We start from the raw sequence: 72,089 nt of genomic DNA, 5'->3' as shown, positions 1-72,089 counted from the left end.
TCCACTACTGGTTATTTACACGAAGAATATGAAAACACTAATTTGAAAAGATATATGCACCACTATGTTTACTGCAGCATTATTTAAAATAGTCAGATTATGGAACAACCTAAGTGTCATTGACAGATGAATGGATAAAGAAGAGGTTGTGTATATATAAAACGAATATTACTCAGTCATAAAAAAGAATGGAATCTTGCCATCTGCAACATGGATGGATCAAGAGGATATAATGCTAAATGAAATTTCAGTCAGAGAAAGACAAATACCATATGGTTTGACTCATATGTGGAATTTGAGAAACAAATGAACAAATAGAGAAACAACAGAAAAAAACAAATCTCAAAGATAAACAAAAATCTCGCTCTTAGCAGAGATAAATGAGTGAGGAGCTAAGTAAAATAGGTAAAGGGGATAAAGAGTACAATTATCATGATAAGCACCAAATAATGTATAGTATTACTGAATAACTGTATTGTGCACCTAAAATAATAGAACATTATATTTTTAATTATGCTGGAATTTAAACAAAAGGTAACAATGATAATATAGGATAGAGATGAGAGAACTGCCTGAGTGATACCCTTGAGTAGTGAAGGAAGAGAAGGATGTAGTGCTCAGGTGGAGGGCTGACCTTGGATAGGGGACAGACAGTTTGTACAAAGCACATATTATATTATACTGGTGACTAATGCTATTAAAAAACCAGCTTCATGAATATTTAAGCTTTCTATTCCAAAGAACTAGGTCTCATAAAAATCATATAGGAAATGAGTATTTTTACTTTCCCTATGAGAAAAACTATAGGTGAACTGGTTTCAGGAACCCATTATGGTAACAAAATATTTTAACAAAAAAATTTATCAAATATTCTAATACTTCTTAGAGATTTTAATTAGAAATTGAGAGTAGCACTCAACCCAGGTAATTTAGATCCATCTGATACCTCTAGTGATAACACTGTTCTCAAATTTAGCTGAACATCAGAATCACCTGTGGGATTTCATTTTGCTTCATTTTGACACACAATCTCTAGTCTCAACCTTTGGATAGTCTGATTCAGTGGGTTTGGGGAGGGAATGGGTCATCTACACTTTAAAATCAAGCATCACAGTTATTTTGGGAGTAGCTCCACAGCTGAGTACTACTGTAATGTCAGACATGCAGACTGTATCAAATAGTTTTCTACATACAGAGAGTCTCTGTAAGCCAGATACTTTTAATCATCAGGAAAGATGAAGTTAGGAGAAGTTCATAATGTAGATTTTATGATAAAAAGACATTTTGCAGATTCTCTTTCATAATTTGTAATGTTAAATACATGAATTTGCTCTTTATAAATTGGGGGATTAATTTGGTATCAGAGAGTGGTAAATTCTAATTCATGTGTTGATTTTGAGTTCTCTCCATGGGGCTTTAAACTGGTGAGGAAGAATATTGGGATCTTTCAGGGGCTCTATGAAAGACTGGTCCCATTTTTAACCATAATTATTTTTCCTTCTAGGGTTCTCTTTAATATTTTATTACAAAGGATATTTATATTTTATTCAAATGTTTTAAAAGAATGAAATAAAGAGATGCTATTCATTCAGAATTCAAGACTCCAAACACTCAAATGCTCAGTTGGCTTTCTAATACCACTGTGGTCTCCCTTCAGAACAGTTTTGTAAACATCACTAATCAATCAAAAGATGCTTACCAATTTGTCTTACACTCACTGAAACAACACACTAGAAAAATTGTGTCATCAAATGGGGAACACCATTGGAATTAATAAATGAGAGATTTACTTTAAAAATATACAGACACATTTTATGTTAGTATAGGTCCAAAGTAGAAAAATTAAATGTCAAAAACTAACTATGGAAAAACTCAGAGAGAGAAAATGGGGGTGGGAGTCAGGAGAAGCTGAAGGAGACATAAAACCATTTTACAAGACTAACCCAGAATGAAAGAGAAAGAGAGAAAGGAGGAAGGAAGTGTGAATGGAAGCTGTGCAGGTCTAAGGAAATTTGGCAAAGCTACCAGTGAATCCTTGAGCCAAAGTTGCCCATGAACGGAGATCACCTTTTCAAGGAACAGGCTGCTTTAGCATCTCTGCCACCATCAGTCACTGGTTGAGAGCAGCTGTGGGAGAGATGGCCTCCACAAAAACAAAAACAAAAAACAAACAAAAATGCAATAGCTTTTAGATGCTGCCACTGGAGCCCTTGGTGAGCTACACTTTCTGCAGTTGGAGATCTGAGAGGCACATTCTCATGATCATTGCACATTTACATCCTAAAGATGTGTACTTGCATGTTTGAGTTTGTGTTATTTATTCATCCATTGTTACTGACTTCAGGTTAGAACTTTCCTTCCAATAGTTGTGAAGGCTGGAAATTATCCTGGATTTACCACAAGAACTGGCCCTGAGAAACTGACAAGTCTTTTTCATACTACTACTTGAACATATTTCAATGTTTAGTTTTTCTCTTTCTCCATGTTATTATCCAGAGTCAAAAACACAGAGGAAATGGAATGTATTGTTTCCCTATAAAGCAAAGGCACTTCTCCCAGAAGTCACCATTAAGAAAGACTGAGAAGAGTCCAGGCTCAAGACTGTGTGAACTAAGCCTCTCTTCACACAGCACCAATTCCTCTCATTCCTCAACCTCACCAGCTAATGGAACACACTCCTCCAAGAGGCAAGATTTATTCACAAAATGCCTTCACAGAAAAATGTACAGGAGGGAAGCAGTTCTCTGTTAGAGTGATGGAATTCTTTACACTCTGTTTGTGAAGTGATTGGTGTTTAGTCCCAGCTATCTCTGTGCTTGACTTTAAGACTACCAGGTGTCTGCCATTCCATGGAATAAATTTGAAGATATTTAAAAGGAATGAGAAATATTCCTAAAGTTACATTCCTCCACTCCAACCACAAACCTGGACTAGCTCTGGAGTCACAGAGATGAAGATACATGGTGTCAAGAATCTGGTTGCTCACATTCTCCTCAGAGATTTAGAGAATTTGTATTCTGGAAGGTAAATAAGTATAATGATGTTAAAAGTCTGGAAATTTTTGTTTTAGTCTCAGTTCTGCTCTGTTACTAAGAAAATAATTTAGATACTTTGAATCAGAGGTTTCTTATCTAAACTGGTTAACCTAGCAGACCAATATGAATGGTATCTCTAGGAATTCTATAATATGGCAGCCAACCTCATAGGTTTCCTCCCATCTTTCAAAATCTATTTCAGTTGGTAACACAGGAGATATCAGAGAGGAATTTCTATGGCAGTGTTCAGCTGAGTGTGTGTGTGCATACATACAGATGTATGTGTATGATAGTGGGGTGTTTTTAGGAATGAAGAAATATGGTCTGATTATAGCAGACTTTTTTGAAATAGCTTGTGTGGATGAAAATAAATGAGGGATTTTTAGAGTCAGGAGATACCTTAGAGTAGATTTTTATTTTTTTAAAAAACTGGTCTTGGTCCCCTTGTAGTATAAATAACTGATGTTTTTTAAAGTATGATTTTTCTGGGTCTCACCATAGACTTTCTTAATAAGGATTTTTTTTTCACATGGGACCCAGGAACCTTCATTTTTAACAAGGTCTGTGGATGGTTCTTTTACATATGAATGTTTGAGAATTGCTCATCTCATCTAAATCCTACATTTTACAGATGAAGAAATTCAGGCTCAGAGGTGACAATATACATTTATTGGGGTGATTTGATCAAAATAATCCAAATAGCTAGTATTTCAATTCCAACTGAGAGAGTAATATCATTCATTCATTCATGCCTCTAACAGCAATTTATTGAATGTTTAATCAGGTATGATGCTAAGTGTCTGACAAAGATTAGCTTATCTAATTCTTAAAATATCTCTGTATCATGGAATGCCTAGGTGGCTCAGTTGGTTAGGTGTCTGACTTTGGCTCAGGTCATGATCTCTTGGTTCATGAGTTCAAGCCCCGTGTTGGACTCTGTGCTGACAGCTCAGAGCCTGGAGCTTACTTCAGATTCTATGTCTCCCTTTCTCAAAAAGAAACATTAAAAAGTTTTAAAAAAATCTCTGTATTATAATAGCTCTGAAGTTGTAATTATTTCTCAAGAGACAAAAGGTAAATACTTTCAATAGCTTGCCTACATTCTGACTCCTAGTGAGGTGGTGATTTTAAATCTAAAATTCATGCTTCTTAACTCCAACTTGTATTTGCTTCCAAGACAGAAAAGAACTAAAATTTACTGAATGCTTATAACACAACAAGAAGAATATAATTTAATCTTTTCTTCATTGAATTAGATTACATAGGTAGGTAGGTAGATGATAGATAGATAGATAGATAGATAGATAGATAGATAGATAGATAATTTTTACAAAACAGGAAATTGAGACTCAGAAGTTAGAAGGAGTAGGGCCAAGGTCACACAAGCCCTGGCATTCTACTTCCAGACTTCAGTAAGGAATTTAATGTGATTTTCAGGCCTTAAGACTATGATTAGCCACTTGAAATTTCTATAGTTGTGCATGTGAGGATCGAGACCTTCTGAAAGAGTTAGCTCAGAACCTAAGCTTCTGACTCCTGAACAGCATGCATTACTAACAATGCTCAGCCCTGCCCCACTTTGCTAGAAGGTCCCTCCAGCCTGTCAGCTGAGTTATCGATGGCTATGTGTTTCAATCAAGCAGTGAAATGGAGAGAAAGTGAACGTGGTTATTTCCCCATATTTTAGTTAGCTGCCTAGGAATACTGTCAGCTGGGACCATACATTATGCTAATGTTATTGCAGCATTGTCTTTGCATTCCAACGGGGACTGCTTGTGTTCTCCCAAATTGTACCTCACTAAAGTCTGGAAGTACCTGGTTTACATATTCACTGCCACTCCTGGCTTCCTCAGGGACCATTTCAAAGTACTAGACGATGGTAAGCAAATTAGTTATTTGATTCCGATGAACTGAGGTCAATATAACATCTGTTTTTCTCAACTTTGCTATCACCTTTATTTCTGCAGTGTTTGCTTGTGCCTGTGATTTATTCTGTCATCTAAGAGCATTTTCAGTGACCTGGAGCCTCTTGTCTTTCCTGTCATTGTTTTTTCAAGTTGTTTGTTTTGCCATAGCCTGGCCAACAAACTGTAACTGGCTGAGTAACCAATGAAAATTCGTCAAACTCTGCTGTTTTTAAACTATACACATGTCCTTTTCCTCCATTGAACTGAGCAGTGATATTTGACAGAGTGGATGTAAACATTTCTGTTGCCAGTCTGGGGACGGGACAAAAGTCCTAGGTCACCTACTTCCATATCAAATCACCCTAAGGCAATACATTCATTGGTCAAGAATTTAATAGAGCAAAACATTTACTAAACACATGTTTTAGGAATCATCTTACTTATATTTGAAATCTATGCTCTTTAAGAATTAGGAAACTAGGGGGGTGCCTGGGTGGCTTAGTCGGTTAAGCGTCCGACTTTCGCTTAGGTCATGATCTCACGGTTCGTGGGTTCGAGCCCCGCGTCAGGCTCTGTGCTGACTGCCAGCTCAGAGCCTGGAGCCTGTTTCAGTCTGTGACTCCCTCTCTCTCTGACCCTCCCCTGCTCACGCTGTCTCTCTCTCTGTCTCCTAGAAATAAATAAACATTTAAAAAAAAAAAAAAAGAATTAGGAAACTAGGAAAAGTTTTTTTTTTTTTTTAATATGCCGTTATCATTGCCCCCCAAAGTCATCAGCTTTCAAAAGCAAATCTTTTGGGTGAAATGGCTGCTCACAGGGGTTAACATGGTGGGCAGATAAGACTGGACTGAACTAGGTTGTTATCAAGATGCAATAGAAGCAGTCTCAATCCAAAGGGTAAGCGTAACTGCAGTCTTGAATGAGAGCCAAAGTCAGAATGAAAGGGGAGAAGTCAGCATTCAAGTTCAAGAGGTGCATACCTCTTAAGAAAAAAAAAAGCCAAAAGGTCAGAAACAACAATGTGGAATGGACTAGAAAGTAGAGTGTATTTTTGCTGCCATGCTTTGATCCTCTCTTTCTGAGACTTCTGCTCCACCCCATCGAGTACCTCATCATTTTCTGTCAGTCCCACTCTGTGCTATCCCTTGAATATCATCGTTTTCCTCTATCTGACCTACAATATCTGTCAGTCTAAGTCAGACTATCATGTGAGCCCCTGACTTGTTTTCCAGCCTCTGTTACTGCACCATCTCAATTTCATGGTCTAAATAGCACTTATAGTCAGTTGTATATTTAAATATTTTTAATGTTTATATTTATTTCTGAGAGAGAGAGAGAGAGAGAGAGAGAGACAGCATGAGCAGGGGAGGATCAGAGAGAGAGAAGAAGATACAAAATCTGAAACAGGTTCCAGGCTCTGAGCCAGCTGTCAGCACAGAGTCCAACAATGGGGCTCAAACCCACGAACCATGAGATCATGACCTGAGCCGAAGTCGGATGCTTAACCGACTGAGCCACCCAGGTGCCCCGGGCCAGTGATTTCTGATGGGCCAACGGTAGCCACCAACCCAAACCAGCTGTAGGTGGGTCCTTAGTATTGTTTTGCACCTCTTCTCAAGCCTTAATTCAAACAGCTACTCAATGTTAATTGAGCTCTTAAAGTTTGCTGATCAGTGAGCATCAAAGAAATGATAATGTTTCAGCTGAACCTTAAAGAATGACTGAAATATGCAAGGTGGAAATGGTGTAGAAGGGCATTCCATGCAAATAAAGCACAAAGATGTGTTGAGAATTTTTTCTTTTTTTTTTAAATTAAAAAAATTTTTTAATCTATTTCTGAGGGAGAGCGAGTGTGAGCAGGGGAGGGTCAGAGAGAGAGGGAGACACAGAATCTGAAACATGCTCCAGGCTCTAAGCTGGCTGTCAGCACAGAGCCCTACGCGGGGCTCAAACCCACCAACTGTCAGATCATGATCTGAGCCGAAGTTGAATGCTTAACTGACTGAGCCACCCGTGCGCCCTAGTTGTATATTTAGAAAGGTATCCAGATCATTTTCTTATCCTGTTTGAAAATTTTCAACAGNTCCAGCATGGTTTTATTTCTATCTGCCCTTCCCTTTTCATTTGATACTTTCATGCCTCAATCTCCTACTTCATTTCATGTGAACCACACTTGGTATCTTTCTCCCCCTTAAGGATGCTCTTCCCAAAACCATGTTTCCCTCCACACTTGCTCATTATTTTACACTTCTTTCACCAGCTGTTCAAATGACTGGCATTACCACCGTTCTTCAGCCTTCTAACTAAATACCAACTTCTTGAAGAACCCTCTCTGACCAGCCTTTCATAGCAATCTCCTAAGACTGACATTTTTTTTTCTATCACATCACCTAAGTTACTTCCTCATACCATTCATCTCCACCTGCAATGCAAGGGGTTCTGTGTAATGGTCCACTCAGCCTCCAGTCTACTTTCCTGCTAGGTTACCTTCCTATTCCTAAGAGGCTGGTGACTAAAATCTATACTCCCTAGACTCCCTTGTGCTAGGATTCTAGATGAAACTAAGTGTTTTTTTGATATCTGGGAAAGAGAAACGAGACACCTTCTATTTTCTAATGCTTTTGTTGATAAGCAAGTTTGTAGACATAAGAATGCCAGGGTAGTACTGAAAAGACTGAACTTTGGGTTTCAGTGCATATTCTCTAGTTTTATTGTGGTAGGGACCCCTCCCTAAGGAGAAAGAAAAAAATGAAGAAGAGAGAAGAGAAGACTTCAAGGTCACCTAGATATGGGTCCAGCTGCCTACATCCCCCATGTTCCTGTAAACTGAAACAACTTAATTAGACTGCATGTTTATGCGTGTTACCATATATAGGAGACAAAGAAATAGAAAATGTATAAAAACCCTATGCCATATGAGGTGGGCCGCTCAGTTCTTTTGGGTACAAACCCAACTGAGCGGTGCCGGCAAAATAAAGTTGCTTCCTGGAAAGAAAAGTCTCGGTGTCACAACTCTCTGAGCAAGAATCCTGCAACATTATGAATGTCAGAGGCAATAGTGGTACAAAACCAGCTTCTGGAGTGCAGTTGAGCTACACTGGAGTGCCTGAAATGTAAGAACACCAGTAGCAAGCCTCTGATTTTCATTTCTTCAGCCTGTCAATCTGTTTTGTATTTCACTCCCGTTAATTTCTGTTTTAAACCTCTTCCATTTAAAGTGCTATGAGTGTTTTCCTGCACTGAACACTCACCAATTAATGTGTCTATTTTATTTATTTGTTTACTATTTATTTTATTGTCTGTCCCCAATAGAACGTAAGCTCAGAGAGGACAAGGACATGTCTTGTTCAGTACTGTACGACTGTTCAACACTAAAACAATTCTTTGCATAAAATTAAGGCTAATGAATATTGATGGCACACAGGGATGAATAAATAATACAAATGAACCAAGTTCAATTCATTCAACAAACAGGTCAAAGATGTCTAGACCTATTATGTTTTTGGTACTGATCTCTGTGTATTTATTTTGGTCTTATGTCACTTTAGGGAAAAAAATTACTTTAGACACCAAGATTATGATGCCCATGTTTTTGCTTTTCAGGATACATAAATGTTAACAGTTTCTATTGAATAGGTTTTCATTTAGGTGTCAGCGATTCCCAGTGAAAAAATATGAGAGCTGGATTAGAAGCTTTCATCCATAGCAATGGCTTTCAATGCAGTTATTGCTTTTCTGACAATCTGCATATTCATCCTGGTGAATAAAATCCTATTTTCATAACTTGTGTTTTGCATGAGAAATCTGGAAATAGCATACATACTGTCTGTGCTGCATGCTTCTGAGTTACTCTGGCTCAGGCTTCTAGCCTTCCTTCACTTCCAGGTTTGCTTTCCCTCCTCTCTTCATCTCTCCTGCTCTCCCCTCTCTCTTTCTCTTTCTTTCCCTTTCTTTCCTTCTTTTTTGAGTGTGAGTTAATATCACACAACAGGCTGACTAGTGCAGCTCTACTATCATCATTTGTGAAAATGAGTCAGCATCTTTCCCTAGGCAACTTTGTACAAGGAGGAAGTTTTAGATGTTTCAAAATATTGGACTTTTTCAGATGGAAAGTGTCCACTCCACTCAAAATGGAATGACTGTTTCTTTACTCTCTCACCTGAAATGCTTCATCAGGTCACAAGGGCCTCTTGTCTTTTGTTTTGGGTATTTAAAATTGATGCAGGGCCCATCACCAAGGGGCAGGGTCTAAGGCTTGGAAGCTGCTGCTGTTAAGGAATGCATTTATGAAGGCTCTGCTTTCTACTTGTTTCTTTCCTTTATTTTTTAAGGAACATGTAACTTTCTAGTGTCTACATGGATAATACATATTTTTAACTGGGTCTTCTCAAAAACAAAAAAATGTAGATAAAGAAAAACACATCATGTCAGACTAGTCCAAAAGCTGCATAAAAGAGAAAAACAATCAAACTGCTTTTTTTTCCTAAGGCAGTTTTGTGAGCTCTGAAGCAAAGAGCAATTTTAGCCAATAAAATCTGATTCTCTCAAGTGCAGCAGGAAAATGTGGCTCATTGCAACAGAGGAGGGAGCTGGAAGCCAGAGGACTGATGTTGCCTGCTTCCATCGGCTTTCATGAGCTCACTCAATGCCCTTGTGATGAGCAGCATTCAGTGCACAAAGAGCTGAAAAGGGACACGAGTGTGCGTGTTGATGAGCATAACTACTCATCAGTCACCAACCATAGCCTGCTCCTTCAGATCTTCTTCTATGTTGAGAGAAGAGAGAACACAAAAATATGTGTTTAGAAGTTCTCTTTCTGTTTATGTTGGAAGAAATAAGGAAGGGAAACTGGCTGGGGGATTGAAATAAACAACAAACTAAAGAAGAGCTAAGGGAGAGCAAAGGAGAAAAGAGCAGAACCTAAGGAAGTACATTTCTCAAACACTGATGAAACTTGCTCTTTATGTTCTTTGTTCAAAAGAAACAAACAAGAGGGCTGATTTGGCTTGGTAGGCATGGAAGGAGAAATAGAAGAAGCAAAAAGTGGGTTCTGCTGGTACATCTAATCTTAATACAGATCTCCATGAAAAACGATTTTTATCAACCCTACTCATTTCCTTCCTCTCCTTCTTCCTTTCTTTCTTTCGATTGTAGGACTAGATCTAGAGACTCTGTGGCCCACCTTCCACCCCCTGCATACAAAGGATCAGACACTTCTGAAAACTTTAAATTACCTACCAAAGACAGCTGGAACTATCAATTGGAAACATAAGTCAGGCTCCGAGACTTCCATTCCATTTGTGGATTACTCATTTTATTGTACAACCCAATATTATTATTATAAGTAATAGTAGTTGGTATTTCTTTATGGAATTCAAGTATCCTTGAACATTAACTGTAATGATATTTTCCTAAAATTTAGCATTGTATAAAAGACATGATTGACACTGATAAATATATGTTTTAAATAAATTTTTAAAAAATCAGTATTGAAATGCAATGAGAAATTACAGTTGTATTTTCTGTTGTCAGGAACTCGGTCCATCTGGAATCAAGATCAAACACCAAATTCTTAATCATTTGAAGTAAAATCTATTCCGTGTCTGATATTTCTGAAGTGCAAAAGAGAAGATGAGAATTATTGTAACTTTGAAAATTTCCTGCTAAGAGGCCATGACTGAGTTCCAAAGAGTGATGTTTTTGGTAGAACTGAAGGCTAGGATAGATTTCAAGCATAAGAATGAAGACTGTGGCAGTGAAAAGGAAGTACCTTGTATCAGGCTACTGGTGATTTTTATGTTTTTGGAAACATTTTGTAGAAGTAATGTTATTCTTTTAAAAAATTAGGTGATTAAAATGCATATTACAGCCATGCTCTTAATACCTTAGGTCAATAATGTTTCCACTTAAAATATACAATTAAAAAAACAAAATATGTTTCGTTCTAGAAATGAATCAATCCAAGAATGCGAGTCAATATCCAAGCCCTCAATTTACAGGTCTTAACACTACCATAATAACAAGAAAAATCTCGACAATAAAAAAATTTATAAAATGGATTAATGTATCAAAAGGAGATGCTAGAAGGGATTCTTGAAATCATGTAACCCAGACCCGTAATTTGGTAAGAAAGAAAATTATACCTAGAGTGCAAAGTATATCACAAAGATGTCAATCAACTTGCATAAGTAATGAAAATAATTATTATCAAAAGTCAAGCCAATGTGGCCCCTGGGTGGCTCAGCCAGTTAAGCATCTGACTATGGCTCAAGTCATGATCTTAGAATTTCTGAGGTCCAGCCCTGCCTTGGACTCTGTGAGCCCAGAGCCTGCTTCAGATTCTGTGTCTCCCTCTCTTTCTGCTCTTTCCCCACTTCTGCTCTATCTCTGCCTCTCTCTCAAAAACAAAAAAAAATAAAATAAAACAAAATAAAAAACCCATTAAAAGTCAAGCTAGAAACTAATTAAACTGTGTTCTCAGCAACACTGGATACCAAACAGTGGGCAGAATTTATTGTAAGTAGTCTGTTAATCCATTTGTACACTAAGCTTTGTCTATAGGCTTGAATAACAGTCTTTACTGAAATATATATTTCATAGACAGATTTTTATAAGCATTTATAAGTATATTTACAAGTATTTACAACTATTGCTAAGTATTTGCTACTACTGTTTTTTTTTTCTTACCATGACTGTTAATAGTAGTATCCTCATATTTTTAAGGCCCATTAAGAATCAATATATTTTCCAAAGAGTGACCATTACCACTTGATGTCTTTCAATATTTTTGATACTTAAAGGGGCTCTCACATTTGACAATACTGAGAAATACTGTTCTATTCAATGAATGAATTATCCTTACCAATTTTTTTGGGGTAAAAACATTGCCTGGAACCTGGGTTTTGGGCTAAACCATACTTTAAAATCATCTTGGTTCCTACTTGTTTTTTACTTTTCAAGCATTGTCATGCCCAAATTTATGTTCTATTTTATTTACATGACTAAAAATGATATTCAATTTTCTTTCTTTTAATTTTTTAATGTTTTTTGTTATTTTTGAGACAGAGAGGGAGAGAAAGAGAGAGAGAATGTGTGAGCGCGCGCGCACACACACACACACACACACCCAAGTGGGGAGGGGGCAGAGAGAGGGAGACAAAAAATCTGAAGCAGGCTCCAGGCTCTGAGCTGTCAGCAGAGCTTGATGCAGGGTCCAAATCCATAAACCATGAGATCATGATCTAAGTTGAAGTTGGACACTTTAATCTACTGAGCCATCCAGGTACCCCACATTTAGCCAAATTTCAGATGACCTTATACATCAACTGGTACTTTTTTGTTTTTTCAAGTCAATATTTTTGTGAGGTCTATTTCTCTTTCTTGCTGGAATTCCCAGATATCTGGGAACAATAAGCATGTTATAATTGGCTATCAGTATTGCACAAAGACTTTCAGAATGTCTCAGGAGGTAGTTTTGAAAAGTTTGGCTTTGCATAATATTAAATAACATTTTTATACTCTGATTCCAGGATTCTCCTGGGAAGCATCTAAATAGGATTTAGGCCCTGACTGTGGGAGCTCCAAAGTCTTCCAGTGCAGGGACACCTGGTGAGCTAAGACTCTATGTGTTGGGGTTACACAGTGGCACCCAACTTATTTCAAAGTGATTCATTAAAGGCAAGTTTGACAAGAATAAGAAAACTTTCAAAGAACTTTGATCACCTCAATTAACCAAACCACAGGGATTCAAAATAAAGCAATTAACAGACTTAACACAGGATGGCGGAATGTAGTCATTATTTTGGCTTTCATAATATAATGTTTTTAATCACTGGTTGAGCAAAATGTAGCTTGTATGGAGTTACTTGTAAAAAGCCAATGGAACATAACACTTTAAGGTCCCCACACCCCCCAGCAATTGCATCTTCAGTCTTGGCACCTCTGACTGTATCAAAATATTTTAATTAATATGTGTTTTTACTTAATCTAGGATTTCACTTAATCTAGGATTCCACAAAACCCTAGAGGACAAAGCAGGCAAAAAAACTCTTTGACCTTGGCCTCAGCAACTTCTTACTCAACACATCTCCGGAAGCAAGGGAAACAAAAGCAAAAATGAACTATTGGGAACTCATCAAAATAAAAAGCTTCTGCACAGGGAAGGAAACAATCAGCAGAACTAAAAGACAACCGATGGAATCGGTAAAGATACTTGCAAATGGCATATCAGATAAAGGGTTAGTATCCAAAATCTATAAAGAAACTATCAAAGTCAACACCCAAAAAACAAATAATACAATGAAGAAATGGGCAAAAGACATGAATAGACACTTCTCCAAACAAGACATACAGATCGCCAACACACACATGAAAAAATACTCAACATCACTCATCATCAGAGAAATACAAATCAAAACCACAGTGAGCACCACCTCACACCTGTCAGAATGGCTAACATCAACAACTCAGGCAAAAACAGTTGTTGGTAAGGATGTAGAGAAAGAGGATCTCTTTTGCACTGCTGGTGGGAATGCAAACTGGTGCAGCCACTCTGGAAAACAGTATGGAGGTTCCTCAAAGAATTAAAAATAGAACTACTGTACGACCCAGGAATTACACTATTAGGTATTTACCCAAGGGATAGAGGTGTGCTGTTTGAAGGGCACATGCACCCCAATATTTATAGCAGTGCTATCAATAATAGCCAAAGTATGGAAAGAGCCCAAATGTCCATCAAGAGATGAATGGATAAAGAAAATGTGGTGTATATATATATAATGGAGTATTACTTGGTAATCAAACAGAATGAAATATTGCCATTTGCAACTATGTGGATGGAACTAGAAGGTATTATGTTAAGCATAATTAGTCAGTCAGAGAGAGACAAATATCATATGACTTCATTCATATGAGGACTTTAAGATACAAAACAGAGGAGTATAAGGTAAGGGAAGCAAAAATAATACAAAAACAGGGAGGGGGACAAAACATAAGAGACTCTTAAATATGGAGAACAAACAGGGTTACTGGAGGGGTTGTGGGTGGGGGGGTTGGGGAAAATGGGTAAGGGGCATTAAGGAATCTACTTCTGAAATCATTGTTGCACTATATGCTAGCTAACTTGGATATAAATTTTAAAAAATAGACATATTATTTTTAAAAATGTATGTCTAAAAGAGTGTTCCTAGTATGACAGTAAGGGAGAAATTTAGAATATGACTCTAGGGTAAACCTTAGATATATTTTGTTCAAAGTAAACCTAGGTTTAAGATTGGGGGTGGGGGGACAAGGAATGAGGAAGATGCCCTAGATAATCTAGAACTAAATACATGTATATCTATATTTCTCATTTATATAAAACTTGAACATTGTGGTTTTTAAATAGAATGTGAAGATAATTTGCCACAGATACACATAATGGGTTCCAGAAACAGAGAGAGAGAAGGTTTATTTTGTTTTTAATTTTTAATTTAATGATCTGTTCATTTCCTATCATTTGCAATATACTGATGTTGTATTGTAACAACTTTTGGAAGTGTAAAGTATATTATATAAAAATAACACAGACCAGACATTATTTTAGAAAGAGGCGCTTCTCCCATTTGTTTCTTTATATTAATCTAACAGGGAAGAATACCCTGGTATACCAAGGTCTTTCACATAAAGTGATTTAAAAATTAACACAAAAATAATACATGTTAGATATGGAAGAGGCATTAAAAAAGTCACTTGCTCCCTACATTTAAAGGTAAACACACACACACACACACACACACACACACACACACACCACACACCATGAGGTTTAGAGTGGTGTTAAAGAAAAAAAATTAGTTATGACACTTGTTAAAGTTACTAAGGCAGATGTTATTCAGTGGGACTGTTCAATAGGTTTTGTTGCAGGGGAGAGAGATCTCACTCAACTCTGAAAATAAGGAAAGTGGGAATTTATAGCCAAGGAGCAGAGTGGCAGTCAGTGGACAAAAATTACCGAAAGGAACCAACAGAGGGTAGGGGGAATTCTGGCCAAATGACCTAACAATTTACGCTGAATGCAGACAAGAGTGATTATACATTATGGAGGGATGGTGGAGGATGAAGAACACAGATAGATTTGAAGAATGATACACAGCAAGGCTGGGGAATTCTATTTAAACGAACTTAGGATACTTTCTAAAATTACAGAATAAAAAGATGATTACAAAATCCCAAATGTCTACAGCCTAATTGAGAAGAGTTCAGAGGAGCCTGACTAGTGTGGTCAAGGGAAGAATTTCTATCAGTGGTTGGGTGACATATCTATCATAGGCTTAAAACAAATGTGCTCGAGAACACTGAGCATTAATTCTGGTTCAAGCCAGAGCAGTGATAATGAGATTTAAATGTTGTCCTTTGGATTTTTGTTAATTCTTACCAACCACAAGTAGCATTTTAAATGGGATGTTCTTTGTTTCACAAAAAGATGGTTTTAGAAAGATGTCAAATTCTGGCAAAAAAAATAAATGACTAGAAATTACAAAAGTATCATTTCATACACTTTTCTCATATCTTCACAACTATATTAAAATATGTTTTCTCAGAAATTGTATTTCTCTGAGGTTAGGTTGATTTAAACACTATAAAAAATATATACATTTATTTTAAGTTTGAGATTTTTTTAAATGTTTATTTATTTATTTATTTAAATTTTTAAATATTTTATTTATTTCTGAGACAGAGAGAGAGCATGAGCAGGGGAGGGTCAGAGAGAGAGGGGGATAACAGAATCTGAAATAGGCTCCAGGTTCCAAGCTGGCTGTCAGCACAGAGACCAGCATGGGGCTCGAAGCCACAAACTGTGAGATCATTACTTGAGCCTAAGTCAGATGCACAACCGACTGAGCCACCCAGGGGCCCCTTAATGTTTATTTTTGAGAGAGAGACAGAGACAGAGACAGCGTGCTGAACTAGGCTCCAGGCTTTGAGCTGTCAGCACAGAGCCCTATGTGGGGCTTAAATTCAAGAACTGCAAGATCACAACCTTAGCAGAAGTGAGAGGCTTAACTGACGGAGCCATCCAGGTGTCCCTTAAGTTTGACTTCTTAATATTTCTTTCTTCCAATGACAATTTTTAAATAAAATAATAGTTAAATAAATCTTTTAAAATGAGTAACAAAAATAACTTTTTAAAAAAATACTCAAACAATGGGGCGCCTGGGTGGCTTAGTCGGTTAAGCGTCCGACTTTCGCTTGGGTCATGATCTCGCGGTTCGTGGGTTCGAGCCCCGCGTCGGGCTCTGTGCTGACTGCCAGCTCGGGGCCTGGAGCCTGTTTCAGTCTGTGACTCCCTCTCTCTCTGACCCTCCCCTGCTCGCGCTGTCTCTCTCTCTCCCCTAGAAATAAAGCATTAAAAAAAAAATACTCAAAATTGTTAATGGTGAAAAAGGTAATTTTAATTCAACCAAATTAAAGGAATTAAGATACTGTATACTAAATAATCAAAATAATATTCTTTTTTATGACAAAGTATAAGATAAAACAAAATAAACCTTAAAATGCTTGCAATGGTTAATTTTCCAGATTCTATAGAAACATTCTATGTATACCAGAAAACACTTACTTTCTACTGCTAAGAGATATTCATTAATGTTCACTGAATTATCTAATTTTCATAATATTTGATCAAATTGATTTTATAATGAAAGTTTGATAAGTTGGAAACTGAATACACAGAGGGATCCAGGATGGCCTAAAGCTTAAACAAATTTACCGTTTACGTAGGGAGTTGGGCTTAAATAGTGTAGGGACTTGATGGCAGGTCACCACCCAATTGGGCTACTTTGACATAAAGATTATTCTGAACTGAATGCAATTGAGATCCTGTGGGCTCAAGAGAAACTTTTGCCTCTGCCTTAACTACAGAGGAGAACCTGAATTGAGAGATCTTTCCAAAATAAAGGTTATTACCAGAGACAAATTTTATCTGAATAAACCATCTATATAGCAAGTCAAACATTTGTTTACCAAACATTTACTCTTCTTCATCTTTCTATGGATAGCATTTTCTTTCCTCTTAAGTCCTACACTCCTATCCTCTTCTCCATCAGAATGACATAAACCTCATTTTGCTGGACTATCTTTGGGATTCCTATGTCTATATGAATTCCTCATATGTATGCTATTAAATTTGTTTTTCTCTTGTTAATCTGTCTCATGTCAACTCAATTTTTAGTCCAGCTGGAGGAACACTTAAAAAGGACAGGAATTTTTGCTGACAATAGCTAACTACAATAAAATATGATGATTGCCATTATGGAACTAAACTGTAGTATAATAATAGTAGAAAGAAGGATCAATCAACTGCCTTACAAAAATAGAAAGCCTTTATAAAGATGGTGCTTAAGCTTGAGTGTGAAAGTTGAACGTAATATTCAAATGAAATTAAATTTCTGGGGGTTTACATTTTTCATTAGAAATGAATGAGGCCATTTTAAGATAATTCTCTTTCAGAATTTTATATATGATTTTCTGCATTTGAGAGGAAGAGGTGGATGGTTAGGTGATTTGAGCTAACTTGTTTTTTTTTTTTAACTTTTTAATGTTTTTATTTATTTCTGCGAGAGAGAGAGAAACACCGTGAGCAGGGGAGGGTCAGAGAGACAGGGAGATACAGAATCTGAAGCAGGCTCCAGGCTCTGAGCAAGCTGTCAGCAGAGAGCCCAATGCAGGGCTCGAACCCATGAACCGTGCGGTCATGACCCGAGCCAAAGTTGGACGCTTAATCAACTGAGCCACCCGGGCACCCCAGAGCTAACTTGTTTTAAAAAATTTTTAAATTTCACCTACAAGTTTAAAGATTTCAAGAGGCAAAATAAACCATCAATATTTTAAGTGATGAGATTTTTTTAAACTTGAGTTTCTTCTTAAAATCATTACAAAATTACATATACTCTAGACTGGGCTAGAGATCCATTCTACTAATATTTGTTGACTTGTTTCATGTCACTGGACCATAAAGTAGCAATTCCATGCTGTCAATTCTACAAATCAGAAAAGAAAAAAAAAAGCATGCAATGTGATCTGAATGCACATATTTTATCTCCTTGACATGGTTGTACTTGGGGACCAGATATCAATATCTGCTTCACAAACATATTTTTAATTACTTTTGGAATAGGATCTTCTCACACATCAGAAGCAATAGATAATTAAATTAACTAAGTTCCACAGAAGAGTACTATTATAAGTCAGAGTGAAATCCTACTCAGCCAGCAGAATTAGAAAAGACTTTTTGCAGGAGGTACTATGGAGATGGATTTTAACGATTGATAGGTATGAAGAACATATACATATAGCCAGCAAGAACATGAAAAGATGCTCAACATCATCAGTCATTAAGGTAATGCAAATAAAAATCCCAATGAGACACCACCACAAACCCACTAGGTTTAGGCTATAAACAAAAAGACACATAGTAATAAGTATTCAGGAAGATATAGAGAAGTTGAAACCTGCATATAATGGTGGTAGATATACAAAATTGCACAGCTATTTTGAAAAAATAATTTTGCAGTTCCTCAAAAGATTAAACATAAGCCCAGTGTGACCCATCAACTCCACTCCTAGGTATATACCCAAAAGAAATAAAAACATATATTCACATAAAGACTTGTACACAACTGTTCGTAAAAGCATGTTCATAATAGATAAAAAGTAGAAGCAATCCAAATCTGCATCAACTGATGAATGGGTAAACTGGTATGCATACAATGGAATATTATTCAATCTTTAAAAGGAGTGAAATTGTGACATGTTCTACAATATGGATGAACCTTTAAAACATTATGCTAAGTAAAAGAAGCCAGTCACAAAAATAGCAAATCATATGATTTCATTTATATAAAATGTCCAGATAGGCAAATATAAAGAGAAAGGAAATATACTCTTGATTGCACAGGACTAGAAGGAGATAATGGAGATTGAATGCTAATGGATACCATGTTTCTTTTTGAGGAGATGAAAATGTGCTAAAATTATTTGTGGTGATAATCATACAAGTCTTTGCATATAGTAAAAAACATTTACCTATATGTATTAAGCAGATGAATTATGTACAATATGAATTATGTCTCAATAAAGCTGTTAAAAATAAATAGAATTTTAAGATTTCTACTAAATCTTGGAGGATGGCATGGGCAAGGCAGAACAGAGGTTAAGAAAGGTTAGTAACTTTTGAAGAAATAGTAAATAGTTTAATGACTAGAGTACATGATAGGTAGAATTCTAAGATGATCCTTAAGACTCTCTGGCATTGATGTACATATATTCAACCAGTTTATTTCTCCAAACATGAATCTAGGTGCTGATATAAAGATATTTGCAGATGTAACTGAAGTCCCTAATCAGTGGACTTTAAATTCATCAAAAGGGAGATTAAATTGAGTGCACCTGGCCTAATCAGGTCCATCCTTACAATAAGTTAGATTTTAAGCAGCAGTGATTTTTCTCCTGCTGGCCTGTTTGCAGAAGCAAACTACAATTTTCTGAACTGCCTATGGCAGCAGTGCATGTTGCAACGACCTAAGGTGACATCTCTGAACTTACAGAAGTCAAAAAATGACATCCAGAAAGTAAATGGGACATCAGTCTTACATCTGCAAAGAACTGAATTCTGACAACAACCGGTAAGCTTGAACGAGGTGCTCAGATGACAACAGGGATTGGCTGTGATTGTGATTTCAGCCTGAGGAGATGATAAGCAGAGAAGCCATAGGGCCTGTACCCAGATTTCTGACTCATAAAAGCAATGAGACAATACATCAGTGTTGTGTTAAGCCATTTAGTTTGTGATCATTTGTTACACAGCAATAGAAAAATAATACAAATGCATAGTGAAAAAATATAGGACAAGTCCAGAAAAACAGATTCACTCCTGCATGGAGCTTTCAGAGATGAGTTGGTTGTAATTAATTTCTTTCCCTTCAAATTTGTTAGTATAAAAATGATGAAGGTGTTACCTAATTTAATGTGTCTGCCTTTCAAATTGTATTTAGAATTCATGTGAACATTTTTATTAACTTCCATTTTTTTTGACTCAAGCTGTGAAGTTATTTTTACCACCGCTTTTCTTTTGATACGTATATATGTTTTCTTCTTTACAGTTAGATTAAAAATATGTTGGATATTACCAATAGTGTGCTGAAATATGTTGTTCACCATTCTGCTTTGGAGAATTTGGAAACATTAATTTTCACATATCAATATTTGATTTTAAAATATAATTGGTTTATTAATGTCTCTTGCATCACCTTCTATGAGCATTCTACAAAATCCAAGTTATATTTGAAATTAAAATAATGCTTATTACTTTTTCTGAATGTTTTATAGATGTTCTGAATGTATTACAGAAATTTTGAAAACTTTAGTAAATAAAAGTTATTTAGGACTGGAAAATGATTTATCTGAAAATATGATTAATAACCTGGTTGATTGTTATTTATCTTTATATGCTTCTACACATATATGTACCTCTCCACATTTAAATATTCCAATAAGTTCTAAATGCTTTGTGTCTGCTTTTTTACCTAAATATCATATATATTGTACAGGTTATTCTCTTTAATTTTTATTTATTTTTTAATGTTTGTTTATTTTTGAGAGAGAGAGAAACACAGCACAAGCAGGGAAGGGGCAGAGAAAGGGAGACACCGAATCAGGAGCAGGCTCCAGGCTCTGAACCGTCAACACAGAGCCCCGATGAAGGGGCTCAAACACATGGACTGTGAGATCATGACCTGAGCTGAAGTCAAACGCCTAAAAGACTGAACCATCCAGGTGCCCCAATATTGTACAGGTTATTCTTATTCCCTAACATCATACTATATATAGATGTAGGTGTTTATATAGTCATTATAAACATTCTTTAAAGAAAAGTGAGAAAATACAAATGAACCTAAAGAAGATTGGGCTTTTATTCTGTTAATGTTTATTTATTTTGAGAGAGAGAGAGAAAGAGAGAGAGAGAGAGCCAGTCAGTTAGGGAGGGACAGAAAGAGGGAAAGAGAGAATCCCAAGCAGGCTACGAGCTGTCAGTTCAGAGCCTGACAAGAGGCTTGATCTCATACACTGTGAGATTATGACCTGAGCTGAAATCGAGTCTAATATTCAACTGACTGAGCCACCCAGGTGCCCTAAGAAAATAGGATTTTTAAACTGTGTGTAAGTTTCCTTGTCTTTTCCATCCTTTATAGGCTGCCAGTACTCCTTGGCTTGTGACCTCCTTCTACCTTCAAAGCCAGTCCTGTCCTGTAGCATCTTCAGACCTCCCCCTGACTCTGACACTGACCCTCCTGCCTTGTAAGAACCCTTTTGAAAATACTGAGTCTACCTGGATAAACCAGGACAATCTCCCCATCTCAAGGTCAGCTAATCAGCAACCTTAATTTTATCCACAACCTTAACTCCTACATACCATGTAACATAACATAAACATAGGTTCTGAGGGCTACGACATGGCTATTTTTGAGGAGCCATTTGTTGATGTACCAGTCCTGGTATTTGCTTTTGCCTAGCACTGTATATTCTCATATTTACATACATTCAATTACATGATCTTGCCGGTATAACTCTTTTGTGTTTTCCCCTTATGATTTCATCAGTTACTATTTACATAGTAAGGTAAATTGGTTATACATGTAGGCATTCTAGTGTTGGCTCTAAATTTAATGACAATGACTTAATGTGACCTGGTTTTAAAATTGTGTTGGCAGTTGATTTGGGAAAAAAAAATTCTTCATTTATGGAAATAAAACTCTTGATAGGCTTTTAAATTATTCATATGATTCATTATTGAAAAATGTGTATTAGCTTTTATTGAATTTGTATCTGGCATCTACTGGGATTTTTATGGATTTATTTTTCTCCATGATCTATGAATATGAACACATTAATATATATCCTAATATGTAACTGTCCAGAAAAATGCTTACTTTGTCATAGGCTTAGCTCTGTGCTTTCCTAGAAAGCAATGCACACTTGGTAATGTTTTGTTGGATAATGCAGTCCTAATGTGGCAGACTCAAAGAGGACACAAAATGAAGCAGGGAAGGAGGAAAATAAGTATAAAGAGGTCTGTTCTTGAATGGCTTCAGCCTACTAATAAGTGAAGCTGATTTTTGGTTTTGCAAGGTATCTTTAGAAGCCTGATGGAATATGGCATCCAGAGGAAAAGAAGGGAAAGAATGTGTCCCCACCCCCCACACCTTCCTTTCACACATATCTCAGTGGTAAGGTCCATTCTAAAAGGCCTTAAGTTACATGCACTTTCATGTTGTCAGATCTTCCTATTCAGGTAGCCATGGGAGGAAGACAGAATCTCTGAGTGACAGTGTTCCCAGTACAACGATGCACCAGGTAGCCTCCTTATTGGGTAGTGACATACAGCCCGTGAGACAACCTCCCTGTAACTGTAGCCTTGGAAGCAGCAGAGTGGTCTGTATTTAAGAAACAAGCTCGGCAAAAATTGAGCTGTATGTGAGTATGCATATACTGGTAATGAGGATGTGGAAAGTGACCACACGATTTTTTTATAGATTTTTTTTTATCACAGTACAATTATGTGACGTCAGTTTTTAAATATATGTTAGATGGTTTAAAAAAATTTTTAATGTTAATACAACTGCACTTTATCCTTTCTCCAAATTTTTATTTAAGTTCCAGTGAGTTAAAATACAATATAATATTAGTTTCAGGTGTAGAATTGAGTGATTCATCACTTACATATAATACCCAGTACTCATCACAAGTGCCCTCCTCAATGCTCATCACCTATTTAACCCATCCTCACCCCACCCACCTCTACTTTAGTAAGCCTTGGTTTGTTCTCTATAGTCAAGAGTCTGTTTCTTGGTTTGCCTCTCTTTCTCCCCCACCCCATGTTCATTTTACCTTGGTGTATTTTCCAAACTCTGTATTTTTCAGTTAAATAAGTATGCATGAATATTTTAGACTTCATATATATATATATATATATTTATTTTAACATTTTATTTTTTAAGTAAGCTCTACACCCAGTGTAGGGCACAAACTCACCACCCCAATATTGAGTTGCATGCTCTACCAACTGAGCCAGCCAGGTGCCTAGACATCATGTATTTCTTCTATATTGTTTGTTTTCACCCAATATGAGTTTTAATGTGTGTATTGTGCTTTTTAATTCCTTAACTGTTATATCTGATATGCTGGTATTTTTAGGCAATGATATTTTTTATCATCCTTTGGTCATCGAAAAGAGAATTTAGGAGTTCTGATTAAGGATTGTGCCTATAACACTGCTCTCATTTACTTGCATTTCAATATGTTTCCTGAATCATAGAAATGAGAGAAAATTTGGGGCTAATCATCTTAGAATTATGAATAGTTATAGTCATCAACTATACATTTAAAATTATTACGGTAACAGGTCCCATTCTAGAGCCCATATGGATCACATATATAGATGGCTGTATTTATCATGGTAGAACATAGGCTGAAATTCCCTGACCTATATTTTTGGTAGCCAATGAGATATCTGGGATTATTTCAAGTAATTCAGTGTGAGAAAGTGGGTTGTATATAAATAAAATATAATTGTCTTTGAGTTTATGATAATTGCAGAAGCTAGGTGATAGTTGCGTGGGGTGTGTTTGTATTGTATTATGCTGTTTTCTTGTATATATTTTTAAAATTTGCCACATAAAATTCCAAAAAAAAAAAAAAAAAAAAGACCAAGTACTAGGAGGGAACTTTTCACTACAAAATGCATTAGTGAGCTTCCAAGAAAAATAAAGGAAATATTCAAGAATTGGTCCCATCCCTCAAAAAACTGTATGAAAACTGCATACAATGTCAGAAAGGGCACTTACTAAACAGCAAAGTCCAAGAAGATTAACCTGAGACTCTTCAATTTTAACTGAGTTCCTCAAAGGGAATGGTGCCAGCTTTGGGATGGGAGGAACTCTGATGTCTAGCAGAAGCTAATATAAACCCTCCCTAGAGATAACATCCTGAAATTGAATGATTGAGCTTTCCAAACAACATCAAGCAAAACATAAATTAGGTTTATCAGAAAATGTACCCTGTCTGGCATTCTTCTTCAGAATGGCCAGAAATGGTTTACCAGTCCACCTGTGTGACCATTTTGCTGTGGCTTTCCTTCAGTAAACTTTATTCCCCATATCAGCAGTGCCAAAGGATTGACTGGATAAAACTAATTTGGTCATGATATACTATAATAGAAAATAAAATACTACTTAGAATACAAATTAAAACAATACAGTTTTGAGCATAAACTTTGCAATGATTTTAAGAATTCTTTTATTTTCATATATTAACTTTAGGCTACTTACCTCCTAAATTTTCTTTTAGATGACCAAAGGATGACAAAAAAAAATCACTGCCTAAAAATACTGGCATATAAGATATAACAGTTAAAGAATTAAGGAACATCATACACACATCCCACCCCACCCACTTCCCCTTCAGTAAGCCTCGGTTTTTTCTCTATAGTCAAGGCACACCCTCTCCTGTGGCACAGATGAGTCTCTTCTTTCCTCACTCAATGGGAGGGAAGGAAAAACAGAATACTGCTTTCCATGCCTGCACATTTTTCCCAAAAGCTTCCACCCTTTCTAACACAGTCAGTTATCTCTTTGATGGTGTGGAAAATAGTGAGTGGAGACAGATCAGTTGAGTCATTTAACAGCATCAAGTACTTCTCTTTTGAATAGAGTTTCATATCCACAGTTGTTATTACCTTGGGGTCCAGAGACAACCAGAGACAATAGGAATTATCTCTTTCACTTAATGTTCTAATTATTACATATTATTTGCAATTTTCCTCATAAATGATCTTGGTCTGACCGTGATATAGCACCCTCGATTGTATTTTATCTCTTTAATAATACAGAAACACAGCTCATTTTATATTACTAAAGAACATATAACTACCAGCAACAGAATACTTTCCAGGTGCTGGTACCTTCCTAATCACTTTCACAGATCATCTCATGTAATCTTGAAAATATTTTGCGATAGGTATAATAATTATCATATTTATCCTCTTTTAATGAAGTCAACTTAGAGCACACACATTGCATACTACTGCAGTTAGACAGTGGAAGAGCTAAGATGTGGACCCAAGAATGTTTGAATATTCTATGTGTCCTCTTAAAAATCATAGTATAGAGGCACCTGGGTGGCTGAATCAGTTAAGCATCCAACTTCAACTCAGGTCATGATCTCGCAGTTCATGAGTTTGAGCCCCATGTTGGGCTCTGTGCTGACAGCTCAGAGCCTGGAGCCTGTTTCACATTCTGTGTCTCCCTCTCTTTCTGACCCTCCCCTGCTCACGCTGTCTCTCTCTCTCTCTCTCTCTCTCTCTTAGGAATAAATAAAACAGTATATTGCAGATGGCTTCTTGCTATATGGTATTTCTTAAGAAAAAGTCCCATATGCTGTGTTTCAGGTGTTCTTACTCTGATCATCCATTCATTCTCTTGTGATAATAAAAGGATCTTCCAATCTTCAGGATTTTTAAACTTAAAAAAAACTATTTTTTCTCTCTCAGGAGTAGGCTAATAGATTTGATTGACTGATTGATTTTATAATATTCTTAGAGACACATAAAATGAATCATCTCTATATTTCTCATTTCTAGCATTATTTCTTCAAGTTTGGATCCCTATTCCAGGAGGGTAGAAAGCTTGAGATGTATGTTATGATTATTATCATCTCTTCAACAATAAACATTTATCTGGCAACTCTGGTGTGCAAATAACTTTACTAATTACCAGAATGCAAATAAATCCATGACATGACCTCTGGCCTCATGGAGTTAAAAATAACATGAAACCTATGGAAAGAAAGAGAAAAGGCAAAAATATAAGGTGACTTACAATAAGATACTACAATAAAGGAAATAAATGCTTTGAAAATTCAAAATTTGAATTAAATCAGTATGGACTGTTCAATCAGGATAACTTCTTAATAAGGATAATTATGATTGGCTATTATATCAGGAAATAATGGCCATGAGAAGGGTATTTCAAACAAAGAGAGCAAGAAATGCCAAATACAAGGCAGGCTTACACAGGTAATGGTTGAAGAAAGTCTTGCATAGTTCCTGCTGTAAATCAGTGGAAATGAACTTGGAAAATTGGACCTAGATTTTAAAGATTTTAAATAACAACTTAAAATGGGGAATAACTCTAGGATCATTAGTATAGAGAGAAGGATAGGTTCAAGAATGTTAGACTATCTGGGGGGAGGGGAAGGAGAAAAAAACTGAAGGAAAAAATAATGGAAAGCTATTTGTGGTAAAGAAAAAGGATGTGGGAATCTATACTTCCTATTTGTGTCATTGACCAACTTAACCTTATATTCATTTGTTACTCTCTTACTTCCAGACTTACTACCAGACTACTGCGTTTGAATCTCTATGCATTCATTTTCTCATCTGTGACCTAGGAATAATAAAATTAATATCTCATAAGGGTGTTTTGGTGTTTAAATGAGTCACTATATGTCATTAACTAATAATAATGTTTTAGACATCTAGAAGACTGACTACATCAGCGTAAATATTTATTCATGGTTGCCTATCATCATTATCATTTCTCAAATAATATTTCATAGGTTTCAAGATTTTTAGCAGAAAGCGAAAAACTTCAGGTTTTTCGGTTATCTTCCCATTCCAGGCTCTTCCACCCATTTCTTTATGACTAGAGCAAGATCTGTAACCCTAAAATCCCTCCATTAAAAGGAGTTATTGATCTTACATAACAGCCTTTATACTCTTTGAACAACTTATCATTTCCCACTTCTCCCAGCCCCTAGCAATGACCATTCTACTTTTTGTTTCTATGATTTTGGTTATTTTAGATACCTCATATAAGTGGACTTACATAGCACTTATCCTTCTGTGACTAGGTTATTTAACTTACATAAAGTCCTCCGCATTCATCTATATGGTCACAAGTGGCAGGATTTCCTTCTTTTTAACGACTGAATACTATTCCATTATATGTATATAGTATCTATTGTTTAATCTAGTACCTATAGTTACAGTACTATTTTGCATATTTAAAAGTTTATTGAGAGGGTAGGTCTCCTGTTAAGTATTCTTTTTTTTTTTAAATTTATTTATTGTGAGAGAGTGTGTGCATACATGAGTGGGGTAGAGGCAGAGAGAGAGAGAGATAGAGAGAGAGAGAGAGAGAATCCTAATCAGGTTCTGTATCATCAGCTTGGAGCTCAATGTGGGGCTCGAACCCATGAACCATGAGATCATGACCTGAGCCGAAATCAAGAGTTGGATGTTTAACCGACTGAGCCACCCCGGTGCCCTTCATGTTAAGTAACCTTAACACATACATGCACACATACATACACCAAAACAAAACACAAAAGTGGTACAAGAAAAGTTTGGAGGTGATAGATATGTCTATTACCTTGATGGTGGTACTGCTTTCATGAGTGTATACATATGTGCACACTCATCAAATTGTATACTTTAATAAAACTGTTAAATAAAGGAAAATGACATAGCAACATTTTTCTAGCTATGTCTCCTGAGGCAAGTGTAATAAAAGCAAAAATAAACTATTAGGACTACATCAAAATAAACAGCTTCTGCACAGCAAACAATCAACACAGCTAAAAGATTGCTACCCAGTCTCTTTATAAGACTCCCTATTCACAGAATTTAAAGTGAAACCACCTGGTAAAGGAGACAATGATTTGCTATCAACACTAGCATCAAATTAGAATGTATATCAATGGGTATGAAATTAAGAAACTTAATAATTCCCACAAAATTTTTCCCTCTTGATCTTCCAGTTCATCACATGATGGTTGTGTAAGTAAAAACTAAAATATATGTTATGTGTGTGTGTGTGTTAGAAATATCTTTAGTCACAGGGTTTACAATGTAGTAAATGCTTCAAAGGGAGCACAACACTCTGGAATTTATATTTTTTTACTATTTGGCATGGATCTCATCAGTTTGATGAAGGCAAACTAAGTCTCTTACTTGCTCATGTAAATGATTCAATTATTGTCTTACTTTTTTAGGAACTAAAATGATATTGTCAAAATTAATGTTAACAACCTGAATGATTATTATGTAATCAAAAGACTACTGGACAGAGAAGAGAAAGGTTTGAGATTGGATTTTGGTCCAATGATTGCTAAATTAGTGGATATAGAATGTGGCATAATTTGCTTACTCTTTCAGGTCCTATTTTTCAACTACTGAATAACTGAGCTAGAGAAGGTGATCCTTAAAGTCACTGCTGGTTGTAATATTCTATGTACATTTCCTGTAAAGAACTGCAGAAGGGTTCATTTGTTCATTAATTAAATAATTTTTATTTGAAATAAGGATTTTATACAATCATTTCTGGGCCCTAGAAAGTTGGTGAAAAACATAGTTACATTGTACTTAAAAGTTCATTTTTTATATTTTTAGCTTTATTTTCATACTTATTTTCATCTTTCAGGCTACTCATTGGTGTCATGACATAGTTTTATTTTCCCTTCTGAACTGACCACAGATGAATAGCTAGAATGACTACAAATGAATGGCTAGAATGACTACTATAGACATTCTCTGGCTCTCTCATAAAGATATTTATAAAATTATTCTTAAAGGTCAGACATGTGTCAAGACCAAAGTTAAGCAATATCTGCTACTAACATGTTATTATGGCTTTCTAGTCTATACTTTTTACATATTTCTCTAAACCTTTTCAGAAAAAAATAAATAGGAAGGCCTTCTTATCAATGACTAAATAAAACCTTTTAAAAATACTTTTATCAATGTAGGAGCTGTTTTCTTTCAAAGTCTAGACACTGGCAGTAATTCTACTTGAAATACTTTCACAGTTTTCCCATTCTATTGTTAAACTGCAGGAGCAGATCTACACTTTTCCTCAATTTTCTCTTGTCATTAACAAGACAGTTAATTCCATAGATAGTGATTAAATTCATATAAACATATCTTATATTAAACATATATTTTCTAAGATACTTGAACTTATGTGTCTTGTTTATAACATATTTTGCATTGTTTTTCTTTTCTGTATATTTAGAATTATTTAAGAAATACACTAAGATACCTTTAAAACCTAAAGCAGTTGAATCTAGTTATCTTTTTCATGTAACATTAATGCAATTACCCTCCCTATTCTTTTCTTCAGAAGATATATGAGCTATGGTATGATCTGTAAAGTCACTTATTACTTGCCTTTTCTTCTTCCTAGATGACTCTGCTTTTAAATGATACTTACTGCTCTGAAGCCCCCTGTGTCTTCTAGTTTTCTCTTCATCTAGTGTTTGAGTATATATTATACTGTTTTAGAAAGAGAGAGAGAGAGAGAGAGAGAGAGGAGGTAGTCTCCAGTTATGATTAATGGTAATATGTCACCTATTGAATCACACAAATGGTATTTGCATACTTTGTACATATACAATAGGTAGAGTTTAGTAGAAACATGAGGACGGAGCAAGAAAATGGTAGCAGGATAAAGGCATTTGCAGACAAATGAATTTTCAAACCCATCTACATATCAACAAAATAGGAATAGTATAAAAGTTTGGAGCAACTTAAAAACTCTAAGCAATAAAAAAAGTATACCTAACAATTGGCAAGAAAATTAAATACACTTTCTTAAGGCCACAATTTCCAGTTTTCTGATTTTAAATTGATTTAAATTTTCAAAACTCCCAATTAGATATTTCATTCAAAAGCCACTACAGTTCTTTAAAAGCAACATATTTCTTCATGGCTCAAAGTACTGAGAAAATGCTCTTATTTTTGTTAACCACCTTATTTAACTGGCAGATTGGTAAAGAAGAGAAGGGAAAAATTAAATCAACATATAATGTTGCTGTAGTTACCTATGCTATCATGCTAAACTAATTGTTACAACAATCTCAAATGTTAGTGGCTCATATAACTACATGACTATCTTTCACTCATATCACTGTCCAGTTGAATGTTTTGTGGCTAGATTGTCATGTAGGAGAGGATTCAGTGCTTCAGGCCGTTTCTGCTTGATGAGTCTGTCTCTGTAGCTCCCTTACTGCCACTGGATCTTTGGCCTCTAGTCAGGAAACCAAAGAAGATGTGGGGGAAGGCTTATAGGGGAATATCGTGGTCTATGTCTGTAAATGATATTTATCACTCTATTCGCATTCTACTAGCCAGAAGGCTGGGATATGAAGTTTAGCTCTCTGTCCAATATCTATGTTGATTCCACTAAATCTCAGTATCGATAGGAAAATATTTCCAGAACTTTTTCTTAATATAAAAACTAAATCTTAAAGACACTTGTGGAGATTCATTCTTCCTGCTTTGCCTGGGACTACCTGATTTCAAAACTGAAAGTAGTACATCCCAGAAACCCATCCTGTCTGCATAAACTGGGAGGGCTGGTTACTGTGCAAACCATCTCATGTCTAAGATGTCAGCAAAGTGAATCTATTTCTAGATCCACTACAAAAATGCTATCTCTATCCTGCTATGGGTTCATTAACAAGTAATAGGGGGGAAATGAGAGACTCAGAGTAAATCTTAAATACTTTTCATTATGGAATAAGTAACAGTCACATCTCAGTTCAGTAACTGGCCCAAAAGGAACTTAGGATCATATTACTCAGAGCACCTAGAATCCCCATAAAGGGGACCATAGAGGTTTAAATGCTAGAGAAATTCAAAGAATTTCTTGGAGAAAATGTCGATAAAGAAAGAGTTAAGTAGGTCTATGAAACAGAGCCAATTGTGCCATTTTATTAGCTCATAGGAAATACAAAGTCAAATTCTGGGTTTAGGAATATTTATCAGCTCCTCTCAAGGTAAGGAGTCTTTCCTCTTTCTGATCCTGTTCAAAAAGTTCCATTTGTTTAAAATCCTAAATGTTCTGTTTTTCAGATTTAACTTTTATTTTATTTATTTTTTGTTTTAAATATTTTTATTTATTTCTAGGAGAGAGAGAGAGAAAGAGACAGCATGAGCAGGGGAGGGTTAGAGAGAGAGGGAGATACAGACTCCGAAATAGGCTCCAGGCTCTGAGCTGGCAGTCAGCACAGAGCCCGACGTGGGGCTCGAACCCACGAACCGCAAGATCATGACCTAAGCGAAAATCGGACGCTTAACCGACTAAGCCACCCAGGCGCCCCTCAGATTTAACTTTTAAACGGCTTCAGTTGACGAGTGGGATATTTGTGAAGAAAGAAAAAGAAAAGAAAATAAAAGAGAAGAGAAGAGAAGAGAAGAGAAGAGAAGAGAAGAGAAAAGAAAAGAAAAGAAAAGAAAAGAAAAGAAAGAAAGAAAGAGAAAGAAAGAAAGAAAAGTAAAAGGAGAAGAACTCAGGAAAATATCTTTGACTTTTGGCTCCTGACAAGTTGGCAAATGAGCACAGGAATCTGGCTCCTTTCCCAGAGCTTAACCTTGGAAATGCCATGAAAACAAGAGGGAAGTGGACAGATTTCAAAAACCTGTAAGAGAGAGGCCTCCCAGAGAGGCAAAGGTGTTAGGTTTCTGGTCCTGGATTAGAAAGGCAGAGGCCCCACTGGGGGACTGAGAGACGAAGAGCATTATTATTGGTCCTTTGTTTCCTCTTCCCAAAATTGCCTGAGGGTATCACTGCTCACCTGTTCTAGCACTGACAAGATCAAAAATAAAATAATAACCACTCAAAAAGTGGGGACAGGAGTTAGGGGATAACAGAGCTGGCTGTGCTAAAGAACAAATAGGAAGAGATGGAGTAAAGGAAGCAGCCTCTAATATTTCAATCCTTTCTGTCCATCACCCTCTCTGCCCTCAGTCAAAAGATTAAAATACATTCACCTAATTTATAAAGCACATTTAAAATTCCAATTTCTAACCTGATGAAGATAGCATGGGACCAGTAAAGCACAGACTCATTACATTTATGAAAATAGATGTGAAATTTCCAGGTAAAATATTAGCTTTCAGCAGAAGTAAGACTGTTCAATGTGTGTTTAAATTAGAAAAACACCAGAATCATTTCTCTATTCTAAAACAAATATTTACCATCAGAAGAAAAAATATTTTACATGCTAAAGTTACCTTTTGTGCATGAAGCATGTGCCAAGTATCTAGGTCGGCTTTCAAACATAAAGACAACATTGCAGGTGCTTTTTGATGCTACACATTGAAAGTATTTTTGACAAATTGAATATAAAGAATTTACACACTAAGTAGTTTTTGTTTTTACTTTAGTGTAGAGCAAGGTATCTCCCTTCAGGTGATTAATCAGCTACTCTAAGATCTTTCTTCAGTTTTAAATTTCTTTTTAATCTTATCTGTATAAATATATTTCTTACCGAATATTTTTCTTTACAAAAAGATATGTTTACTTCCACACTTGCATGACTTCAAAAGTATTTTGCAATTTATCACATTCCTTTATGTTTTATCCCTTGAATGCAGGCATGATTTGATGTCTTAAAAATCTGATAATGTAATTTGCCGCAACAGTTGTGTGAAGGAGGAAAATCATGTAGCAATTTTCCTAACTATAACAGAAAAAAAAAATCTCAAACACCAACTCATAATGAAAAAATCATTCAAAACTGAGCAACTTGCTTTATTAAATTTACCTACCATTTGTGTGTGAGCATATATAGCATATCAGCTACAAGCCTAATACTTAAGATAAAAATAATTAACACAAGACACATGACCTCTCAGGAAAAAAAATACATTATTACCACTATTTTTCACCATATATTGAAAATCCTGGCCAAAGTAATAAGTCAGAAGAACCAAAAAATAGAGTTATAGAATCTAAATGATAGACTCAAGATTGTTTTTACTTAGCAAAGACATAAATCACTATATACACAGCTCTATAAATTCAACAGTTACTCTAGCCAAGATCAAATTTCAAAAATCAATTGTGTTCTAGGAGCTTACTTCTTGTATGGCCAATTACCTTCTATCAAACCAACTTTCCCTGACAAGTAAAAACATCACACACACACACACACACACACACACACACACACACACACACATCTACTAGAAAGCACAAGGGGATAACCAGTATCAGTCAGGTGCTGGTGGGGAGAAGGGAAGTTGATATTTTGAAGAAGGAAATGGCACTGGGTGAATTTGTTGTGTTTACAACTTTTATTCTAAGGACAGCCTGTTGAATTTCATTAGAAAATGTGCTGGCTTGGAGAATTGAAGTTCTGTGGTTATGGAAACTAAGGCAACTAGAAACTGAGGCCACAAAATTCAAGAAAGGAGACAGGGAGAAAATTCAACTGTTGCTGCAAATTCTGCCCAAACTAACGACTAAGGCATAAACTGTAAATGCATAGGGAAAAGACCAGCAGTCCAGGTGAAAGGGGGAAAAAAAAAGCTAAAGTGTTTTCAGCTGCTCACTACCGCAGCATCAGAAAGTTTGCAGAGTTTATCCAAGTTATATGCCTGTTGAACAAAACAAAACTACAAAAGCAAACATAAAAAAACCAAAAAGAAAGAGAAATACTCTTTGGAAGAACAAAGAGAATTCAGAGTTTCTAAAACATATGTACAGAATGCAATCTGAAATTTGCCAACATATATAAAACAGGAGAATAGGACTATTTGTAAGAGAAAGGCAATCAATGAAGACTAACCCCAAGATGATGCAGATATAGGAATTAAGAGACAAGTATTTTAAGGAATAGTATAACGATGCTCAAAGAGGTAAGGAAAAGTCTGGTCATTATAAATGAGAAGTAGTGAAATGTTATCAGAGGAATGGAAAATATACAAAGAACCAAATTGAAATTCTAGAACTTAAGTTTATGCTATCTAAACAAAACATTCAGTAGATAGATTGTACACAAAAATTGAGATATCAGAAGGGAATTAGTGATGTTGATGATGAATCAATATTAAGTATGCAATCTGAAAAAAAAAGGGGGGGCTGATTTCTGGCTTTAGCTCTGATGTATAAAGAGGATGGAAGTCACCACTTCTGTCCTCCCCAAAAGAAAAAAAGCTGAGAAAACTAAAAATTTACATGAAATCAACCAATTCCTTAAAATATCAAAATGACCAAAATCCATATAAGGAGTGATAATCTGAAAAAATGTATATTTATTAAGGAAATTGAATCTATAATTAATAACCTTTTAAACAAGTAAGCAGTATGTCCAAATGGCTTCAGTGTAATACCACCAAACATGTAAGGAAGGAATTAAAATAATTATAATTTTCTATAATCTCCTCCAGAAAACAGAAGCAGAAGAAGTACTTACTGACTCGTATGAAGTAAGCATTATCCTAATAGCAAAATCATTAAAAGATAAGACAATACAAGAAGAAAACATTATGAAACCAAGAGCTCTCATCAACATAGAAGCAAAACCCTTCAAAAGAAATTAGCAAATCAAATCCAAAAGTGTTTAACAATAATTATACAACATAATCAAGTGGGACTTAGTCCAGTGATTTAAGGCTGTTTCGACATTTCAAAGTCACATAGGCTACAAGGAAATATTTATACCAGTATGTGCAGAGGGGTGGCTCAGTTGGTGAAGACTCCAACTTTGGCTCATGTCATGATCTCGCCGTTTGTGGGTTTGAGCCCTGCATTAAGCTCTGTCCTGACAGCTCAGAGCCTGGAGCCTGCTTCAGATCCTGTGTGTCCCTCTCTCTCTGCCCCTTCCCTGCTCATGCTCTGTCTCTCTCTCTGTCTCTCAAAATAAGTAAACATTAAGTAAAAAAAAAAAAAAAGTATCTATGGACACCTACATAATGGTGAGAAAATGGATGTTTTTCCCCTAAGATCTGAAGAAAGTCAGCATATGCCCTGCCATCACTTATATGCAATATCACATTCAAAGTCCTAGCTAATGCAATAAAACAATAAAAGGAAATAAAAACCACCATTTTTGTTCATATATGCCTAATTTTATGTAGAAAATCACAAAGAATTGAGAAATATACTCCTGGAACAAGTAAGTCATTGTAGCAAGGTTTCAGGATACAAGGTTAATATGCAGAATTCAATTGCTCTCCTACATACCAACAATAAAAAATCAGAAATATATTTGAAATAAGAAAAACACTATCAACAATAAAAATAAAATACTTGGGTATAAATATCACAAAATATGTATAGGATCTACAGAAAGAAATCAACAAAATTCTGATTTAAAAAAAATCAAAGAAAATATTTTAAGAATGGAGAAACAGTCCATGTATATGCAGTGAAGATGTCAATTCTTGCCAATGTGACCTATTAATCCAAAGCAACCCCAGTCAAAATCCTTGCAAGTTATTTTCTGGATATAAATGAATTGATTCTGGAGTTTATACAGAAAGCCATAAAACCCAGAAGAGTCAAAATAATATTAAAGAACAACAATGATGAAGGATTGACTCTACCTGACTTCAAGATTACTATAAAGTTATAGTAATTGAGATAGCATGCCATTTGTGAAAAAAATAGACAAATAGTGATGGAACAGAAGAGATAGCTCAGAAATAGACTCACACAAATATAGGCAGCTGATCTTTGACAAAGGACCAAAGGTGATATCAAGGAGAAAGGACAGTCATTTCAACAGATGGTGCAGAAACAAGTGGACATTTATATTTTAAAAGACTTAATAAAACAAATATTAAGGGCTTACCTTGAATTAATGCATGTATCTGTTTTTGTATTCAGTAGTTCCTTAATGAGTGCCTTTCAAGTGTCAATCAGTACTGTAGGCACTAGGGATGTATCATGAAGGAAGACAGCAAAAGTCCTATGAGAGAAAATCAATAGGAGGAAAATATGGGCTGGGTGTTTAGGACATTCAGTTTAAAAAAATGGTCAAAAGACTTGAACAAGGATTCTTAAAAACAGTTTACATTCCAAACTACAAATAAATGAATGCTTAACTTGTTACTCTTTCTCCAAAATGCAAATTTAAAAGGAGACATCAATATACATCTACTAAAAGGACTAAAGTTTTAACAATAATTAACAATACCAAGTGTCGGGGAAGCCATAGATGGGTTCCTTCTACATTTCTAGTAAGCATGTAAACTTGGCAGTCCCACTAAAAATAAATACATGTCTACCATTTGCTTCAGTAATTGTCAGGAGCCATTTCTGAACTCACTAGTTGAGAAAACTCCTTGTGAGGTTAAGGCAAGCTTGCGAGGTCTCTTGCCATTCGCGACCGATATCCACCCTGACTCAATTGTTTCTGCTTGAGCACTGACCCTCAAGGCACCTTGTTGATTGGTATTGAGAGTGACTTATTCTGGTCTTGATATGCTGATTGCATCTTGTGAAGGAACCTATTGTAGGAACGTCTTCTTTTGTGCTTATGGGAACGAACATTTGTGTCTCCTGGATAACCTGTTTTTCTTAATACTTGCCCCTAAACAAACAGGCTATTGACCCCTGCTCACAAAGAACTGCTTTTGCTATGCCAAAAACATTGTCTTCTATTTGAATGCTAAAGATACCTTCCTTCCCCATAGGATAAGCATCTAAATCACCTACCTCAATCACTATTGATAAAGGTTATGCATGAGTCTTCTACAAATCTATGTTTTGCGAAATTCTTACATATCAAAGAAGTTTGTCATCAGAAATCATTGTCTAAGGCAAATGCCACTTCTGTGCCATCCCCCAAACACTTAATTATAAAATAAAGTTGAACTCCAGTCAGAGCAGAGATGCCTGCCTAGTGACCAGAAAGATACTCGTGGGTCTTTCATCCCTGCCTCACCGACACCGTCCATCCTTCAGGGACCCCTGGGCCTGCTGGAGCAGGACTCTGGCAAGTAATTCTACTCCTAGGTGTATACCCAAGAGAAATGAATGTTTATGTCTTATTAAAAAAACTAGCAAAAGAATGTTCTTGGAAGCTTTATTCACAATAGCTCTAAAAGAAATACCCATCAACAGATACAAGGATAAACAAACAAATTTCAAAAAGAGAGAAAACTAATTGATGTTCAGGGAAGTCAGATCAGTAGTTAATCTGACTAAGGGGAGTGTGAACTGACAAAGAGCACTGTGACAATTTATTAATCACTGGGAATATTCTGTCTCTTGTTTGGGGTAGTTTCAAGAGTCTGTACAAATATATATGTGTATGTATGTGTATAATAATAAGATATGCATTAAATCTTAGTATACCTTATACACTTTATATATTAGAGAAAGAGACAGAGAGACAGAGATTGGTGTTAAAGTGTAATTTTTCGTGAACTAGTCCTAGAAATGGAAAACAGTAGTATCAATGACGTATAACCATTCAACAAAGATTCCATTTAATCTTTTCTTAAAAGCAGGTAGAAATAAAACAAAGAAAAAAGACAAACAAACTTAACTACAGAGAACAAACAGATGGTTACCAGAGGGGTTTGGGTAGGGGGATGGGTGAAATAGGTGATGGGTATTAAAAGTACATGTATCATGATGAGTAGTGAGTAATGTATAGAATTGTCCAATCATTATATTGTACACTTGAAACTAATATAACACTGCATGTTAATCATACCTGAATTTTTAAAAATAATATATAAATACATTATATTGACTTAAAAAGTAAGTCAAATTTATCAACGGTAAATTTGGAGATTTTTTTTTCTGATTTTCTTCAGATGGTTTTGGTGCTGTTATAGGCTTTCCACCATTTATTAAATACCAGGTGGATTTCTATATGTTTGGTTATATATTGAATATGAGGATATGGAATGAAAATACCAAGGGAACAACAACAAAATGCTGTGAAAAACAGAAATTTTGAATATAACAAAACTTATTGGCTGTGGATTAGGGAATTTTGAAAACATCTCAGTATAATTGATGCTTAGTTTTGCTAAAAATCCGTGTATGGCTTTTAGAATCATTCTTGTAGCACAGTAATATTGGAATAATGCCACTAAAGTAGCAGAAAAATTAAAACTCTTTTATATAAATTGAGACACTGTGAGAGTGCTCCACTCAGAAAACTACAAAATGAAACAAAATAGAACACCTAAATAAATCAGCTTCTATTATGCTTATGTATTGGAAGACTCAATATTGTAAAGATACCACATTTCACCAAATGATCTACAGAAAAGTGCATTCTCAATAAAAATCTATACAGACTTTTTATGGTATGGAAACTGAGTAGTTAATTTTTAAATTTATGGAAATGCAAAGAGCCAAGCAAAGCTAAGGCAATTTTGAAAAAGAATTAAAAAGTCAGATAAGTTGCACTGTCAGATATCAACACCTATTATCAAGCTATAGGAATTGGAAGAGTTTATGATTGGCACAAGTTTAGACATACTGACCCTTGGAACAAAGTAAATTATAGAAATAGATTGTCACATAGAGTCACATGATTTATTTTTAAAAGTGAAATTAAAAGGCACATTTCAACGTATGTTCCTGGATCAAATAAAAATCCATAAAGGAAAAGTAGCTATTTGAGCTCCTATTTCACATCGTACACAAAAATAAATTCCCACTGGATTTCAAATCTAACTATGAAAAATAAGAACATTTTCAAAAGCTAGCATAAGATCTTTGTGAATTTGAAACAGCAAAGATAACTTAACCAAGGTATAAAAAGTGCTATCCACGTGGGAAAAAATGATAAGCTGAAGTTTAGGAGAATGAAGTACTTTTGTTCGTCTAAAGATTTCACTAATAGAATAAAAAGGCCAGCTGCAAAGTGAAAGAAGATATTTACAATACACCTACTTGTGAAAAAACACACTGTATATAGAATGTGCCATCCAACTTTTACTATCTATTCAAGGAATTAAAACTAACCCATAAATCCTACACATCAATAAAAAGAAAAAATCTAATGGAATAAAGGGCAAAACACTTCACACACACTTCACAATACAGAATATGAGAACTAGAGAGAGGATACTTCCCATTACCAACTCCATATTAATACTAAATTGTTAGGAATGCTTTTAAAGTCCCTGATCATTTGGCACCACTTTTTAAAATAGGACTTCAGATAGTATGATTCTCCTACACATACAAAATAATTTGATATTAGTCTTTCTGACTCCTTGATCAGCATGCTTCTTTTACTTTCTGCCTCCATCTTCTCTTTGTTCTCTTTGTCTGATCTTCCTTACCACTTTTACTTCCTCTTTGCAGACAATAATGTTTTAAAAAAATTTTTTTTAAATGTTAATTTATTTTTGAGAGAGCATGAGTTGGGAAGTGCAGAGACAGAGAGGAAGACACAGAATCCCAAACAGGCTGTAGCCTCTGAGCTGTCAGCACAGAGCCTGATGCGGGGCTTGAACTCGGAATGGTGAGATCATGACCTGAGCTGAAGTCAGACACCCAACCGACTGAGCCATCCACATGCCCCTGCACACAGTAATGTTTTAAATAAAGGGAACAAGTACTCATAAATCAATTCTATGATCTCATGTGATGTTCACACTTACTTTTCTTCTCTTTATTGTGCAGTTGAAGAACCAATCAGTGATGTTTGTTTATTTGCTCAAACCTTGTAGAAAGTAAAGCAGGAAGAGGATCCAGTTCCTCTTGACTCTAAGAACCTTAGTAATGTCTTTGCCTTGCTATAAATCATAACGATGCTGTATATTTAGTATCATAAAGCATTCAGTGTTTCACACTTCACCTCTTTCATCTCTAATTTTCACAAGAGTTCTAGGAGGTAAGTACAAACATTATTCCCCCTTACACATACAAAAAAAATTATTTCTCTCTCATATATATATATGCGTGTGTATATATATCTTTATGTATGTATACTTTTAATATATGCCTGTTTGTGTATGTCTATGTATGTATACTTTTAATACGTAAACACATACACACATATGTATGTATCTATATAAACACACACACACACACACACACGTGTCTGAGAGAAAGAGAGACAGAAACAGAAACAGAGAGACAGAGAGAGATCTCTTTTCTCAAGCTAATTTGGTACTTCTAGTTTGTACTATGTTGAACAGTTTCTGATAGTTGGAAAAGTATAACTAAAAACAGTCTTCTGTCACCCCAGAAAACCTCTCCACAAAAGTAGATTAGAAAGAAAAGAGTTTTATTATTAAATATACATTAAACCAGAACGTGGTATATCTCACAGGCAATCAGTTTAAAAGACTATGAAGACAGGAAGAAACCTCACCCTTTTAGAGCTAAGCACCTATTACCTATGTTCTCAAGATAAACAATAACTAGTCTTCAAGTGAAAGGATTTGACAATACCATCTGTCACACATTGTTTATCCCAAAATCCCAATATGGTAATTGGGGTGAACACCTAGGCTACTTAAATGGCTTTATCAAAAGAAAAAAATAAATTTCCCCTATTGTTATGCAGGAGATCATTTTGCAACTTTAAGGTGCCCACTGAAGTTACCCACCTACCATCTTACAAGGACTGGAAGATAAGGGCATTACCTTTCTTCATTACTACATTTCCAAGAGATGCTTCTCAGATCCTTGAGAAAGACGTTCCTGTGTCTTAAAGCTGATAAGAGATTTACCTTGCTTTCCAAAAGATTTACATATATTTCAAAGAGACAGAGAAAATCCTTATAATTACAAGTTTTTTAAAGTAAATGCTCTAAGAAAGGAAGGGTGGGGGGAGTCTCTCTTTTGGTGCCAAGGAATTTTTTTTTCTTTTTAAATTTGTTTTTATCCTTACATGTCTCTATTCTATAGAATGTAATTTTACTGTATACTGTATACTTCTTACACAAATTGTTTAATTCACATGAGTCCCAACTAGATTTTTTTCAAGTTATTTTTTTCTGCAAGGTAGACATGTATTACTCAATTAATGCTGTAATAAATTTTATTGAGAATTAGGGAAGACAAAAAGAAAAACAAATCTCCTCCCTTCCAAGATTTCCGAGGGGCCCCTCTTGGTTCTTCCGCTAGTGATCCAGACCAGATTTCCGCAACAGTTTTAAATAACAAAAGGTAGAGGAAATGAGTCTACCCACAAACCCATGCAATGAAAGACAGAATTGCTAAAAGAAAAAAAAAAGTTGCTGGTAATTACTAAATCATTTTTAAAAATTAGTCCAAAACAGATCTCCTCAATCACTGATGTGTAAATTCTAAACACAAACTTAGCTAACTAAAGAGGTAAAGAGACAAGTTATAAGATAGGAAATGCAGCAATACAAAAAATTAAAATGAGAAAGGACTCAAAGGACTTAGAAATGTGAAAAGAACAGAGGATTAAACAGTATAGCTTTATCTTAGTGTGCTGTTATAAACCAAGCACAATGTTTAACTTAAAAAAAAAAAGTATCAAATCCATCTTCTCCAGGTCAGGATGATAAAGCAGATCAAGAAAGTTTCTAAAGATAAGGTTGGCCTCGGAAAAACTAAAGGCGTGCTCAAGGAGGATTTCTTTCTTTCTGACGCTGCTCAGCATGCAAATGGCTAAGACTAGCTAAGAGCTGGGGGCTTTCACATCCAGAGAGAGAATTAACTTCATGCAGAAATGTGTAAATGAGCAAGGGAGATGGCTTTAGGAGGCGAACCACTGAAATCCCAAACAGCCTTAGTAATGAGGGCAAATATATGTTGCCCTTTTTAGGTAGGCCCTGAACTATGATTTCATGGAAACTTTGAATGTTCTCTCAGTCCAAATCAATTTGTTCTCAGGCAGTTTATAAATGCTGAGCATCTTAGTTCTAATATTTCATGCAAAATCCTTAGAATTCCCTTCATGTTTTTGGCCCACTTATCTTTGATCATTGTAATTTGGGGAAGACTAGGGGTTTTTTGTTGTTGTTGTTTTGTTTAGTTTGGTTACTTTATCATAATTCAGCTCTTCAGTTAATAATAAAGCTCTTCAGTTAAGGCTTTATGGATATTTTGGGGTGGGTCGCTTGGTGGGCCTGTCTGTATTCAGCCTGGTGGTCACTGTGGCCTTTTCTGCATCCCATTGTTCAAGTCTGTTTGCCTGAAAGTGGGCTCCACAATAATGAATAGCACAAAATAAGAAAAGGTTCAAGGAATATTTTATGTTTCTTATTTTAAGATAAGATTAATTATCCCCTGCTTTTACCTAAACTTGAATTAAATAATACAGGTCATTATAAGGTTAGGTCAACTCTCAAACAGTAGGTTCCCATTTTTTACTGCACATGAATGATGCACCACAAAAGGGAAAAACCAACAAAGTCAAGTAAGAAATTAGTTGTTTTTCTTTTTTTTTAAAGTTTACTTGATTTATTTTGAGAGAGAGAGAGAGAGAAAGCAGGGGAGGCGCAGATAGAGAGAAAATCCCAAGCAGGTTCTGCACTGGATAGCACGGAGCTCCATTAGAGCTCGAACTCATGAACTGTGAGATAATGACCCGAAAATCAATAGACTTTCACTTAACTGACTGAGCCACCAAGATGTCCCTGGATGTTTTCCTTTCTTGCTTTCTTTTTTAAATAATGTTTTTATTTATTTTTGAGAGAGACAGAGAGACAGAGAGTGAACTAGGGAGGGTCAGAGAGAGAGAGAGAGAGAGGGAGACACAGAAGTCAAAGCAAGCTCCAGTCTCTGAGCTGTTATCACAGAGCTAAGGCCAGGCTGGAACTCACCAACCACAAGATCCTGACCTGAGCCGAAGTTGAATGCTTAACAGACTGAGCCACCCAGGTGCCTCCGTTTTTCTTTCTTATTCACAAATGATTTATTTGATAGTAATAGGTCTTGTTGAGTATCTGTATTTCTCAAGCTCTCTTGTGGAGAGATGTGGCTTTATGAAATGGCCAGGCCAATTAGAAGCAGGCCAATGTTATTAGGAAGGGCTTTCAAACAACTATTCTGGTTTTTCTCCCCATTTCGGGACATTTAATTTCTAACTGATAAGATACCATAGTGGCAAAGTATTCCTGTTATACCCAGATCGCAGTATCCTCAACGACCAGAGACCACCGGGGAGACCGAGTCACGCATGCAAAGGCAAAGGGCTTTATTACGGGCTCGAGTTAGGGCTCACAGAGTTTAACAGCGTAGTGGGTCCATGCTGTGAGCCCTGAACAAAGGCAGAGTAGGATTTTTATGGGGTTTGTGATAGGGGAGTTACAGAAATTGTGGCATGGGAACAGTGATCCAATCATGATTATTCAACATCATTGACAGCGGGCTTGACCATACACATTGTCTAGAGTATTCGTTACTTTTGGCGGGATCCAATTACAACATTTAGAGTACCTTTAAGTTCAACCAATCACAGAGCGAGCCTAGGGTCTTGTTCGGCGACTAACGGGTTAACTTTAACATTAGGTAACAGGGTCCTATCTATAGTTTCTATCTCCAGGCCTCTCCCTCAGTAATGTGGAGGGTGGTCGCTGGCCTTTCCTGATTGGGTGTTGCAAGGGTGGTTTCTCCTGCCTTGGGCAATGTGTGACTGCCTGATAGTTTCCGGGAAGCTGAAACTCAGGCCTTCCAGTTCAGAGGGGAAACTTAAAGCCTGTCATGGAGTCAGTTTGGTTTAGACTTATGTCCTTACATTCCCCAAAGGCCACATCTTGCCAGGCACCTGTGTCTTAAATAAAGCAATGCTAGGGCTCAGTCTCACCCTTTCCTTTCTACTTGTCTATGGCTGCTTTCAAGCCACAATGGCAGAGTTGTGACAGGGACCATACAGCCACAAAGCCTGAATTATTTTCTATCTTCTCTTTTATAAAAAATGCTTTCTGATTCCTGCTCTAGATAACCTCTCACACACAAACAAAAGGAGAAATGTTTATGGAGGACTGAGTATTTGCAGTGGCTATTTCTTATCCTTTGCTTTCTCTTGACCAAACTTTAGTCAGGCTTCTCTCCTTCCCACAGAAAGAAGTCAGCATGCTCCCAAACATGAACAAGCACTAAAAAACTAGAATCTATCCCTCTTATCAGCTTCTCCATGGAATCAAGTGATCACAAGACCCTTTTCTTGACAGACCCTAAGAGTCATTTCCCCTTGCTTGTCCAGCTGTCCCTTAAAAGATTTTCCTTATCTCTGCTTGCCCCTCCCTACTCCTATAAACAAAGAAGCTTTTACTTCTGGGTAGTGAAATACTTGTACATTTCTGAAATTGGAGCATTCTCCCCATTGCAGTAGTATTTTATTTTTTCTAAATAAAGCTTCTCAATCTGGATTTGGTTCTAATTCAATAGTTTTTGGTGTCATGTCATGGATGGAGTGCTGACTGACTCTCATCCTCTGCTGTCTTAACCCAGGCACTCATGTTGCCTTCTCAAAAGAGAAGCTACGGAAATCAGGATCTATGGTGAGTCACAACTCCTAATCCAGTGCTCGAGACATTGTTTTCTATAGTAGCACGATAGGGACTTGCTTTAAACTATTAAACTGGGCTCTTCCCAGTTCTTTTCTATTTGAGTTGGACTTCTGGTTCTTTTCTGTTTGAGAACAGAAAAGCTCTTTTTTATTCTAGTGAGAATCTTACTGGATGGGGATTTTCTTGGTTCTTTTTGACTGAGGATTTACAACTTGAATTTCCAGAGGGAAATTCCAGCTTTTTTGTGATGTTCTTCTGTTTTTCCTGACTCCGTGTTCAGGGATTGCACAGATCAAGCTTTTCAGCTCTTCATCAAGGACTGCATGAGTGGCCCTTTGGGCCAAATGAGGAATGTGCATGGAACTAGTCTGTTATTAGCTGCTTCTCCCATGGATAACTTTGAATCTATTGGAATTGAGAGTAGATTAACTCCACCTGACTGTATGATCCATCACTAAAGGCACTAATTTTGCCAGCACTTTAAAAAATGGCTAAGGATAACTTGGAACTGCAATAGCCACATTGGGGTTTTGGAGACCTCCCTAACTTAGTACACTTTCAGAGAGTTCTTGAATCCTGAGTGTCTAAAATACTCTCCAAACATGGTCTGTTTTCTTTATTTTTGGTACGAAGAAGCTAAAATATTCTTCTCCCAATCAAATCTCAATCACACCCTTCACAATCTCCATCTATTTTATTGGAATCCATGCTACTCAATCTCTTGGGGACCACGTGGTTTTTTTCCACTGTTACTCCTTATATCCCCTTCTCTAAGATACTGTGCCGTCATCACTTTCCACTCCTTTCACTTCTGCTCCTCCAAATTTGTTCCAGTCTCTCCCACAACCTTGTTCTTGTTGATATTTTGTTTGTCCTCTGCTCCCTGACCCTGTCCTAACCTTACCAGCTTCTCAATTCCCCACAGCGTCATGTGATCTGAGTATGGCTCCTATAATGGTAAGACTCCAAGAACAAGAAACTATAGGGACTCCATTATCCCCGCCCCAACAGATTATTTTTTAACATTGGTCTCAAGCTGACCTACATGCTATCATGAAGAATTTTCTTGACTCATGTAAAAATGGAGAAAAGTCTCTGGGGTGCCTGGGTGGCTTAGTCGGTTAAGTGTCTGACTTTCCCTTAGGTCATGATCTCGCGGTTCGTGGGTTCGAGCCCCGCGTTGGGCTCTGTGCTGACTGCCAGCTCAGAGCCTGGAGCCTATTTCAGAGTCTGTGTCTCCCTCTCTCTCTCACCCTCCCCGGCTCACACTCTCTCTCTCCTAGAAATAAATAAAATTAAAAAAAAAAAGGAGTAAAGTCTCTATACAATTCAAATTAATCTTAGGGGCATACTCTCTGGGACTCAGATCTCTACCAATTGGCTTGACTCCTTTTAGGTTGGAGACACCTTAGTGCAGTTTGAAAAATCTAAATTAAAAAAAAAAGAATAAAAGACAAATCTAAATTGGTCAGACTTAACAAAAATCTACAAAGAAATCAAAATAACCTCAAGGACTATAACAGAGCTAAGGAAATGGGAAAAAGGCTCTTAGACTCCTAGATAATATGTGGAAACATTATTTAGGTCTTACTCTATATGGCCACATGGCATCTGCTTTGGTTACCAACTTTATTAATGGATTCCACAAAGAACTGAGAGAGGCTATTTGAGAATATTAGATTAATTGGGGGAAAAAAGTCCTTGTCTCTGAAATCCTTGCTTTAACACAGCACCTTGAGGATATACAGGATGATAAAATATACACTATAAAACTCATGACTCTACAAATTAAACAACTTGAGGAAAATTATTCGAAGACCTTAATGTCCCCTCAACTTCACCAAAATTTTGCTAGAAACACCTTTAACCTTATAAGGAGAAAGAAGAGTAGGCTAAAAAATGCCATAAGACCTCAGAGTCTCAACAATTCTCTTATAACAGATCAACTTATGTATGTCCCAAACTGGGCAAGTAATAATCCCAGTCAAGGGGCACCCTACCACCTTTCTAGTAGACACCAGAGCCACTTGCTTCCACACATGATGGTGCAGGATTTTTTAGCCAAGATTCATTGTCTTGACACTTCAAAGAATGAAGACACAAAGTAAACAGCAGAAAAAGTTTATTACAGTATAAGATAAGAAAGGAAGAATAGTAGCAAAGTTCTCTTTACAGAGAGGGGACATTCAAAAGTGAATGCCTTGTTTTATAAGGTTCTGGTTGCTACCCTCCCATCCTTTTCCCCTGGTTCCTTCTCAGGTTCTGTCCTTAGTGGCTGGGTAACTTTAGGTGCTGGGTTGTCCATTCCTTATTAACTCATTTCCATTGTATGAGGGGTCATCTGTGGCCATACTATTTCCTGTGGGTCATAGGTTTTATGGTCTAGGTATTTTTAGTCCAGTCTTTTGTCAGACTCCTGAGGGAACCTGAGGGGGAGTAGGCTGTTAAATTCTTAAGAGGAACCTTATGCCTGAGGAGGTTTGCTGTGGTGAGAAACTCCCAGCTTTGTTCCAAAATATGTCTTTCCCCACCCAGGGACTTCAGGTCCTAATCCTTTCCCTCTCTGCCTATTTTATCCTGCCTTTTTCCTATAATAGTGACATCTCACAATTTCCCACCATAACCCCTCAGAGTGCACAAAAAATCTCTATGTTGCAGTTAGAAAATGAATCACTTTTGTCCCTTTATAAACATCTTTCTCTGTCAGGCCTCATCATGTCTCACATGGTTATTTATTAAGTTCCACAAATCAGTTCATCTAATAGGCAGAGACATACTTTCTAATTAGAGTGTTAGTATTTCATGTACACGTGAGACACTAATTCTTGAAGTTCAGGATTTCCCTCTCACTCATCTTTATTCTCTGATAGCCCTAATAGATAATCCCAGTTTTCTTGCCTCTTTCACAGCTCCTAAGCCATTGACAATCCCTACATTCAAGACAGGCTCACTCACATTCCTGACTCACTTGAGGCCACAGGAACAGCAGGCCTGGGACATACCTGGGAGGCAGAGTCCTTAATGGTGGATGTATACTCTACTATGCCTCTCCCTAAAATTATTTTTTCTTCAAACCCTGTCTCTGATGACATTTCAGCATATCCTTTTATCCTGATTCCCAATATCTATTTACTTTTTACATGGGAAAATCGATAATACACTTAGTCATGCCCCAGGAATTTACAAAATTTTCCTGAACAGTAAGTGCAAATCTAAAAGATGTGATCTTCCCTTGTAATTCAACCTTCATTCAGTATGTAGATGATCTCCTTCTTTGTTCTAAGACATTCAGCAACTCTTTTCATGACATCTGATACTTACTAAAGGACTTAGTTCAAATGGGCCATAAGGTATCAAGAGATAAAGTTCAGCTCTGTTACCTGCAAGTCTAGTATTTAGGTCATGATATTCCCCCTGAGGAAAAAACTGATCTCCAGATTATATCAAGATCATATTTAACAACCTCCCATCTGAAATGAAAAAACAACTTCAAGACGTTTTGGAACTGACTGGCCATCATAAAATGCAGGTCCCTAATTTCTGTTATAACAACCCCTTTATATGGCATGCCTAAAGAAATTGTGTCTGAACGTCTAATATGAGACTTGCTTCTGTCACATCATTTGAATCTCTAAGATCTCCTTTTTTTCTTTTTTCTTTTTTTTTTTTTATCCCACCTAGTGCATCTTGACTACTCTTTGCTTTTCTATTTGTTCATGAAAGAGAAGGGCATGCTTTAGGAGTTCTATCTCAAAAACATAATGGAATTTGGAGGTCAATCAAATATTGCAGTCTAGATCCTGCAGCTTAAGATTTTTATCCATCCTTTCTTCTGGCAGTAGTGGCAAGTAGAAAATCAGTTCAAACCACTGTCTGCCTTGTGCTAGGTCATACCCTGAACATTTTTTGTCCCTTATGCAGTTAGGACCCTTCTGCTGACTTTTTGATCTCTTAAGCTCACTTGTTGTGAAATTCTTCTGTTTTCTCTTTCTCACGTCATTATCCACCCATGTCAAAATCTCAGTCCTGCTATTCTGCTCCCTCTCCCAACTGAAGGACAACTGCATGATTTTTATGGACACTCAAGCCTCAATCCTATCCCATGCTGACCTCTTAGATATCCCTTGCAAATCCAGATCTTACCCTATTTGTTGATGGCTACCATCTTCACAACTCGGAAGGAAATTCTCAGACTGCATATGTCATTCCAGATTTTCAAAATCCCATTGTGTTTAAGTCTCCACTTGGTGCAAAATCAGCTCAGCTTTCTTACATTGTGGTTCTCAGAAGAGCGTAATCTTTGCTTACAGATAAGGAATTTGGCATATATACAGATAATAAATATGTTTTGGGGGTAGTACATTATTTGGGAATATTATGGAGAATCAGAGGATTTAAGTCAACAGCTGAGACACTAATGGGAAAATGGAAAACATTGATCTGACCTCCTAGAGACTTTATACAGCCAAAAAGATAGCCTTACTTAAGATAGAGACTTTTATAGGCCACAAACCCTTGAAGCAAAAGGAAATTCACTGTGTGATATACTAAATTGTCATAAAGCTGTTACACTCTCACTTCAATCAGATAAAATCCTAAATCTACTCTGATTACACCTGATCCTCTAATTGAGGTACTTAAAACCTCCTAATTCAAAGTCCTTGAATATTAAAAGGCCAATTGGAAACAATTTGGATGTCTTATCCAACCAGACTGAACTTTGGAAATACTCAGATAACCACTTGGTCTCTCCTCAGTCCCTCACCAGAAATTTAATTTCTGACCTTCATAAAATTACTCACCAAGAAAGGATAAAAGTAAATCAACTCTTCTTCCAGCACTGCTGAGGAAACTTCCTCCCATCTGGAACGAATGGTGCCTTCTTGGCCCGCCTTTCAAAAATACAATCCTGATAAAGCTGCAAAGGTGGGGCAAGTAAAGAACCCCTTCAGCAGGACCTTCTCTTCATTGCAATTAGATTTACTGAGTTTCCTAGATCTCATGGATATGAGTATATTCTTATTATCATATGCTTCTCTCACTGGCTTGAAGCTTTCCCTGTAAGAGGACTACTGCCACACTGATACCAAACTCTCTTTGGAACTAGTATTCCCTGCATCCCAATTCTACTGGCTTATTCATGGACCAAGGGATTCATTCATTTCATTGGTAAAGTCATCTAAGCAATCCAACAAGTTCTCCCCTTATCGCCAAAATGACATTGTCTCTATCATTCCCAATCATCTGGAAATATAAAGAGAGTTAATGGATCATTAAAATTAAAGCTTGAAAAACTGATAAAGTAACTCAATCTCTTATGGCTTAAGGTTTTACTTTGAGCACGGGTTGCCTTCTGAGTCTCTCCTGCTGGATCACAGAAACTGTCCCAATATGAAGTAATAACTGATGACCTATGATCATTCATTATTCTCCCTGGGCTATAAAATATTCTATTCTTATCAATTCAAACATCCTAATGTACTGCAAGGGATTTATTAAATATATCTATCTGCTTCATCAATAGGATGAGGCTGCTATTTCTCAGGCTCTACTATCCAAAACACTCTACATATTTATTTATAAAAACTTTTAAGTTACTTATTTATTTTGAGAGAGAGAATGGGGGAGAGGCAGAGAGAGAGACAGACAGACAGACAGAGGAGAGAGATAGAGACTCACAAGCAGGCTCCACATGGTCAGCATGGAACCCAATGTAGGGTTCAAATTCGTGAATCGTGAGATCGAGACCTGAGCTGAAATCAAGAGTCAGATGCTAAACCAACTGAGTCATCCAGGCGGCTTCCCCCCACCCCCCCCAAACACTCTACATTTTAGAAATTAGGGACTTAGTTCTCTGGAACTCACATCAACTGAAAATTAATATTTCTCCCCTTTGGAAGGGCCTTTATGTCATCTTCTTTACCACTAACATGCTGCCAAACTCAGGTGGTACAAACCTGGATTCATGTTCTTTAACTGAAAATGTATAAATGCTACTTTGAATGAAAGTCTAATCTAAATAGAAACCTTAAACTGAAGTTTCTCAAGAATCCCTAGAAGCAGACAGAGCCACAGTGTAGATATCTTTATGACAAGTTGATAATATCATGAAGTGGTTAGTTTCCACTTAAGATGTCAAAACGTGGCATCCTAGCATTCCCTTATCTCCTTCTTCTTGTAACTTTTATTGTCCTCCTTGGCTTTATCCTTCTTTATTCCTACCTCCATCACTCCTGCTCTCCATGTTCCTCCGCACATTGCAACTATTACTTTCCACCAATGAGCTTTATATTGTACCATCTCTTCCCCCTCATATGACCTGTTCCCCCTTTAATAATTCCTTCATACGTGCAAGGCTCCAGAATTGATGGAATTCTTTCCTCAACTTATAGTAAAACCTCACAACCTTTCTTTACTTTTTTTTTAAATTTCTAGTATGATTAATGTTACAACCCTACTTTTAGTTGCTGCTTATAAACTCCCTTAACTTTGGAAGTATCTGGTTTCCCCTAAATCCCGATACTGTCTCAGATTTAAGGGCATCCTTTGTGTTATCACTCTGGGGACCTTTCACTTTCTACTCTAGATTTTAACCAGAAATTCCTTCAATTTCAGTACTTTTCAAGCAAGACAACTGATGCTTCTATGCAATATAACCAAGGGCCATCCATGGGCCTAAGTATTTGCAATCACAGCTACTTTTCCATAAACACAAATAGCTACATTATAATCATGGGAAGCCAAAATACACGTTCATTGCCTTGTCATAAGAATCTAACAGACTTAGATGATCCTAAACATAATTTTACCCAGACTGTCTAATCTGTAAGCAACAGTCTGATCACTTTCTTCTTCCCAGTTCAATGAGACAACAACTCTATCAAAAGGGTTCACATGACTCCCAAGATGAAAATTCGTGGGACAATTATTTCTTGAACCTTGGATAGCCCCTAATGAGGCATAGTGGTGCCTATTGGCATCTGCCTGCTAAGTGAACTGGATCCTGCTATCTAGCTAATCTAATTAGTGCTTATCAAAATTCTAACCAGACTGCCTTCTTTTCTCACCTTAACTATTCCATTACAGGTTTCTTCTATCTGAAACTAGAACATTTCTATAAAATCTTTCATAAGCCAAACAGTGCAAAGTGAAAAAGTAATTACCATTAATTTATACAGAAAATTTTTGAGCATTTCCAGACCCAAAAAATAACCTCTCTTGGGTTTTTCTGATACCTTAGGACACATCTGGCTAACAGATGCACAAAATACATCAATATAAAGCACAGATGTTCACTGACACAGTTCAAAGCCATGGCAGGGAGAAGAGGAGTGTAGTTCCTGGAGAAGGAGCTAGGTGGTGCCGCTCCAGCTGCTGGGGTTCATGCTGTTTATGTAACAGCTCAGAGTAAAACAAAGACACTGAACTCTATTTTTGCTTTTGTCTTTTTTTTTTGAAAAGTGAAAATCCTCTGGATTTCTTTCAGTTTGTGAAAACAGTTGCCAATGTAGGCCTTTTGTATTAAAGTAGTGGCATAATTCAAACTTTTGAAAAGTGAGAATACTTGTAAGCTTTCTAGGTACTATATGAGTTAAAAGTCTACACAACCATGTTAACTATAAACTTAGACACATACCAGTCCTATAAGGAGGCTGTGAATTTCCATTTATTTATATATTTATTTATTTATTTATTTATTTGAGAGAGAGAGAGAGGAAGAGAGAGAGAGAGCGCGCGCGAGAGAGCGAGCATACTTACAAGGGGGAGGGGGAAGGGAAAGGGAGAGACTATCAAGCAGGCTGCACTGCCCATTGTGGAGTCTGAGGCAGGGCTCCATCTCCTGACCTTGAGATCTTAACCTGAATCAAAATCAAGAGTCAGAAACTTAATCACCTGAGACCTTGTGAACTTATCACAAGGTTCTCAAAAAGCCTCAGAAGAAGAGATTAAGAGATTGAGAGAAAACCTAAAACACTTGATTGCTACTATAGACCATGATGGACCATCTTTGTATCTTTGTGTCTAGAGCTATTGTGTTTTGAGCCACTTGGGAAGCTTGGCAAAGTGGTTTTTTTTTTTTTTTTATCTCTTTTGCTCTACTCCAAGAAATATCCATGACGCTATTAGCAGAAGTTAGAACATCACTGCTAATCAACTATGCTGACTCCAGCTAATGGCCCTGCACAATCATCTGGCATCATACATGACCCTGGTATTATGAGGGGGCATTTACACAGTGGTTGAAAGAGACAGCTGTGCATATTTTAGAATACTCTCTGATGTCCTGTGCCATCACCAAAAATATTTAGACTGTCAACAGGGAAATTTGTCAGATTGTCACTGCTAACCTTTACCATGTGAATAAATATGTTTCAGACTCAACATCTTGGGATCTTCTCAATTGGCTCCTCCAAAGTGATCACACTTTACTAGTTATTATTTTATTATATTCCTAGATATATCTCTTGTTAAATATCTCATTAAATATCTCAGTCTGGCAGCACAATCACTATGTAACACAGCTAGTTCTTCAGAGCCAATAAGAATGTGAGGGGTGCCTGATCCCTGAAAACTATATGGCCCACCTCAAGCTCACAAGGGCTCTTCCTAATAGTCCACAAGTCCATTGTTATTAGTGCCTAAGGACAGACTTTTTCTCTCAAGCATTTGGGAGGATGGACACAATCACTACTGCCCATCTCTTGCCCTCTGCTTTGTCTTGGCCAAACTTTAATTACACCTCTCTCCTTCCTACAGGTGCCTGAGCTCTGTATGCCCCAATCATGTGCAAACACTAAAATAGTGAAATCTGCCCCCTTACCAGATTCTCCTGGGACTCAACTGACCACAGCAAGACCCTTTCTTTATCAGACCCTACTGGCCATTTCTCCTTACAGGTCCAGATTCCTCTAACAAGATTCTGCTTCTCTCTGCTTTCTTCCTGTTTATCCTATAAAATGAAAAAAATTCTTATTTATTTGTTTGTTTGTTTGACTTTGAGATGGTTGCAGATTTCTAAGGCCATAGTGTTCTTCCTATGGTAATTGTCTTTCTTCTGAATAATAACTCTCTAAGTCTAGATTTGTTTTTATTTGGCAGCAGTATTCATTGCAACACAATTTGTATTACCAAAACTAAATAATAAACAAACATGAAGATGGGGAGGTAACTTGAATATCTACAAAGAAAAAGAATAAAAAATATTGTGGTTTCTTAATTCATGAAATGGAGTAGTATTCAGGAGATAAAATGAAACAGTTAACTTATTCTAAAACAAAACGGCTTGAATATACACTGTTGATAGACAAAAAGAAAATGAGGGAAAAACAGCATAGTATGATGCAATTTATGCAAAACCTGAAAGTCTCCAAAATATTCTATATTTTCTGTTTATACATATGTAAATATGTAGTAAAGGTATTAATATAGAAGTAGGCACCAAATCCTCCAAGGAAAAAGGGTAGAGAATGTTTGGGTAGGGAGACAAAATAGGTGTAAGTCGTGTTGATAAATTATTTCTATAAGAATAATATACAAAAACAGTACAGTACATTTCTTAAATCTGGGTGACAGGCACATGGGAATTCATTATGTTATTCCTTTCATGTTTTGTGTATTTTAAGTATTTCATAACAAATCAAACCAACATAGAAACAACTCTAGAACACCAGGGACAGCTGACAAGTAAAAAGTTGTCTCAGAATCAATACTCTCTTAGCAAATGCAAATGCAAGAACTTTACCAGCAACTCTTGCCCTGGTCCTATAAAAAGAATTCACAGAATTCCTGGCACTTTGTAGTAAATTCTCTGTTGAAGCCTAGGCTAATTTTTCCATCACTTTGAATCATTTATTAAAGGTTTGAGTTGTACATGTGTGGGTATTTCCAAATTAACAACCTTTTCTATTTTATTGCAAAAAAAAAATCAAGCCCAGATTATTTTTAATCAAATAATGATTTAAGAAATGAGGATTTGTGGGGTGCCGGGATGGCTTAGTTGGTTAAACATCTGATCGTGATTTTGGCTCAAGTCATGATTTCATAATTCATGAATTCAAGCCCTGAGTGGACTCGGCGCAGACAGAGTGGAGCCTGCTTGGGATACTCTCTTTCTCTTTGCCCTTCCATTGTATACATGCATGCTCTCTCTCTTTCAAAATAAACGTAAAAAAAAAAAAAGGCTTTAAACAAAAGAAACGAATATTTAAATATGTCATTTATTTTTGTCCCTTATTTCAAATAAGGGATTTTGTTAATGGATAACAGAAAACAGTTATGGACCATTTATTCCCATCTGGTTTTACTGGGCACAAAAGTCCCATGTACTGTACTGAAGGGAAGCTACCTTAAAAATTGTTGATCATATACTCTTCAAAATAGTATTTAAAAAGTATGTGCTTTTTCAAATGTTTTTAAATTTGCATTTATATATTATGTATATAATATAAATATAAAATCATGCCCTTAAAAAGATGCTAAGAATGTGTTTTTTGGAGGCAATTAATTCTGTTGTTTCTTTATTTTGCTTGTATACCTCTTCAGTACATGAAGATGAATTTCAAAGGAATTAAAGTAAATTTAGTCCAATTACTTTGCTTTTGTTTTAACATTAGGAAAAAAGGGTGGTTTAATTTTTTTTTTTTATTTGGTTGCTCCTCATGTGTGTAAAGAAGTAGATAAGCTTTTCCTTGTTAGAGAACCTAACCCAGCAGCCATTATTTTCAAAATTTAATTTATAGAACATATTAGTACATGTTAGAAACAGAATTAACTAAAATAATAAATAAGGTATTATATAGCAAATGTACTTAAATGAAAGAGCTAATGGAGGTTTGCTTAAAAAATTAAATTTTCCCTGCATATGAGACCATTCACAACACTTTATGTATTATTGTAAGAAGGCAATGCTTCCCTCTTCCAAGATACTTATTTTGGGAGTCAAATGGAAGAGGCTGGAACTGTTAAAACAACAACAGCAACAACAAGAACAAAAACAAAACCCTTTGCTCAGTGGGTCACTAAATAAGTACATCGACATAGATAAGTTACTTCTCTAAACCTTCATTTTTCAGTCTTGTGGAATATAAAAGGAAGTACCATACCCTATGTAGAAGTATTTTATAAATGTCAGGTATTCATGTTATCCTACTTGGATCTAAATTGTGGATAACTTATTTTCCTTTATCTGATGTATTATAGGAAATTATTTCCCTGGGAACAATAATTTTAGCATTTTTGGTCATGAAACAATAGATGGACACATTTTTTTGTAAATAATTTTGATAATAATAGTTTTACCTTAAAGAATACGTATGTTCATATAATATTTGTAGGAGTAAATTCTAAGCAGGTGTGTATGTGTGTATGTTCTTAGAGGATGGCAGTGTTAGAAAACACGAAAAAAGTTAAGACAGGTTAAAAAAACATAACAGTTAAAAAAAAAATGTTAACAGGTTAGCTTGGGTGGCTCAGTTACCTAAGTGTCCAACTTTGGCTCAAGTCATGATCTGGCAGTTTGTGAGTTCGAGCCCTGTGTCGGGCTCTGTGCTGGAGCCTGTTTCGGATTCTGTGTCTCCCTCTCTGCTCCTCCTCCACTTGTTCTCTCTCTCTCTCTCTCTCAAAAAAAAAAAATGTTTTTTTAAAAAGCTAACAGAATAAAAGTTTGAACCATGGAAATTTATCAAGATTTTATTTTTTTTTTCAGGAATCCTGGTTAACAAACAAAAAGATAAGGATCAGGGAACAATAAGAATAAATCAACAAAAATGAAATTTGCTAGAGAGGAAGATATCTGTTAAAAGGCTTTCATTTAGATCCCTAGAACATGTCCTATTTTACTATTATTGTTCATCTGCTTCTCAACCTTAGAAAACTTAGGGAGTACAAACTAAAGAGTCTTACAATGATGAATACCGCTTGAGCAACAAAAAGGAAAAACTAGAAATTGACAGAGAAGACAAAAATTATCAATTTGAAAATAAAATGTAAAAATTTTAAAAATAAAAAAAAGCCTGAGGCCAAATACTATATAATACAGTCATTGAATGATATCAAAAACAATAGCGTGTGAATTTAATTGTGATGATCTCAGATTATCAGGCAAATATTAAAAAATATGTTTACTGTTCTCAATTTTCTTTTTTTTTTAATTTTTTTTAATGTTTTATTTATTTCTAGGAGAGAGAGAGACAGCGTGAGCAGGGGAGGGTCAGAGAGAGAGGGAGTCACAGACTGAAACAGGCTCCAGGCTCTGAGCTGGCAGTCAGCACAGAGCCCGACGCGGGGCTCGAACCCACGAACCGCGAGATCATGACCTAAGTGAAAGTCGGACGCTTAACCGACTAAGCCACCCAGGCGCCCCAACTGTTCTCAATTTTCAAAGCAATTTTTAGAGAGATTGCAATGCAAGCTGTAATAGAAAACCAGTATAATATATTTTGTAAAGGTACCAATTTGGATATAATTGGTATTCTCCATCCAATTCTCTTCCAAATATCCTGTGCTGTGGGGTTGGAGATGGATAGGAAGAGGAGGAGAGGTAAGATCCGGGAGAAGACAGTCGACAGATAGGCAGGAAGTGGATTGCCCTGTATCCAGTATTTTCTAGGCTTTATATGCCTACATAAGGACAAAGGTTGGGAACAAGTTTAAAGATTTTGAACAGATGCTCCTCTTCTTCAAGACTCAGGCAGCCAGGCAACTCACAATCATTCCTTCCATTGTTAACTCTGTCAAACAGAGACCAACTGCCAGGCAGCTCCCCAGTGTGGGAGGACCGCCATTTAAATAGATGCACCAAACGCGTGGACTGGAACTCTCAGCTAGCAGCTGATACAAGTTTCACCGGTGCGTTTCCCCACCTTTGCAATAATAAAACCCTGTGTTTAAGTTTCGTGCTTCATAAACTCTACTGGTCCCGTGCTTTTGTGCCCCCAGCCCAACTCTCATTTTACCTCAGCTGTGTTGAGTCATTCCTATGCTGGGAGAGAGCATTCCACTTGCAAAACCTGTCAAATCTCTCCAATTTTTTTGCTTCAGAGTTTTTCGAAAACCATTAGGTTTCACTCAAATTCATCCAAGGCATTCCAGAAATTCATGAGATTTATCACACTGGGGATTTGGGTGGGTGGAGGGGAGTGGGGGTTGGGAGGCACTCCCCCTGGGCAAAGCTCATGAAGTGAACCCTCGTCCTGCTTCCCCGTGGAAGCGAATCCCAGTTGTCCATATAAGTAAGTAGCTCTGTAACGACACTTTATTTTCTCTTTTTCTTCCTTGTTTTACTCCCACTTTCTCACTCTTGCTGCCAGGTACCAGCTGCTTAAATAAACTACTTGCTCCCAAGTCTTTGTTTCATGCTCTGACTTGGCAGAGAGTCAAACTAATACACTGTAATAGTAGTTTTACTGTATGTTTTTGGTACTTGAAGGTCTAGCATTAATTACGTGTAAATACTCTTTCTGATTACATATTAATTTTACATGACAAAAAGCAAAACAAAACAGAAGGGTGGTTAAAGAGAGATTGGCAGGAACCTTAAGATACTTAAGAGAGGTTTCAATATGGCCTAATATATCCTGCATGTAAGGCTCACCTGCTTTTCTGATCTTATTGTTTATATTTATCTTCCGTGTTTACTGTATCTTATATTATCTGTCCACTTTCTTCTTTAGAGCTTTTCCATTTGTTCTTTTTTTCAGAAACATTATTGCTCCATCATTCAAGTATCTGCTCTTTTGACATTCCTCAGAGAAGCATAACTTGACAAGCCTATCCAAAGAGTGAAACACTTTCTTTGAATCTCCTTGCCCTATTTAATTTTCCTTCATCTCCCTTAGCATTATTGACGTTTTGTTATACATTTTTCTAAGTTTATTATGCAACCCTTCCCTATACTATATGTCTTCTGGGAGAACATTAATACCTCTCTGAAGAGGGATAACAGCATCCCAAATCTGTATAATTTTTGGTACATAATCCCTGGTAATCAATGAGAAAGAACCAGGTGAATTTCTCAGGATGTATACAGGAGACATAAACTACGCAACAATCTGTAAGTTTTAATAATTAGAGTTAAGAACTCTAACAGAGGGCACCTCTCTCTCTCTCAGAAATAAAAAAAAAGAAGAAGAAGAAGAAGAAGAACTCTAACAGGAGATTAGCATAATGGGAGATTAGCTATCAAGTTGAAAATAGAACTCTGAAGAATACAATAAGAGTAGATATTGCAAGCAGCCACGAACCCTTAGGACTAAGAGAATAAGAAACAAATCTGAGAGAGGGGTCCTGCCTCCAAAGTTTGGCATCCAGACCTCAATGGAGGGAGAGGGGGAGGGAGACGGACAGTGAGAGGGAGAGAAAAGGAGAGAGAGAGAGAGAGAGAGAGAGAAGGAAGGAGGGAGGGAGGGAGAGAAAGGTTAAAGCCAAGAAAAAGGCAAGGAAAGTTCTGTGGAGGATCTATGCTTATAGAATTTTCTGGTACTCCACCTTTGGGGATGGTGGGAGATGCCATATATGGCGAGTTGTTGTACTATGGAAATCACTCTTTAAATTTTAAGGGAAAACTCTCTAAAGAGAAGCAGTACAAAGAGAACTCCATATTCACTGTGGTGGTGCATTAAGATGCTATGATCCAGCATGCTGGGGGAAGCTGCCATGGGAGCTACTGCACACAGCTGACTACCACACACAGTAAGTTAAGAGAGAGCATAACAAACAGGAAGCAAGAGGAATAGGTCCTCTTTCTTCAGGCCCACTGAGTATTCTTTGATGACAATGGTTAATTTTATTTCCATTGACAGGAGAGAAATGTTCCAATATTATAAGCACAACGATTAAGAGGAAATTTGGGGGGTCATCTGGCTGGCTCAGTTGGGTAAGCAGCCGACTTTAGCCTACGTCATGATCTCTCCATTCCTGAGTTCGAGCTCTGCATCCGGCTCTGTGCTGACAGCTTAGAGCCTGGAGCCTGTTTCAGATTCTGTGTCTCCCTCTCTCTCTGCCCCTTCTCCACTCACATTCTATCTGTATCTCTTAAAAATAAACATTAAAAAATTTTTTTAAAAAGAGGGGATTTGGTACCTACAGGCAATCTATTTGTTAAATAAGCACCCTTTGGCTGCTTATCTTCATATGCACCCTTCTGCTACAATTGAATTTCTGTGAAACAACAAAACCATGCTAGGTTTTCCATTAGCAAGATACAGCTACCTTTTGTATAAGTGAAAAAAGTTCTCAAACTTTTCCCAAATACACAGTCCCAACAGTTACTATATTTACAACTTTAGTTACAGTACCCCTGAATAATTTTTGCTTGAAAGTTAAGTTGTAAAGCTAATTGTCAAAAACTTTATATCAAATTATAATGTAAATAAGACAAAAAAGAAAATGGCATATGCAAAATAGCACACACATGTTACTTATAAACAGAGAAAGACTGCAGAAGTATGACAGTGTTCACTTCTTTAGTTAGTTAGAACATTATAGTTGATATTTAAAGATTCCTTCCTCTATTATCTCTTCCTTATTTCCCCCAACTTTAGTTAGGACCTTAGTTGGTTGAGTTTCTTTGCTAGGTTAAATGACTCAAAACTTTACTCCCAAAGGTTATGTCTTTTAAATTGTTATGCCTTTTTCTTTCCATTGCTGTGGTTTTCCTTTAACCTTTATTATTGGCATATGAGTACTAACAATGATTTTAGAGAATCCTCTGGATTGCAAATAGTGTTCTTGTCACCATTATATAGCAGCAGCTTTTTCCTCTGTAATTAGGAATGATCTCTTCAGCCAGGAGAGGAAGCTTCTGAGCTGAATGTTGTTTCAGTGGCCCAAGGATCAAAAATGGTTAGGTGTCAGTCTGATTTTCTAATATACAACCATCGCACCATTGCTGTGTTCAGTAAAGTATTCCCTCTTTGGGAACTGAGACCTAATCAAACTAGCAAAGATTTCTGATACTGGAAATAAATAATTCTGATAGTAGGTTACTGGATATGATAGTGAGAATAGCCACTCCCACTTCATGATTACCAGGCCTCTGTGCTCGGACCATTGGAAAAGAGCATCATATAACAGTATCTGATTCATAACCTATAATGCATCCTATTAGAACCCTATCCTCTGAGAATATCTACCATAGATAAGAGTAAGCCACTTACCACCTTCCAATTAGTTCAACTGCTTTCAAGTAATGTGGCATGTTTTAAAGTTATTTAATTCCACTGATTTTTAGCACATTGTTACACTTAATTTGGTAAAATAAGTTCCTCGGTCAGAAGCAATGGTATGTGGAATTCCATGATGGTTTACAAAGCATTCTCTGAGGTTCTGAATGGTAGTGCTGCCAGAACATTACAAGGAGGAAGAAAAATCTTGATTCAGAATATGCATCAATTCCGGGAAGAAAGAAGAGCTTCTTAATCCATGATGAAATAAACGTCATGTAAATAAATTGCCACAACTGGCTTTTACATCCAGGTAATGATGACAAATTTAGAGCTCAATATTCATTTCAATTGATGGAAAATAAGGTACTCAGCAGGACCATTACCCAGGCCATTCTTGGTTAAAGAAATTACATAGTTGGTGAGCCCATGCATAACCCCTATTCCTGTCCACATGCCTTGTTGTTCATAGGTTCATTGTTCAAACACTAGGAAGAATGGGGAAAGAGTATGATTGACATCACAGAGGGTGCCATTTTGTCCAATTGATTATGAAGAGCCTACCCTCCAGGGGATGCTCTTTATTGGACTTTAATATGAGATGCAAATTTATTTAGAGTTTGTATCCATTCTGAAAGGGTCATCCAGTCCTCTTCTCAATACTTCTTTATTATTAATTTTCTATTCTTTTTTTTTTTCAAATCTTTGACCATTCAGCCAAACAGTTATCAACACCTTATGAATTGGTATAGATTCATGCTTCTGGCTATGTCTTATTCAGACAAAGTAGACACCAAATGTAAATATAAATTATTTTTGGTAACCCTTGAAAAATGTTATGGGTAAAAACGTATTATTTATTCCAGTAAAGGTTTTAGATTTGTAAGAATAGCTGCAATTGGAGTCATTATCTGATTAAGTTTCTAATAATCTACAGTCATTCTGAGACCTATCCAACCCCTGCAAAGGCCAAACTGGTGAGTTGGACAAGTGTTAAGATAGGCATGTGCCCAAGGTGATATTACTACAGATTTTTGAGCAAAGGAAAGCTAGTTAACTCAGAAAATAAGGCACTTCTAGTGGTAAGAGAGGACCAAAGTGATTTGAGGGTTCAAGATTGTTTCAAGGTTTCAGGATCCCTCTCATTCAGAATCAATGTGCTAACATTCACACAGAAACTCTGAAGACTGTGAATTCAACTGACAATATAATTCAGCAACCAGTACAATTGGATTTTGCGTTTGATTCTTCAGTAATATTAGCCTCATGGAAGAAATAAGAGATTAATTTAGGGCTGTCATGGAAGTTCTCTGGTTGTCAGACAGTTGTGAAATTGAGATGAAAGGATCTTGTCATTTTCTTTTTGTAAGTGATCCTATGCACTGTGTTCAGTTGATGCCTCACATACCATAGTCCTGGTAGTCATTGCTACCCACAAAAGTCAAGTGTGGCATCCAACTGGGCTTCCAAGAAACTTACTTCATGGGCATTCTATTGCAACTATAGTTTATAGTTCGATTATTTGTAATGTCACTTTTTATCATTTGTTACCAGCAACACATTTCAAGAATTTCAAAACTATGCTCAAGCCAAAGTCAAGATCATACCAATCCTCAAATCCCATCTTCCCAGTATCAAGTCTGGGGCCAATCAGGGTCCACAAACCAGAGAGCTATTTGAATGAGGAGATATTTTTATAAATAATTATTATCAATAACAGGGAATTATAGTAATAGAGTGTTAGCTGCAAGATGTAAAGATAACTCTAAAGGAAACAGGAATATCGGATATAAAAAGAAGTCATCACTCTTAGGGTAAAAGCAGACCAAACATTTAAGGAACAAATATGAAAGAATACTCTCTCCTCAGAACTTGTAAGAGATGGTATAGCTATTATCCACTAGACAGTAAAGACATTCTTTGAGTTATAACACTGGTAGAAATCTCTAGGAATCCCTCTGCTGGGGGCTTGGGGAAACCAACCACACAAAGATACCGTGCTATGGAAGTAGTTGGCAATTTACTCTCTGGGGTGCCAGAGAATGCCATCAGTACAGAGATGCTATAATCCACTGGCAACTACTGGGGTATTGAAGGGAGTTGTCCACAGGAGCATGGCATGCATAAAACTCACTGAATCAGCAGCAGTACCTTGAGAGGATTACTTTTGGAATTTGGGGGGATGCTGCCCATGGGAGGTGACTTGCACTGATGACTGCTACTTGATGTAGGAGCCTATCAAGAGGGTGCACAGTGGAACCAGAAGTTCCCTTTCTTTTTCCCATATTCCTTTAGTGTCTTCTACTATCAAAGCTTAAAATTATGTCACCTGGCAAAGAAGAAATTTCTCAGTATCACAACAAGAACAATGAAGGGTATATTTGGGGCTGACAGGCAGTATACTGATAACTGACATATGAGGGAGTTTAAGAAACAGGACCAAATACCATAAAGCTAAGAGAAAAATTGGAGAATAAACTAACCAATGGTGATACAGATGATTTGGCATTGTCAGAATAGGTTTTTATGATTATTATTTTTCAAAAAAACCCCATGGAAAACATTGATAATATTAAGAAAGTTCTGAAATCTGTAAGAAATCAAGTGATTATTCTAGAAATTAAAATAAAAATTCTCATTAAAATAAAAACACAAAACTTAAGAATATATCAGATGGAATTAATAACTATTATTTTTAATATTTATTTATTTTGAGAAAGAGAGAGAGAGAGAGATCGGGACACAGAATGGAAGCTCAAGAGGGGCAGAGAGAGAGGGAAAGAGAGAATCCCAAGTAGGCTTCACATTGTGAGCATGGAGCCTGACAGGAGGCTGGAGCTCACAACCTTGAGATCATGACCTGAGCTGAAATCAAGAGTTGGCTGCTTAACTGACTGAGCCACCACCCAGGTGTCCCAATAACTATTATCAAAAAGCATATAATTAGGAAACTTTATTCTTGGTCAGAAGGAAATATTCCAAAGGAAATTCAGATAAGGAAAAAACAGGAATGGAAAAGCCAGTCAAGTCCTTATGACATGACATGGTGAAAAAATTAACACATATTTAATAGAAGTCTCCAGAGGAGAGGAAAGAGTTGGAGAGAGGGGGGAAAAGGTGAAGAAATACTGGCTCTGCTTATCTGGAATGGGTAGTCCTTGCTTAAAATTCTCTCTTGGATTCTAGACTCAATCCTTTCCTAGAAGAATAAGATGTGCCAATTTTCCTCAACACATCTATTTAAAAGAGTGCAGAATTTTAGAATGTGATGGACAGAAGTTGAATAGGTAGGAATTTAGAAGAGTTCAACGATTGTAAAGTTGTTCTGTGGGACGTAGGGTGCCACTGAGACAATTTAATAGAGTTTCATTGTAAATTGTATCCTAAAAGATTTTTTTTTTTTTGGTGGTCTGTGTTTGCTTTTCTATCCTGTGAAGTGACCACAGTATGAAAGCTTCTCTATAAATTAGGTGAGTGAACAATGAGTTTTGCAAAGTGTCTATTCTTAGTGGTTTGAATAACTAATGATTTCCTAATTACCCTGGGAGAAATTAGGATACTATCAAGCATATAAACCTTATAAGGTGGAATTAGATGCTAGTATTTACCTTTAGACCAAGTAAAGTTAGGAGGTGAAACCCAAAAGGCACCAGCACCACATATAACTCATTTCTGAACAAATTTCCTGTTCCTCTTCTTGAAGATTTCATTTCAGATAAAGCTTTAACATAGTAAAAAGTGTAATTCTTGGATCTTTCTTTGAATTTAAGTAAATGCTGATTCACAGATAGTGCATAAAAATATCATTTATTTGTGGCTTAAGCAAGAAATAAATTATAAACTTGTCTACATATCTCAGGAGAGTCAGTCTTCTTTGATTTAGTCTCTGAAATCACTGTGAATAGAATGTACCAAAATGTGAGTCAAAGATACTGAAATTGTTTACAAATGACTCGAAATGTAATTTCAACTTTTCTGATTGTTGTCTATTAAGTATGTGAAAGGAAGAAATTGCTACTGAATATTTGAAATACAACTCTTGTTTATTTCTTGCTCAGTAATGGAGAGTTGTGCTTCTAAAACACAGTATCCCTGAACAAAGACCATCATTGATCTTATATATGAGTTTTTTGGGAAACACGCATATCAAAAACTGATAGGCTTGTAGCAGCAGGAGTGTTCAGAGATTGGATGACTTTTTGGTGTGCCTGGGTGGTTCAGTTGGTTAAGTGTTCGACTTTGCCTCATGTCATGATCTCATGTTGGGAGTTCGAGCCCTGCATTGGGCTCTGTGTTGAACTCTTGCTCAGAGCCTGGAGCCTGCTTCAGATTCCGTGTCTCCTTTTCTTTAGGCCCTTCCCCCGTTCACACTCTGTCTCACTCTGTCTCTCAAAAATAAATACATGTAAAAAAAAAAAAGAAATTGGATGACTTTTGGCCTTAGTTATAGGATTGTTACGGCCACTAACCAGTTGACTTTCAGAAGGTGGGACAGTGGAAGTTCTCATCGGTTGATTGGGAGGGTTTAAAAATAAGTTTAGAAGTTTATTTTTATTAAGGCCAAATAATGATAAATATTTCTATAGAAGGATAGAAACTTTTTTATTTTAAAATATCACAAAACGAGTTTGTCTTTGAAATAATTAAATATACTAAATGATAGAAGTAACAGAGGAAAAGAAATTGCAGATTAGTTTACAGATAGTAAGAGAGTAGACCAATCTGTGTGAGAGTACAGCTAATAGTCAAGTTTCTTAGATTTCTAGATAGTTAACCCTTGCTGTGAATTAACTGCAATAACTTTAAAGAAAGCACATTTACATAGAATGAAAAAACGCTGTTTACAAAGAATGAAAAAAAGCTATGCATGTGTACTTTTATCATATACACAGTAATGAACAGCTCACCGTCATATTTGCAGCCTCCATGAGACTATGCCACATTCCCCTATTGATACCTCTCAAGTCCAGATATATACAAGAAGCAAAAGCCACAATTAGAAATTTAGTTCCTCTGTCTGAATAGATGACTTAACAAACATTTGTGCAATATTTTACAAGAGGCTGAGCTTTCATTTACCTGTAGAGACCCCCTATTTCAATCTAAGTAACATTAATATAAAAAGGTATCTCCCATCTAATTATATTCAAAATTCAATGGTTGTGCTAAAGCTTTGAAGAATGTTGTGTAGGAGATGGAGAGAGGGAATGGAAGTAAATTTTATTGAAGCCTCTGGTATTTTTCCAGGTGCTGTTCTATGTAATCCACTTGTTTTCTCACGTTATCTATTTAAGTTTCACAGTAGCTGCCCTTTTTATGAAAAAAAATCACATAAATATGTAATCATTATTATTAGACATTTTATTGATCAATAATCTATGGCTCAGAGATTTGATAAATTTCTGTAGTCAAAAAATAGATTGTGGGAGCTGAGACTGAAATCCAGCCAAACATCTAAGCCCTTGTGAGCTCTATGATAAAATAAAATTAACACTTACGTCTTCTATCCCATTGCATTGCAAAGTAGTGTTATTCTTGGTGAATAATTCTGTGGTGGGAGTATCAAGAATGTTTAACTATGTGGCTTTTAATTTCTGTTATCCTGTGTATGATTATGCGGGAAAAAACTGAACAGGCCAAACAGGTTATGTTGACTGTGACTCAGTTACCCTCTTGAGCAAACATTATTTACAGACTTGCTCCTTGTCCTGCAAATTGAGCCATATACCTTGTGCACTAAAGTGCTTGCCCTGGAGGAACTCAAGTAGGGCAGCTCTAATAGTCTATTTTGTTTTTTAAAGTGTTGGCATTCAGCTTACTGGAAGGTACATGATAGAACAATGCTTCCCCCTTTTCAGTAAATGATGTCACATTTGTTGTTTTCCAATTTTCTAGTTCTCTGTAGTGCTCCATGATTTTCCTGCTGCAATTGTGACTGTGCTCGGAAGTTCATTAGTCAATTCCCTCAATGCCCAGGGATCCATTTTACTTGGTCCTGCTGGTTTATTTATGTTCACATTTTTAAAAAAGTATTCCCCTGTGAGTTTTAGTCAGTAGTTATTTTTTCATTTCTTTCCAATTCTGCAAACTTTGTTTTCTTTGCCAGTATTGCTTTCTTAGGTTGTTATACCGTCTCTGGTTTTCATCTTCTTGTTTCCTGTGAATCATGGGCTTTAAAAAATTAGCTAATTTTCTGATCTTGTCAGAGAAACTGCTCATTTCTTTTTTTTTCTATTTTTGCTACTGGAATTTATATTTTCTGGCATTACTTTAAATTCTATTATTATAAGTGCCCCTTTGCCCTTATCCCGGATTCTGCTTTATTTATTCCCCTTATCTTTACATTGTTTTACTACTGAAACACATTGGAGTTTACCCTTTTGCTCATTAACATACTCTAACTCACAAATTTTATACTTAAATTCTCTATTAAGTTGCTTGATAGAGTAACATCCATAGTAGAAAAAAGACCAATGTGGTATATGGTATACACACACACACACACACACACACACACCCCTAAATAATTAACATGGTGTGGATGGGGGGGGTGTATAAATCCTGAAAGAACTTTGTTTTGCCTACCATAAGTCTATGATTCAAATGCCTATTGTTCATGAAAAATGCCCCCTACATATTAACTATGTTTTGACTTTTGTATTAAGATTCTTTCACATAAAACTTTGTTTGGGGCAAATTATGCTCAGAAACTGAGAATGTCTTTGCCAACAACTTAACACAGGTTCACTACAAGAATTATAATCTATAATAATATTTCACAAGCCAGTTTTGTATTTCAATAAGCTAATAAAAATAACATACTCCAAACCAATAGATTAATTACATTCTTGTTCAAGGCGAAGGATAGGTGGAAGAAACAAAGTCAAAATTTAGTTGAGGTACCTTTCAATGAGTTGGTTCTCTGAAGAGTCAGCTTTGCCAACCAAGTGCTGCTAGTGCCAGAGCAAAAGACACTTGTTGCTAGAACAGGTTGCTAGGGAAATGAAGCTGCCCGTACTGGTGGGCAGGATGATTTCCTTCAAGGGCCGCTGCACGATTTTTCACCACTGCTGGGAAACAGTTGCCTTGCTGTAGCAGAAACAAATGGCCACAGTTGTTGGAGAGCTATTTAGATCAGCAAAAGGTAGCTTGCCCAGACTGAACACTCTTGGTAAATCCTCACAAATTCTTGATATTTAAAGTTTAAATATCAGTTTTGTCATAGCTGCTCTTCCATATGTTCTTACTGATAAGTCCCTAGCAGCACCTGTTAACAGTTGAGCTTCTGAGTACTTATTGACAACAGATGTTGATAACAACATCCCAACATACCTTCCTCAATGTAAACAAATTCACCTTTAGATGAAAACAACTTCACCTGAGTCATAAAGAAGTAGATCTGAAATCATAACAAACCAATACACAACACCTGTTTAGCAAGAGGATCAAAGCTACTAGTAACGAAAGAACTGAACCAGAGAATGCATAGCTCCTTGGGAGCTGTTTCTGACCTCACAGATTGGCAATTACTCTTCCATTTAAAAAATTATTTTTGGAAACCAGCCAAGTTAATTCCAGTGTGATTCACACAAGTATTGACATTCCTTTCAGGTTCCAGAGAAGTTTATAGCTGCCGTTATAATATCAAATGTCTTCCCACAATCTATACTTAGCTTCTAATCTGTATTTTTTTTAATCTACTTAAAGATGCTCTAAAATTTGCATTTGAAAATATAGAATGATATTTTCCCCCGGATTTCTTTTTATGTATTTTGTCAGTCTTGATGAGTCAAAAGTCTTTGCTAGGATGCTGAAAACACCAGAATGAGACCTCATGATAGAAGAAGCTACACACATATTAAGAATACAGTCAGGGGGTGCCTGGGTGGCTCAGTCGGTTAAGCGTCCGACTTTTGCTCAGGTAATGATCTCATGGTTTGTGAGTTCCAGCCCCGCATCATGCTCTGTGCTAACAGCTCAGAGCTTGGAGCCTGATTTTGTGTCTTCCTCTCTCTCTCTGCCCCTTCCTTGCTCGTGCTCTTGCTCTCCCACTCTCTCAAAAATAAATAAACATTAAAAAAGAAAAAAAGAATTCACTCAGATAGGATATCATGGTAAAGCACTTGTTGGCAGAGAACATTTCAACATAAGGTACTGACTTTCACTTGTTTAGAGCTTACAGTAAACTCTATGCGGGGGGGTGGGGAGGGTAGCTATTACTAATTAAGAACGTAAGACTGCGGGGCGCCTGGGTGGCTTAGTCGGTTAAGCGTCCAACTTTCACTTAGGTCATGATCTCGCGGTTCGTGGGTTCCAGCCCCGCGTCGGGCTCTGTGCTGACTGCCAGCTCAGAGCCTGGATCCTGTTTCAGAGTCTGTCACTCCCTCTCTCTCTGACCCTCCCCTGCTCACGCTGTCTCTCTGTCTCCTAGAAAAAAATAAAACATTAAAAAAAAATTAAAAAATAAGAACGTAAGACTGCAATCAAAGCACAGAGAAATTCTGTGTTGGTATTGTCCTTTACTGGCATGTGCATGTGTATACATTTAATCATACATACTCTCTCTTTGTCTCTCATAGATCTATATTGATATCCCTATACATATATGTAAACATATATACATGCATGATAATTTGATGACTGTATTTAAATATTATTTTGGAACTACTTTAGAGACAGAATTTTATGTGTACTAAAAATATGGAGAGTTTAAAAATATGGTAGGTATGTATATTTTTATTCATATTCAATTAAAATTTATTAGGTGCTTAATTTATACCTTTTGAATCACATATATTATCTCTCTTAATAATTATGATTATACTGAACATATGATCATATCATCAGGGCATATTATTGAATGAAATGGAATAAAACAAAATATACCTTGTGTGATTACTCTCAAGAAAAGTAAAAGACAACTAGATACACAGTTTGAAAAAAGAAAAAAAACTATCAGTTCTTAAAAATAACAAATGTGAGTTCCCCAAATAAGAAAGAGAATAGAAAAAAAATTGTCAAATATATAATACAAGGGGTGCCTGGGTGGCTTAGACAGTTAAGTGTCCAACTCTTGTTCTCAGTTCAGGGTGTGATCTCACGGTTCCTGGTTTCTAGCCCTGCTCTGGGCTCTGCCCTGATGGTGTGAAGCCTGCTTGGAATTCTGTCTCTGGCTCTCCCTCCACCCCTCCCCTGCTTATGCTCTCTCTCACTCTCTCAAAATAAATAAATACACTCAAAAAGATATAATATTCCAGAGTTAAGAACAAATGCCCAGACAGTAATGCAAAACCCATACCTATACATAGTATTTTGGGAATCAATCTTCTAGAGTATAAAATTAAAAAATCAAGTTCTATCAATAAATAACCAAATCAAACAAATAAACAAAAATGTGATCTACAAAACAAAACAAAAAGAATCAGTCCAGCATCAAACATGTCACCAGCAACACTTAATGCTGAAAATCAATAGATTAATCCCTTTAAAGAACTGGGAATTGAATATTCAACATTGAAGCCTATACTCAAAATTTTCATTGAAATATGAAGGTATAGTAAATACATTTTATGATATGCAAAAACTCTGAATGTCTCACAAGTTTTTTTAAATGTTTAATGTTTATTTATTTTTGAGAGAGAGAGAGAGAGAAGCAGAGTGTGAGTGGGGAGCCGGCAGAGAGAGAGGGAGACACAGAATCCAAAGCAGGCTCCAGGCTCTGAGCTGTCAGCACAGACCCGAACCTGTGAACTGTGAGATCATGACCTGAGCTGAAGTCGACGCTTAACTGACTGAGCCACCCAGGCACCCTCTCAAGTTTTTTTAAAAAAATATAATTTCTGTTTAAGTTTCTCCACCACAGTATTTACTTGATATCACATTCTTCAATTTAAAGTGCATCATAATCATTTATATTTTTATCCTTTGTGCGTTTGTTTGATTGCTGATTCCTGGTATAGTTTAACCATGCTCCAAGCCCATTTTTCTCTCCATGTTGTATATTTAAATATAGCCACCTCTTACGTTTTTAAATATATCCCTTACTTATAAATGAGGCCTTATCTCGGTCATGTCCTTATAAGACAAGAAAGAGACAGTAAGAGTATGTTCACAAAGGAGAAAGGCCAAGTGAGGACACAGTGAGACATCTGCAAGCCAAGAAAAAACATCAAGAGAAACCAACGCTACCAGCACCTTGATCTTGGACTTCCAGCCTCCAGAACTATGAGAAAATAAATTTTGGTTATATAAGCCAGAGTCTATGCTCTTCTGTTATGGCAGTCTGAACAGACTAATATTCATACTATATATATCTGATAAAAGACTTGTATCTAGAATACAAAAAGAATTCTTGCAAGTCAAAAAGCAAAAGACTGACAATCTCATTTAAAATGGGAAAATATTTAGACACTTCATAAAAGAAAATATTCAAATAACCAATAGGTATATGAAAAGATCCTCAGCATATTTAGCTATTTGGGAAGTTCAAATTAAAACCCTGCTACAAGCACTTCACATCCATCAGAATGGTTAAAATTAAAAAGTCTGTCAATATCAAATACTGCCCAGTACATGGACAAACTGGGATTGTTTTTTATTAAATATTTTTAAATGTTTATTTATTTTTGAGAGAGTTGGGGAGGATCAGGGAGAGAGGGAGACACAGAATCTGAAGTAGGCTCCAGGCCCTGAGCTGTCAGTACAGAGCCTAATGTGAGACTTGAACTCATGGACTATGAGATCATGACCTGAGCTGAAGTCAGACACTTGACCGCCTGAGCCACCCAGGTGCCCAGAACAACTGGAATTCTAATATATTACTAGTAGAATTATAAATTGGTACAGGACTCTGCATAACAGTTTGGTCATATCTATTAAACAGGCTAAACATATAAGTAATTTATGATCTACCCATGCTACCAAAGGACATATACTGGAATGGTCATAACAACTTTATTTATAACTGGCAAACACTGGAAAGAGCCTAAATGTTCAATGAAGGAATGGCTATATTCCTCAATTTTCAAACAATGGAATTGTACTCAAGTATAAAAAAAAAAAACTGTAGCTACATTTAACAACACAGATTCCTCTCATTAACCATAATAATGAGAAAAAGAAGCTAGAAACATATGTATATATCTCTATTCATATCCATGACATCTAGATTGCTTCTTTGGTATTGTTCCCTGGACATGGTCTTTTTGTGTTTTCCATGGGATATTTGGCCTAAAGTGTCATATACAAGATATATAATATGATATAATATAATAGAAGATATAATATTCAAAAAGAAGAAAAATTAAAACTGATATAAAAGGAATTGTAATCAACATACTCTTTGGCTATACCACAAACTGTATGTTCATATTCATAATAGTTTAAACCTTTGTTGATTTTCAGCATTAAAATTAGCTCATGAACAAAATATACAAGGCTTAAAATGGTTTAGGACAGAATATATACAATACATATCTATGTATGTGTATGTTATATATGTGTGTATATTATGTGTATTTACTATATGGAAGTAAAATAAAGAGGCCAGCCTATGGACAGTGGAAAGACTAGAAGAAAGGAAAAATGTTTCCAACTAACAAAGGCAAATTCAAGAGAAGATATCTTTATATGATGGAACTAGAAATAAGGTTTATATACTACAAAAAGTTATTGATGTATATGGTATGATTATTAA

The sequence above is a fragment of the Crocuta crocuta genome, unplaced genomic scaffold (genome assembly GCF_008692635.1).
Source record: "Crocuta crocuta isolate KB4526 unplaced genomic scaffold, BGI_CrCroc_1.0 scaffold118, whole genome shotgun sequence".
NCBI lineage: Eukaryota > Metazoa > Chordata > Mammalia > Carnivora > Hyaenidae > Crocuta > Crocuta crocuta.
This window is presented reverse-complemented; position numbering follows the sequence as displayed.